This window comes from Plectrocnemia conspersa, unplaced genomic scaffold (genome assembly GCF_051122295.1).
Source record: "Plectrocnemia conspersa isolate PC_06_02 unplaced genomic scaffold, ASM5112229v1 ptg000012l, whole genome shotgun sequence".
Taxonomy (NCBI): domain Eukaryota; kingdom Metazoa; phylum Arthropoda; class Insecta; order Trichoptera; family Polycentropodidae; genus Plectrocnemia; species Plectrocnemia conspersa.
The window spans coordinates 21,401,415-21,473,503 of NW_028277176.1; the positions used below are offsets into that span (position 1 = coordinate 21,401,415).

General features: G+C 29.6%; 3 protein-coding genes across 6 annotated transcripts; 1 reads left to right on the forward strand and 2 right to left on the reverse strand.

The window, feature by feature from the left end:
* Positions 1–25,804: 25,804 nt before the first annotated feature.
* On the reverse strand, positions 25,805–27,837 carry LOC148228588 (protein D2-like). Its single transcript, XM_088199606.1, has 5 exons — positions 27,720–27,837; positions 27,131–27,652; positions 26,964–27,056; positions 26,164–26,212; positions 25,805–26,097 (listed from the first exon to the last, which is right to left on the reverse strand). Exons 2-5 carry the CDS (start codon positions 27,362–27,364, stop codon positions 25,901–25,903), a joined length of 573 nt encoding a protein of 190 aa, XP_088055732.1. The 5' UTR covers positions 27,365–27,652; positions 27,720–27,837; the 3' UTR covers positions 25,805–25,900.
* Positions 27,838–30,869: 3,032 nt separating this feature from the next.
* LOC148228589 (E3 ubiquitin-protein ligase ARK2C-like) lies at positions 30,870–35,518 on the reverse strand. Of its 4 annotated transcripts, none has more exons than XM_088199645.1 (3): positions 35,389–35,518; positions 32,870–33,081; positions 30,870–32,485 (listed from the first exon to the last, which is right to left on the reverse strand). In XM_088199645.1, the coding sequence occupies exons 2-3, from the start codon at positions 33,076–33,078 to the stop codon at positions 32,317–32,319; spliced, it is 378 nt and encodes a 125-aa protein (XP_088055771.1). In that variant the 5' UTR covers positions 33,079–33,081; positions 35,389–35,518; the 3' UTR covers positions 30,870–32,316. The 4 variants fall into 4 exon arrangements, with proteins under 4 accessions (XP_088055771.1, XP_088055770.1, XP_088055774.1 ...); XM_088199644.1 differs by having other exon boundaries at positions 35,393–35,505; XM_088199648.1 differs by having other exon boundaries at positions 34,223–35,478.
* Positions 35,519–36,695: 1,177 nt separating this feature from the next.
* On the forward strand, positions 36,696–38,127 carry LOC148228590 (nuclear receptor-binding factor 2-like). The gene is made up of 2 exons (XM_088199643.1): positions 36,696–36,788; positions 36,863–38,127. The coding sequence occupies exons 1-2, from the start codon at positions 36,765–36,767 to the stop codon at positions 37,739–37,741; spliced, it is 903 nt and encodes a 300-aa protein (XP_088055769.1). The 5' UTR covers positions 36,696–36,764; the 3' UTR covers positions 37,742–38,127.
* Positions 38,128–72,089: the final 33,962 nt, after the last annotated feature.

The following is a 72,089-nucleotide window of genomic DNA, read 5'->3' on the forward strand; positions in this document are numbered from 1 at the left end:
AGCGCGTGAATGGAACAGCCCGGGGAGAGGGCACTCATTCACAAACCCAAACACATGGTCTCCGCGAAGTATATCTAGCAAAATTTCTACGTGGTCGTAAGAACCTATCAAAGGTTCTAGTATTTCACTATTAATTAAATATGACAGAATTTAAGACGTAGAAATAGTTTTACTCAAAATGTTGTAAGGTACTGTCTCCCAAAATTGTACCATAAAATGATTAGCTTACTAATATTTCTTGGATTTATTTTAAACTTCCAGTGAATGAATTGTATTATATGAATTATTTTCTATTTTCAACGTCAAGTTGTTTAAAACAAATATAAAAACGGACACATGAAAAGTATTTACAATTTTTTATGAAACAAGTTTTATTTATATTATTTTATATTGCAATTTAGTATGTATTTACATTTTCAGATTATTTTTAAATTAGCTAAACATTTGATTTATATATGTATTTACGCGTTTTTCGTTTTACGGAAAATCCAATGCGCTCATATATTTTCTGTGAGTCTTATCTTAAGCAATTCCTGGGAAGAGGCCTGAGAGGACTTAGCTAGCAGAAGTCGAACTGGTGCTCGAAAAATCGGGCTTAGGTTGAGGCTGAAACTAAGACCGTATTTAGGGTTAAATCAACTCTTTATGAAAAAATCTTAATAATATGTTTACTTCAATATGATAAATAAATGCACAAAGATAAATTTATGGGAAACTCTGATTAGTTTCAAAACATTTTCATGTTTATATTTAACCTTTATTAAAGAAAAACTTTTTTTTTATTCAACTGCGGTCCAATTTAATTACTTCTTACCTATTTATTTAGGGTATACCCTGACCCGTTCCATACGTCGGAACCACTACCTAAAGAATCACCTAAGAATGCAAAGACAAAAGAAATAATGTTTCGCAACATATCGCAAGGAATTTATTGTTTTTACTATTACATCGATATATGAAATACTAAATATGTATATTCATGTATGTATATTACAATCACTTATATTTGTATGATATTTCTCGAAGTAAACTTACATATGAAGATACGATTTTGAATTATGTTCTCAAATATCTGCATTGTTTTTCTTTCACCAGTTTTACATAGTATAAGAATTTACTATATGGAAATAATAGCTATTTGATAAGCCACACCTAGCTCAGATCGTGACGATTTTTTTTGTCCTTCCATGCAAATACTAAAATATTATTGTTCGTTCACTTATGTTACAACTTCTCCCTTGTGTTTTTTATTGCTTGTGTAAGACCTAACTGTATATTTTTTGAAAATTAAATTGTCCATTATAATATAAAATAATCCAATTCATGTTTCCTATATTGGCAGCACTGTAAATCAGACAGCTGTCAATAATCACGCGCGTTGAAAGTGTCAAATGCAGGGACGTCGTTCCAACTTGTTCCAGGGGGAATCAAAAGTTGCTTAGTCAGTGGTCGTTTTTTAATATTATGATTACATTTATATTACGTACGTATTTCATTAAATGACATTCACTTTTCTAGTCGAATTCAAGGGAATATCCCTATTTAGAATTCACGGTAAAATAAATATAAACGTGCCATCGCCGTCTCAATGGAAACGCTCAGTTATCTAGTTGTTCTAAACCGAATTTTGCAAAAAACAATTATCCCTTCTCAGAAGTTAAAAATCTACGGCAAAAGCAATAAAATCGTGTCGTTCCCATTGCGATTTTGCTTGCGCTCCAATTTGCATTTTTTTTTAAATTTGAATTTGGAAATAAACAAAAATATAGATTTAATATCTTGAAATGTGTTTTTACAGTAATTATTGTTACTAAAAAAATATAACATATTTACTTATTGTGTAATATTAATTCTGATAGTATAATATTTAGAACGACTTTAATCGTTATACAAAATGACTATTTAATATTTATACTGACTATTCTAGTAAGATATAACTGTAAATAAAATATTGCGCAGTTTTAAAGAAAATTCGTACGTATTTTCTTATATCATTTAAAAACAATATGAATAAATTTTTATTAAATCTTTCTAAAACCATATTCAATAATAGCTTGCATTAAAAATAGAAAATATGTTATTACAGTAATCATAGTCAGCATGTATCAAAAATTTTCCTTTAATTTTCCAGCATTTCTTTCATAAACGTTTGATAAATATTTTTACTGGTAGCTTACTTTTTTTTATTAAATAATATCTAAAAAAATTGTTCTGAGCAGCGAAACGATTTGCTTAAAAGAATACATCAATAGTTAGGTATATATTAGGTTTTTATATTAATAAAAAATATTGCCTTACTTGTTTACGTTAACTTTTGCAGCAGCTTTTTATGTAACCAAATAAAAAAAATCATTAATTTAGGTTTTATTCCCCAAATGTATTTGAGTGTTATTTCGAGTTCTTGCTTTAATTTTAGCTTTTAATTGCTTCTCAGCTCTTTTATATAAATAAAATAATAATTTTATGGAAACTATCAAAAGCTAAATATAGATAATGTAGTCAAATGTATAATCTGACTTTTGAAAATAAAATATCAGTTTATAATGTTAAAGAAAAAGTTATAGCTTAAAATTATAATGGCAAACACACTTTTATTTAAACTTAGCACCATTAAATAAATGTAACCTAAACTAACCAACTAGATATTTACTATTGACAGTAATGCAAAATGTAAACTTTAGGTAAGAAGTAAATTTTATTAGATTAAGAACTCCAAAGAATCCAGTATGTTTTTTTATATTATTTCTGATTTTTTGAAAAATAAATAAATCACTTTAAATTCTGAAACAGGATTAATCATTTAGAAATCAATAATAAGGACTTAAAGATAAAAAAGTTTAAAAAAGCATAGTAAAGGCTTAGGAACGTTATTTATTCTTAATGTGTAGATATAATATCCTAAGACTCAGACGCCATGATTCAAGCGTCTTAGAATGAATCACGAATAAAAAAATATAATCTCTATTCAATATGCGATGTAGCAAAATTTATATTAGCAAAAAATAGTATATAACCTTATTAAATCGAAAAATTATTCCTCGATACGGCGCCCATAATAAATTCAAAAAGTTGTCCAATCAAGATATCTCATTTTAATAACACACCAGTCCTTGAGTCCGTCAAAGTTTATTGCATAATCACATTTCCAAATATGGCGATTCGAATTCGATATTTGAACAAGAAACTGCGAGATGCCATATTTGGCTATTTGGTTAATTTATTCACAAATTCGTGAATCAGAGAGGAAGTGGAACATTAGTTCTCGGAATGATTTAACGCTCAGATTTATTGTTCAGTATTAGACATATCTGCCTACATGGGTTTAACTCTCCGATACAATATAGTTAATGATTAAGAACTCGATTTTTTACTCTCAGAAATTTCCATGGACGGGTTGCGGTTTCGATGCGTAATCTCATAATGATATGGGTAAGGTAATTATGCGCTATTAAAATATTACGTATAACTATAATTTTAATCAACTATTAAGTCTCTGCGTATTATATGAATTTCAGTTAGATTTAACTGCAAAGTATATAATTTAGATAATCACTGTGGTAATTTTTTTATAAACATGAAAGCAAACAAATTTTAATTTATTAGAGCTTTTTTTATAAATAAATCATGATACAGTCTCTTTTTGTGAAATGAATTAACTTGACATGTGAATGTTTCACTCGTGGGCAATTTTATGTCTCAATGTCAATGTAATTCAACAAAATCTCTATGGTGAATAATTTAGAACCAATGCGAAATTTAATAAGTATATAAATATATAAGTGTGTATGTTTATTGTCCATTATACTTGAATCCATAAAACAAGAGCATTTATCCATTTCATTATTACCGGGCAAAAAAAGTTGAATTAATGTTTTTTTAGCACATTTATCACGATCGAAGCGTTAATATCGTGGTCTTTTTTTATTGATTGACGACTCGTGTGGCACCAGACAAATGATCCTTCATAGAGCACACATTGAAATCAGGTTTTTGACTGACATCCGACTCGACGGTTGAATGGCTGTTGGTTCGCCAGGCCAAGTTGGTACTCGAGTGTACGGAATGAGTCAACACAACAAGAAGAAGAATATCGTGTCCTCTTCTTCTCCGAACTGTTATTTTAAGCAGATTGTGTATGATGACTTGTCAACCGTGTAACTCGGCTGACAGTTTCTTTTCATTCGGTAGACGTGCATTATCGCCAGCATCTCACTCACCTTTAACCACATTGATTGAAAGCTCATCTTTTTAAATTGCTCCTTGTTACTACAATGACACAATAAGGTGAAAACGTTTCCGTTCGTGTGAGTGATGGTACACAATCGAATATTATCATTACTTATCTCTTAGATGATGATGTACATACGGAGAAAATTACACTGGAATGTTAATATATTATTTAATCCTAAATGCTTCATAATATATTGTAGTAAAAAATTAGTATATTAAAAAACTAACGTAAAAGTATTTTTAATAATTTTAAATGTAAGTAATAAGTAGGTAAATAATGTTAAAATGTAGCAGTAAATTAGATTTTTTAGATAACAAGCTTGATGGCTGAAAATCGGCCAGCAGAGCAAATCTTCAGTGGTTGGACGATTTGACAATGTCTCTAATTTTTTTTAAACGAATTTAATGTAGTACTTTTACATTATTTTCATAAAGAGAACTTAATATAGCTTAACAAAATTTTAGCATACCATGCTTATTTACATTTTTTATTAGTTTCGTTTTTTTTATGCGCCTGAGCATGTATTACATAAATTCTCACTATTTTCGTACAAACGGCCCGAAGGGTAAATAATAGATCTATCTAAACACTGTTAACCACAATAAAACTGTCTGTGGCGGCTAATGTCTCTGTAGACGCCACACGACATCTTGCGGTCTGGACGAAGCTGTTATTTCGATGCCAGCAAGTATCAATTAAAATTTGATTTACGGCCAGGTGCCTTATGGTCCATCGATGAAAAATGCCCAAACAACAATATATAGTATAATACGAATAAAAAAATGTTTGTACAATAAAACGTCCGTCTTCTTTACGACAACGGTCGCCTGAGGACAACGAAAAACCAACTTTCGATCTAGCATTTCGACGCTGAGCACAAATCAATATATTTTCTATTTGTAGCTATTGTTAAGCATGATTAAACTTAAAATATTATCTTTATATATGATATAATTCAACAAAGTAACAATCTCTTCATGTTATACAAATATTAAAAAATTAAATAAACAGTATTATTATTATACATAAATTATGAAATATTGAATATTTTATATAACCGCAAAAACCACAAATTAAATATAATATATAGTAAAATATTTATGATTTTTCGGAATTGGTTGTAAAATATAGGTAATAATGATTATTTGTATACGAGATAAAGTATTATTATTGAAGACTACGGGGGGAATTTATTTTAAGTTCTTGTATTTTTACCAAAATGGATTTTAAGTACACATTCTATAGTTTAAATCTCTTATAAGTTTCTATATATTTTTTGTTTAGACAGCGTTAACTACGATAGTAAACAAAATTTTAACAATTTTTTTTTAATTTTCTTCCTAATTCTATGGAAAATATTACCAAAAAAATTAAAGAGTACGAAATAAATGAAGATAACAAAAATATCTTAATTTTATAAAAAATATCGAAAACCTCTTTATTGACATTATTTATTTTACTCTTTATTTTACAAAATCCGAATATTATTTAATAAATATATAAAATAAATACAAAAAACACACTAATACAAAAAAGTAGTAAAATAACTCACAATAATAAAACGTTGAGAATCACTTATTTTTTTTCTATAATTGACTATAAATTCAATAAAAAACAATAAGTAAATAGCAACAGAAATAATTATCTTTCTGACGTGTATACTAACAAATTAATAAATGTGTATAAATTAACTCACTACTCAAAGGGTTAATATTTTTTTATTAAAAGTAGCAGATTTTTTTTTAAATATATTTTTTATACGCTTTGTCTTGACAACAAATATTTTCTATTAACAGTTATACCAATTAATTTATAAAAAAATACATTTAGCGATTGTAAAGTCGTCAACTTTTTTTTTCTAAATATGTAATTAGTTTCGTATTTTAAAGAATTAAGTCTAAATATGTTAAAAAGTGAAAATCTATAAATTAAGGGTCAGGGAAATATGAAGTATAAAGCAAAATATAAAATTCGTGTAATTTTGCAACAGTAGTATATGAAGTATAAAGTCTTGCAACATAAAGGAACAACATTGCTCTAAGTCTGTTTACCAAAATCAGATTTTTTTGGTTAAATTCCTATTTATATTTTTAATTTCCCTATAATATGATTTTGCTGTAATATGTTCACATTGTTTTAGAAACGATCGATTAATACTTCCTCTATGATACTGCCGTACTGTCACCATAATTATTTTCGATTGCAAACTCAGCTTCAAAACATATCTTGTTATTGTAGAGAATCCATTTCTCAGCTTATGTAATGCTTCTATAGAACAGACTTTAAAATATAGTTAGTTCTGCCTTTTAATCAGTTTATGTGTTACTTATTTATCCATTTTTAAACTCTTCAGATGTAAAACGATGGCATGAGAAACCTCTAAGTCTGCTACAAGTGCCCAAATAATTTATAGATTAGCTTTAACAGTTTATTCTTCTACAGGAACGTTAATAAATTAATATCGCCAGAAATAAATTTCTTAAAGTATTGCCTTACAACTACAGCCTATTACTTAATTAATATTTTTGTATACTGCGCAGCATTGTGTTTCAGTTAAAACTTTTATAGAAAAAAGATTTGTTTTTTGTATGGATACCATAATATATGAGAGTCTAAAAATAAATAAAAAAAACAAGTCTGACTGCAAATAAAACAATAAATCTGAACAGAAAAAAAATATCCTTTTTCAATTGAGTAGAAATTAGGTACATTATATAAAACAACCTTATATTTATTATTAATAGGAATCAAATACAAGCAAAAGATAGGTATTTTTTAAAATCAAGCAGCATATCTTGTGACAATACAAAAATTAATAATTTCTTTAAATATTGATAAAAAACTATTTATAAAAATATATATAAAAAAAAATATTTTTTTACCAACAAAAAAATATATTATTAAATATGTATTTTTTTATTTGTAAATAAGTTAATTTTATATATTTACAATGGTAAAATACCTTACAAAAACCCTAATTTAAAAAGTAATTTGTTATATAAAATGCATCAAATTAATATTGAAAGTAATAATAACCCAATCACCGAAACATTAATTCAGCTTATTTATTGGTGACTCATAATTTTTAATTTTTATCATTGTCGCAATTTTAATATATATATTTATACAATATTTTACAGTAACATTTTCAAAAATATTTAAGTATATTTTAACGCGTGCTCAATACATATTATTATTAGCTAAATTAAAAGCTATAGATAGCTTCATATACATATTATGTATACTAATTTTATACAACAAGGCTTATAATTATATAACTCATAAATATTCATCACAAAAAATCCATAAAAATAGCATATTCCCGGTTCAGCAGGTTTTTTGCGTATTAGTCACATTTTTCTCGGCAAATCAATTGTTCATAGCTCGTTGGCAATTTTTTTTCATTGATGAAAACCAGAGAGGTGTGGCTTTTATTCATTCAGTGCGGGCTATGAATGGATGGCACGTATACTTAATAGTTACTATACCATATAACCCTAAGGCGAATAGTTTTGCAGATATATAAAATCGGTTAATATTATAAAACCTAAAATTAAACGGTAACTTTTCGTGTAAATAATTTAATTTAATATATAGTATGTCATTTAAGTGAAATAATATTAATATTAAATTATCGTTCGTTTTATTACTCTAACCTTTATAATTTGAAAGACTAATTATATTATTATTATGGTAACATTTATAATCGTTACTCAGGATAATTTTATGTTTTATGAGATATTTTATTTATTTTATAGCAGGTTTAACATCTATGCAAAATAAAACTAGTAAGAAAAAACATATCTCGAATCGTCATCGATTCATTCACCTCACCTGAGGCGAGAGCATCATTTGACTATATGTATTTTTTCTGGTACTCTTCTAATCCGCGTTCTTGTACGTTCAAGTTTTTTGCCCATATATTATTAAGAGTTCAAAGAATGGAATTTCACTAAGCCACGCGCTGATAATAAACGTTCCTCTGAACCGTTAAACAATATAACAACAATTTATCATTTCTATCTTACAAAAATGATAATAAATCTAGAGTAAACAAATATATTTTATGAAAAATACAGATATATTTTAAATAGCATTAAGAAATTTTATAGAAATACATAATAAATTTTATTTTTTAAATGGCATAAAAAAAATATTTAGCTATAATTCAATATAATTAGATTATTTTACTTTTTATGTTAAAAGAATTCCTAATTTTTAGAATTAAGCAGATTTATTTATATTCTTTTATTTTTTCCATAGAATTTTTTTTATAAAACTACGGTAAAAATAAAAAATAAGCTGGATTGAATTGTTTGTAATCGTTTTCTGGAAGCGATAAATAAACACAGACTAATTATAAAAATACTGGAAGAACAATTTTTATAATTAAGCAAATTTTTTAAACTATATTATTTAAACTCATAGCAATCGTGGCAACGTGTATGAAACATAAATTGGTTCTTATTTAATATGGCTCATATATGGTCCTCAAATAAAAACCTTATATACTTAGTTCATTCAAATTTTTTTCCATTTGTGTCATTCGGGAGTAGCAAATTTTTTTTCGATTTAATCCTAATGTTTTTTATTTATTTATTTTATATTGACTATAACAAACAACTAAAAAAATGGGTTACTTTATCTTTATCTTGGTCAGTTGTATTCCTAAAATTTAATTTTGGAACAAAAGCTTTGCCCCTATAAAATCATATTAAATAAATAACTTGTGTTTCGTAATAAATTGGTACAAATGTACATTAGCTGTATTTTATGGATGATAAATAAAATTATATAAATTATCCGCATTAGTTATAGATGCATATTTGATATCTTTCATAGGCCTACCCTTTGTAACATTATTATTGTTTAATTAAAAATAATGTTATAAAAAAACACCTTTGAACTACGTGCATTAACTTTACAACCATAATGCAAGATTAGTAACACTTGTCATTGACTGTATATTTTACGATATATCTATATATCACTAATATTATAATATTAATTATCCAATCCGTTTTTAGTGAAACGCGTACTATCATAGAAATTACCCGCATTAGTCCCGCTTTATGGTCACCGAAACGGGATTTAATTGCCGACTATTTCAACTGTAGGCTCTAAATTTACGTGAAAATAGCGCCAGCGGTGTCCCACTGAATTTTCGACGTGTAAACACACCGAGTCCGAATGCTTTACGACCGAACATTAATATTCCGTCCGACGTAGCGTTTCACGTTGTCATACGTAAAGTAACGTGAACTATGGCCTGCTATAAATAAATTATAATCGTAAAAAATACTCGCACATCCATGTGTGTATGTTCTAATTGGTCGTTTATATCTATCTGGACACGTACCAAAATGGTTACCGGACGCGTTAATTATGCGACGCTACGTGGCACGTGTCACGGATCCGTTAATTTAAATCAATACGATCGTTTACGTTGCCAAAGACTTTGGGCAGCTCGTAACGAAGTGTGGTTGTAAAACGATAATGTGTGATATAAATTGTTGCCAGCTTCTTACACCGGTGCATAAATTAAGCATTTTTATGTGTTTTATGCAATTTTAAAATTAATTATAGATTTTATAAATACAAAAAAAGTTTAACATATTAAATAATATTAAAATTTAAAATGAAACATTTGGATGAAATTTCAAAACTATAGCAATTTATTTGCGATATTTTCTCTATATATTTTTTATACTTCTAGTAAAAGACATACTTTTACAGTATGTCTATAGTCATCAGTTAGTTGTTTTTGTTTCGGTTACAAATTGAAAATGTACTTTGGTTCAAATTCTACATTTTTTAAAATCATCATAAAGATCTATTAGCCATTTATTTTATTACTTTAAATTCTTCTTTTCTTTAATAAGAAAATAATATTGTAATTAATATAAGGCGATCACACTAATAGATACTGATTTTTTTCTTGCTTATTTGTAATAAATTTAATGCTCCGTTGAAACTAAATTTTTATTATCACTATCACGTTTAAATGATCACTGATCGATCCTTAATGGCTCTGTAGGAGTGATTCACGGACCAATAATGATCCAATTCAACCATAGTGCATATTCGAAATCGAAATTATCACGCATAATCCGAATCGACTAGTGAGTCTCACTCAAAAATATGAGCATCCACACGTGGACTTTTGTGGTGTTAGATTTTGTCGCAGCGAGCAGTCCGCCGTTAACCACTCCATAGATTCTCCATGCATTCAATTAAACTATTTGTAATTATTTACGGTGCGTATAAAACGGACGCGCTGGGCGAAGAAACGTCTATAAATACGTGTTAAACCAACGATAAAAATACTTTGACCTTTTATGAATATTTAACAAAATAATAATGAAAATAAAAGACACCGGGAGATGATGGGAGACGAAATATAAATGAAAATAATGGAAGATTTACTGTATGGGCGAGCTTATTGTATGTAGTGAAAAGCTCGGCGTGCGCATGCGCAATAAAAATGTTTGTTATTGTATGGATAAATTTAATAAAAATAAATACACACTTTATGTTCAAAGTGTGAAAACCGAATCAAAAGAATATCATAAAAAGGTATTATATAATATACTTGATAAAATTTAAGTAATACTCTTTATTGAAAATAAACAATTCTTGTTTATTAAATTGACATTTATTATTAAAATATTTTTTATAAATACACAGTAATTTTAACTTAATTTTAAATATATGTATGTACCGACCTGAATTCATAAAAAATCCTTTGTATCATTAGCAAAACAGTTTTTAAAACATCAATATATTTACATTAATTAAAGATAGACTAGTAATCAAATTAAATACAATAATGTGTACAGTTTTATTAAATTTAAATTTTTGCACTGGTTTACTACACGCAACGGCTTAAGTAGGAGGTCGGATTAAAACTTATTAGCCTTATGCGTACTTCCAGGCGAAAAAATTCTGTTATCTCTACTTGGCAAAGCCAGACTAGGTAAGGAGCATTGTTGCTAATAATGTTAAAAAATTATTGTACTATCACACACTTCTGAAATGTGCAACGTACATGAAATATAAATTTTCTCTGCAAATATTTTATTTTATAGTCAGAGTGCTATTGCAAAAGGCAAATTTTACAGTGTGTACGATTTTAATGTAGCACTTATTAAAGTTGCTAAGGGACTGTTGTCTGACAATCTTTCAATGCTCAGCGATTTTCAGCTGCGAGAGTCGCGATCACGTCCCTTATTCTTACCTGTAGCGGCTAGGGCGTTAGCACTCAGGCTTTACGCTCTTTTTGCATAAGCTATCCAGCTTCTTAACAAGCTTGTTGATGTTTTCAGCGATAGCTATGAGGAGTTGAAAAAAATATATTGAATGATGTTGATCTATTTTATATATGCGCCATAATAGTTTTTTTACTATTTATTGCTATACTTATTGCTTGTATAATTATCATCATGACACATTGGGAAAACGTGTCAACCCATAGGTGTCAGATTTGTAATAAAAACAATAATAAAAATAAAAATAATACGAGACAAATATTTGAATTCATCAATTATGCAACATAATTCATGTTAAAAGGCAGATTAAGATTTTTTCCGTATATATTTTAAAGTAAACAAATGCAAGCACTGATTTATTATTATGATTTATTTTTTATGATATTAATTTACCGAATTATTTAATTATTTTATTTAAATATTGATATTTGAAAATGTATATAATAGTAAGGACAAGAGAAAATGCATGATTGAGAGTAAAAGCGGAAGTGCGAGTGGGTGTATGAGGGAGTGGCTTTTTATCAAAATTATAAGTGGTGAAACGATTTGTTGTTGTGTATGAAATTGGCATTCAGATCAAATAACATATTTTACAATATATGTCATTTTTAATAAACAACGATATTGAATGAGCCTCTGTAATCGCTTCCAACGCAATTTGTAATAAAAAATATTTTTCACTTTTTATTTTCATAGTTTGTTTTTTTAAAACTGTAATTTTTTATCAGTTTCGTTTTTAAAATATCATATAGGGGTTAATCGTATTATTTATATATATACACTACTAAAAACACACAAGGTTTTTGTTGTTATTATAAAGCACTTGACAATTTGTATAATATCTACTGCTACGATCTTTACATTTCACTACATTCTTAACATCTTACATAAAGTTCAACTGGACACATGTTCTGATGCCTTAAAAAATCACATAAAAATACCCGCAAGTCCGTTTCATAACTCAACGCGTTAACAATAAAATCAGTGGAATCCACCTCATACAGTCATTATATGAGCGACGTTCTCCGAAAATTAATTACCGTGCAATCGACTCATCACGGAATCCTCTCCGGGTTCGAACTCCGATGACACTCCGGATAAGAGTTCGGGCCGGTCTCATTATCGAAATGTCACAACCATGTCTTTGTGTTTATTTTTTTATTTAATTGCGCCCCCGAGTTCGATCCCGAGGGCCTTTAGCCTCGTTAATTGTAGGGTGAAAATGCTATAGGGTCTAAGCGCCGTAAAATTAAAAATAATTAAATATAAGTGCTATACAATATTTTTTAATATTTAATCTGGAATGAAACATTTTTATAAATGTAAATATTTTTTGTAAAATAATAAATTTAGGAATGGTATAAGCACCATAAAAATCACTGTAGTTAAAACGTCCATCATCATTTTATTTGAGAAAATCAAACTACTGAACAACTAAACGTATATCTATTACCTACAACACTTACAACTGAGTGTTTCGTGCTAAAATATTTTTCAAGTTGCTATACTTGTGAGATTGTTATACAAATTGCCTAAAAAATATGTTTCTAAGAAACATCTTTTAATATTGAACGACTGTATTTTTAATTTATTTGTTGCCATGGCATGCAAATTTAATATATTTGAAGCAAATATGCAAATCACAGGAAAACGATATAATTTTGTAATTAAGCACATTCTTCATTTACTTTTGAAACCAACCACACAAAAAAATTAGCAGAATTATAATACTAACAATCTTACTGATTATTTTGTACTTCTACAATATTATATATTTTTATTTATATTTGTCAATTATTTTGACAAAACGTCTTTTCTTAATATCATCTTCTGCATTTTATCTTGAGCATTTATAATATTGATTGGACAACTTTAGCTTGTTTTTGAAGCTGTGTTGCAATTACTTAAATAATTATTAAAATTACGTCTATTAAAAATACCAACAACAAATTTGTTTAAAAACATGTAATTCAATCTATACTATAATGTTATATATAATATTAGTATCTAGCAACACAATATTATTTTTGCAACTGATTTGTCCAAAAAAATTGTAGCAAAACGTGCTGTCAAAATTTATATTTTAAAAATGTATTTTTTTATAATTAGACAGACAAACAGAAAGATTTTTTTGTAAAGATAATAATTGTACAGATTATCTATATCCAAAAGCTGTTTTTTTCATTGCAAGGCCTTAGGAAAAATAGCTACAAAAATGGCAAAAAAAAATTTAACTTTACACTTCATTAGTAAAACATCTTATTATATCACAATAATTTTGGAGTAGGACTATATCTTAAATTTTCACGCTGTGTTGAAGTTTGCCATCTATTTCACAGTAATTTACTCTGACGCTACTGGCATCTACAATTAAACATCCACATGAAAATTCAAGGCCTTCAAGAGCCTTTCCAGCGAAGATCGCAGTAGCCGCCGCTTCTCTCTTCGCATCCACTGATTAACATTTGTATGTTTTGAACAAGATAAAAATAGAAACCTCTTTAAATTATTGAAAAAAATGCATGGACCACCTTTTCTTATCTATTGATATAAAAAATCAGCAGTTGTAAAACAATTTAAAATATTCCTAAAAAATATATTTTACTAAAAAGGCCATGAAAATTCTTGAAAAAACATCGAATTTTTGCGAGAAAAGATAATTTTCGATTTTGCTATTTCTCGAGAAATTCTCAAAAAAAAATACTGAATCCATATTTTTATCATTAATCTTTATTTTTTAAAGTTATTTAATATAAAAAATATTAATTTAATTTATATAATTGCGAAACAATTTATTAGTCATAAAAATCTATTTAATTATCATTATTGATTTATAAAAAAAACTTTGAGTTAAATGTATGCATTTAGTAAACATACTTTTTATTAAACTCTATATATGTATATGTATTCTAAAATATTTTATTTTTCTAAAAACCACATGATAAAAACAGAACTACTTGATATGGTAAAAAACAATGTAATTCTATTTACTATTATAATATATAAGAAGTATATTCTGAAGAACTAATACAATTTTAAAATACGAACATTTATCAATGCACAAAATATTTCCTGTTGTCAATGGTTTCAAAATTTATTGGTATTGCCAGTTTTATACAAACTATTATTTTAATATATATAATATGATCTTTATCATTTCAATATTGTTAAGAAAAAAGGATTTTTTAAATATTAACATGTGTGTCAAATATCTGTAAAACCATTAATTATTTAAAATATATATTAGTCCACTTTTAAAATTATTTAAAAGCGGACTAATATAGTACTGACTGTGATTTCAAAACACAGTATTGCTTGCATTAGTTTTCAACTACACGTTATCTCAGTTGTTATCGACATAGAACATATATATAAAAAAATAATTAATTTTGTTAATAAGCACGATCCTTAGTAAGTAAATAAAAACAATGGCGCTTAGACCCTACATGATGTTCGACCTTCAATTCATACCCAACGGATAAATGTTTAGGACCACTTGCGACCGCGCGATACGATTTCGATAATTTTCTGACGCGGTTTTATCGCCGCCAACATCGCTGGAAACGTACACACATTCGTATCAATTATTGTTTGTGTTTTTTACGAACGATCCATCATTGCCGGATTCCTCTTAGATTTGATGACATGAAATTAAAAATGTGTACGATAAGAGAGTTTTGACGCGAAGGCAAGCGTGTGTTTTGCCGATTACCATCTTCTTAATCGTTGGGTCTGATTGTTCGATTTAAAATAAGTCAAAGACTGAAAAATTGCTTAAATGTGGAACTATATATATATAGAATATTTAGGAACTAATTATTAGTCACTCTAATTCAAAACTTATTTTGAATTTAATACAAAAAAGTCCAAAAATATATGTTGGTACGTAGTCTTGTAGAAGTAAGCTTCAATTTTAAAATTATTTTTCTGCCAATAAATAAATCCAAATTTGCGATAGAATTATTACAATGATATTTTCGCTATGATTCTGCGGTTTATATTATTTTTATATTAAAAAATAATTTACAAAATATAAAATAGAAATCATAATGATTATAATAAATTATTGTTTACTGTTATTAATTATTATATTTAAATGTAAGGTTCGAATACCTCTGGACTTTTGCTCTAATTAAAGATTTTAAGATCTAGATTTTAGTAAGCAATCCTAGCGTAAACTTTTCTCTAAAACTAGTTAAAGTTATTTATGTAAGATCATAAATAAATTTCTTGGTCCACTAATATTGTATTTATAACATGAAACCAGTCACTAGTAATTAATACAATCTAGTTAATCGATTACCTATAGAAGCTATTAATCGAGTTTAACTTTCACAATTTAAGTTATCCCATCGTAACTTAACCCATCGTCGAATTGTTAAATTAAACCAATCAAAAGAACTACCCATACGTCGTCACGCAATAACACTTCCATGCGATATTTACATAGTAATATTCATGGATAGCTTTTAATGCATAATTGTTTTTATTATATACATATATGTATTTTTATATCGATACCACAACAACGTCTATTTAACGCCATTAATCAAAAGGTTAATTACTGTTAAAGGCGTGTGGATAACACCCATTCAAAACCGGTAGTCCAATAAAAACGCAATAATTACAGGCCAAGATAGTGCTATCTGTTCGGATTCAAACCATCCTTGTCGTATGAATATTCATACTTATTTTTTTACTGTATATAAATTTTGGTTGCGTAAACCGTTTTATGATTTTCAGTTGAACGTCCCGATTGGTTTTGCTGTTGTTTTGCCTGTTTGAAGGTCGGTTAATAAAATGCATTAATGTAAACTGCTCGCTAGCTTAACATGCATTATGGCTGTGATTGATTTCCTGTATGTATAATTTAAACCGGCTATTATTTATGCAAATTTATAACAAGACACCTGGTGGCAGAGGCTGTATCCAACGACTACCTTGTCCTGACAACGATATGAGAAGAGTGATAAAGCAAAATTTGTTGACTGCAAGACGTTCGAGCTTGTACGGTGAAATCTTGGCGGTTGAGCGAAGAACGAGAAGAAATAAAATTTTATTGTTTTATAAAATACCTATGAATATAAAAAAACTCCAGATGTTATAAACATCATTAAATTATACTTTTTTATTAAAATAAATATATTGTATGAGATTAACTTTTATGTTTTATTTCAAAATATATTATATTAGAAATTATATTATAGAAATTATAAATATATAGTTAAGCGTCATATTAGACATAAATATATTACCTTATATTAAAAAACGATTTTCAATTGAACGTTTAGTATATTTGTTGGAGAGTAAAGGTTAATATATTTGCTTTTTACGTACTAATAGAAATCATATAAAAATCATAAGATTTACAAATATGAAATGTTATCGAAAGGTCATAGGGTAATAGAAGTCGTATCTATGTACATACATATATACTTGTATTTACAAAATATTAATTTTATATAATGCTGGTTAGGCCATATTTATTTATACATTTATATTTATATATGTTTATACATTTTATATTGTGTTATATTTATATATACATTTTTTGTAAATATTTTTGAAATTCTGCTTTTCAATACTTTTATGTAACATAAAGCATAACCAAATAGGTACCTTTTAAAAATATCTTGTGAGCCCTTAATGCTGCAAAAAATTAAAAACATGAAACCTTTCCGAAATGTCCCATTAATAACAGTATATTTATTTTACATATATCCGGCTAATATTGCTTTTTTGTGTTATACAAATTTGTTAAAAAACTTACTTTTTAGTGAAACTATATAAGTCAATTCTTCGGTTATAATAAATTCGTTGTCAATTTTTCAAAAGAAGTTGAACCGTGTGTTAAATATATAGAATAAAACTTATGTTTTTAGAACAAATTATTTTTACTACCCTTTCAAAACATATTAAAAAAAATTAATCGTCAGTAAATTGATTTACTTTCTCTAAAAATTATATTTGCTACCAGATAACTTCCCTTTATTCATAAATGAGAAGCTATTTTTTATAATAGTTGTTCTTGCAGATTAATAAATTGTGAAAGAAATTTATTAAACTGCAAAAATGCTTTATTTTTTCCACTAAAAAAATGGAGTCTACTTTTAATTAAACGCTCTTTTTATTTCACCAGTTATATTAAAATATATCGTAGAAAGTATGCTAAGAAATATGTCAATCTTAAGACCCAGATTGAATGCTAATTCAATTGCATAAAAGGATTGTGCAGCTACTATTTCATTCACTCATTAACAGATTTCCACTCTATAAGACCACAAAAACGTTAATTTATAAGTGGGAATTGCTTAAAATAAGCTTACTCTTAATTCATCAAAGCTGCTTGTAGGAAACATATAAATGGATTCGCAAGAACTCTGACTTTCCAAACACACAAACACAGTTACTCACTTAAGCAACAACATTAGCTCTTAAAGAACTTTCACGACTAATTTTCCTAATCGATATTTACATATTAGTATACATAAATAAATTGTGTAATAAAAATATATATCAGACAAATATAATAAGTATTTTACTGGCTGACAGAGTCACTTCACTTGATCATGAAACCCGAAAACACTTAAGGCTATCGATGACATAATATCTACAGATCATAATTAGAAAGGTAAATATTTTTAGAGAACATAAATGTACATTTTTTTGCATTCTACTAAAAAATATAAGTAATTATGACATGTGTGATATCTGATCTTAGACTTTAGATATACAAATATATCATTACCGATCTATTGGTATAATATTGTATTAGTAAACTATACCCATGTCAAAAATTAGCAATACCACTTTTAAAATGTTTTAAGAAATGATCTGACATTTCCCAATTGTATCGCGATGAAACATTACTTTTTATCATTGCAAAACACAATTTCAACGCACACCGGGATGCTGTCGGTGCATTCGCTCATAAATACGGCTCTTTTTATGTTTAATTCCAGTAGTTCGGAAGCGTGGGCCGCGTGCCGGCCGCGGCGCGTGCTCGAAACTCTGCCCACACCTTTATATGGACACCTTTACGTCTTATTAAATCATTGCATTTTTTTGCCTCTTCGACAGCAAACTCGCTACGAAACCGGACGATGTTACTATCGCACTTCGATCTCGTACTTTTCCCTTCGACTTATTATTATTGTTATTATACACACACATGAGATTTTTCGCTCATTCAAGATGGGCAACCGATACGCGGATGTGTATGTAAATATTTGTTCACGAATATTGATACACACAACGTCGAAATATCGTTGTCACGACTTTGCTCCACTCGACAATGGTTATGGGTCTCGGAACGAGTTTGTCGATTTTAAAATTATGCACGTTCATTTTAATGAATGGAGGGGTATTAGCATACTGATAGACCTCTAGTAGATTTTTTCAACTCCATTCATGGCAACTTGTATCAATGGACACGTCGTCGTTTCCATTGCTATTACGACAAAACGTTAGAGATTGATTCATTTAATTCAGCAAAATAATTGGTAATAAAAAAGTAAGTATAATATTTTATTGAATTAAGTTTATTTTACTTTTTTTATTCACAATCCTTGCTTTTAAACAGTACTCACTCAAAACATATCAACTATTTTTTACAGATATTATAGTTATTTGCTAAAAAAATATAATACCTGTTTTACTTCTATAGATAGTTTATTAAAAATATCAGTAAAAGTCATCAGAATAATGATCAACTCAACTCAGCAACTTAATTAAACTTCTTTCCAATCAAATAAAAGGTTACTTAAATTTTGTTTAATTAACTAAAACCAGGAAAACAACTGACAATATTGCCTCCTACAGACCGATAAGTATCTTACAAGTTATATCAAAAATATTAGAAAAAATCTAATAAAATGAATTAAACCTGTAATAGAGGAACATACTTTCTTACCAAATCATCAATTTGGCTTTCGAAATTAATATTTTACAATAGAACAAGTAAGTACACAGGTGGGCATAATATAGCTTTGACAAATGGTGAGTGGGTTTATTTTCACCAAATCGCCCTTTAGCTGTTCTTTACGCCCTAAATATCTCCCCTGCATGTTTGTATATTTTACATGTGGCGACCACACATATAGGGACAGTTAAAAGGGCGATTGTCTTATTGTTAATGACCGTGACCAAAATCGTTCATTCACTAACAATGAGACAAACATCATAGCACAAGAAGGATTTCTATTGACCACACACAACACGGGTCGTTAAGAGAATCCATTTTGTGACAAAACGGTAATGACGCAATCAATCACCACAATGCAAACCCTTTCTGAAGAGTTCAAAAGTCTGGAGCCAAGCAAAAAAACTGGCTTTCGAAAACGCAACATCCAATTTCTCAAATTCTAAGAAGGCTAGGAGATCGATGCACAATCGCGATTGGCCAGCTAGCGTGCATCCCCCTTAAGGGTATAAGCCTGGACTCCGACGAGGAGAGCAGCCATCCAGAGAAACACCGACAAACCTGAAGATCACACCTGACACTCACCGCACGCAGCCTAAGAACCCTGAGCATCATCTACGGCCATCACCACCTGCGCCACGTACACCTTCATCGCAAAAAACGTCACGCCGTAATCGTCCATAGTCAAAATTGTAATTATAACTTAATAAGCAATCTAATAGGATTCACCGAAGAGTCTTATTGGCCGCGAGGTCAACCACCCCTAGGGAGGACCCCCCCCCCTTAAAGTAGCAATCCATTAATGAATTTATTACCTGGTGACTGCATAGTTATTTTACGCAAAAAAATAAAAACAGAAACTTTGCATTTATTGTTAGTTAACCGCATGCTATAATAAAAAAAAATGTTATTGTTTAGTGGTAACAACTAAGCAATAAAATTTTTTCATTCATTGAATTACGAATAAAACAAAATTTAGAAATTGCGAACAACGAAGTGGTGATCACGAAACAATTTTATTATTTAGCAGTGCCTAACGAGTAAAAATAGTAAAATCACTTTTTGGTTTTATTAACAGTTTATTTTATAAGCATTTATTTATTAACATATATATATAAATATGTAGATGCCGCTATCGGGTGGTGAAGTTGAAATGGCAGGTATTAAAAGTTGGAAAGCTTCGCTGGAATGTCGACTTGAATTATTGTCGGCTGTGATCTGTCATGGTATGTTCTTGTGATGATGCTGAACGATCCTTCCGTGTCTCGCGCTTTGACTCCGAGACGAGTCTCCGGAGCGTCTACCTTTTCTGGTTCAAAACAGCTATAGTGAATCTTAGATGAAGATGTTGGTGGGCCGATAAACACACCCAGAAAATGTGTTTACGTCTTAAGAGTAAAACGGCCCAAATGGCCACTCTGGCGATCGTTATTAAAAGGGTAAAAGCGCAATAGTATTTTGCGCAGGGTACAACGTATTGCTTATCGAGCATATATTCACACAAAGAGTAGTTTTCCAGCATTTATGGGATAAATGTCTCAGTATGGATGGTCTAATAGGTAATCCATGAAATATTGTAATGTTTAATCCCAAATCTATCTTTCATTATTATGCCTTACTAAGAGACGTGTTTACTTACTTTCAAGAACAACTTTTGAATTATAAATTGCGTACTTACTTATTGTTGCTTCTAATGTCACGTTTCAAAAAGATATATCTATATTTATAAGGCACATAATATGTAGGATATTTAAAATAATATGTCTCAATTATATACTTAATTTACTATTAAATTATTTATCCTCATTACTTGGACTACAATTAATTTAACGTTTTTGTGTAATTAATTTAGTATAGTGTTTATAGTATGTATAGTATTTATATTTTAAACAGTATCATCAACTTATTATAAAAATATATTCTAATTATATTACTTTAAGAATAAGAACCGAGCTGCTTGAAAATTTGTATATTTTAATCATAATGCGCTTTACATCTATTGTTTTACCATATGTCCATATTTCTCTTATATAAAAAGCTAATGTAGTCATAAGATAAATATAATTTGTTTTAATAAATATTTTATTCGTAAAAAAAGTATTATTTTTTTATAATATTTGCGAGCAAAAAAATCATGTTTTAATAACACAGTACATATACTTATGCGTTTACTGTATATAAAATAACATGAGTCATATGTGGAAGTACCGGTTGTTGTTTTTTTATAACTCACTCAAGATCTCCATGATTCCAATTCATATCTATGTATTTATATAAATACATTATAATCGATGCTTAAGTGAATATTATTTTGTAACGTCAACTCAACAACCACCGGTTCTCTCGACGTGGCGCCGTGTTACCAAATTACTGACATAAAGTTACTTCAACACACAACAAGACTTTTGGCACATACACATTCATACACAACAAGCACCGCTTATTGAAAAAATTAACAAACGCGTAGGTTGAACAAGATGACTGCTCTGCAAAAAATCGATTTCTTAAGCGCCGGATTTCTTCGAAAATATATAATCCAAACTTTTGACTCACTGTGACTAAAATTTGGTTCATCTGTAATACTTGGCAATTTACCTTTGAGTGGGCGTCTCTGATTCACTATAATTTAGTAATTGAGGTATGATTTGTTTCAAAACCATATGGTACTCTAAATTTTATTTTTTTCATAATTAAGAAATAAATTGTTTTTATTCGTTGAAAAAGTGGCTAAAAAATACTAAATAACTCTACTCATGAGCTTCGATTTTTAATTCGAGATACAATAAATAGGTAGGATTTAGATTACTCGAAGCGAAAAATAAGTAATATTAAACAAAACGACAACAAATTTAATTTAACATATTATACATGCATTACAATCAATACTGACCAATAGAATTAACATCCACAAAAAAATACAATACCATATTACTTTTAAATTAAATCACAAACAAGAGGTAATAAAATTTTATTGTATGTACAATTTTGATTAACGGTTCCAAATATTAAACCCACTTACTTAAGCTTATAATTCTGAAATGTAACATACTACATATATAAATTACTGCATATATAGAGAAATGTAGAATCTGCTCAAAGCGTTGGTAATATGGCAGTCGGAGAACCTTCGTTGGCGGGTCGAGTTGTATTATTGTTGACTGTGATTTTATGAGACGATTTAAGATTTCAGGATGGATGTGCTATTAGGTGTATCGTAAAATGATTCCAATCATTACAACTGTCCGGTCACGAAATCACTTGTGAAAAGACTGTGTGTAAGCTAACATTTAAGACTGGTTTTCCTTTGTTCAAAATGGTCATTTGTTGAAAAAATCGTTGAAAACGCCACAAACGATTCTACGAGTTGCAGACAATGTATCTATACAATTGAATAGAATTTATTACTATTAATAACTTTTTTATCTACAAATTTAATATAAGCAATATGATGACTAGCTCTTGCGATGATTCTTATAGAATGTAAAATTCCTTTATAGGTTTATCGATCATAAGGGAAAATTTTGAACATCTGTACCAACAAAAAGCGAGAGTTAGAGTAAGCTAAGAATTGTCTGATATCAAAATGGGAGACAATGTTGTATTTTATTCCCTATGTTTTTTAAAAACGTTACCCTTTCGTTATCTGACAATATTTTCGACATTCAATTGTTTCTTTCCAGTAGTAATGAAATTTAAGCAGAATCCTTGTGATTCGCTGAACATAAGGTGAGAATTTCTGGATTTAATGCAAAAGATTTTCCGATCTAAGTTAGATAATTATAACACTTAGTGTATATAGTATTTTTATATCTGCCATAGTATGGTAGTATCACTTTTTCCAATATGTGAAAAGTGAAAACACCTCAATGAAATGTATTTTTTATCCCGGTTTCGTGTGGGTTAGGCGAATTTCCTGGAAATCGCAGAGTCTGCCGACCTTGGGCGTGTTTCCCCGGATTCGCCTGGGGCTCCGCACTGTCAGAATGAAGCGAGTTAATGGACGCAGAGTTGGCGTCGCGATGAGATGTCGTTGCCATGACGACGACGCCGGTTGCGCACTGCCGTCCCGGTGCTAAATGTCACCGCGCATCATGAGTACCTGCTCATAAACAAGGCACACACGTGGGTGTAGTACCTTCGTAGTGACCTTACGTTTCCTGTTGAATTGCTTGCCAATTCAGTTAAAAAAGGAATCACGTATAAACATTTTAATTAAAATATATGCATTTTCTAAAGTAAATGACATACAACAATAATATCAATACAAAACGAATTAAACCCAATTCAATTATATATAAGCGAGCAGTGCAGATAAATTATGAAAACTGTAAGTTAAAATACGATAATAAGTTATTCTCAGTTCTTTATTTTCCTGTAAAATGAATAAGTGTTCTACGTGCGTAACGTCCAAACTTCTAAACCTATTAAATTATTGATATCATTGGGCATACTACCTTCGCCATGCTGAAAAATACTACGACAATATCAAACTTAAATTTAATTATAGACATACAGAGGCGTAGCTATGGGGGGGCGGAGGGGGCGGGCCGCCCCGGGCGGCACTTGCTTGGGGCGGCATATCGTCTAGTATCGGCAGATCGTCTAGTGTGGTTATTAACCCTGAATGCACTAAAACATATATAAATCCACGAATAACAAGAGCTTAATAATAACCAATTTATTAATTTAAGAAATGCTGATTTTATGACTCTGCAAAAAATGTATGTGGAGGGCGGCAATTTTAAGGATCGCCCTGAGCGACATAAAATGCCAAGCATATCTTACCCTTTGCTCCAGATCCCCAACAAAGTAATGTAAATTAAATTGTGGTTAGTAATAATTTAATTTTACAATATCCGATTAGCTATAAAAACAACGGCATTTAAGCGGACCACCAGAAAGGAATTTCAAGGCCAAAAACCAGAGATATTCCGCTTAAGTTCTTTTCTGACGCAAACGCTGTCAAGACAAGATCTATTGTAAACCTCACAATAATAAAATAATGCATCTTCTTCTTTAGATGCAAAGTGTGGATATATTCACCGTGTACCATTTTCAAGTGCAAATTTCGGATCTATATTACACAGTTCAAAATTCGCGGTTCTTGGATGTGCGGATTTATCTAAACACTAATAAGTAAACTATAAAATATTTTCAATAATAATGTATACTTGACTCATACTTAGTATTCAAAGGATTTAGATAATTGTACATTTCGCAATTATAAAAAAAAAACATTTCAAAAAAGTACTGTAGCAAATTTTATCGTTTTCCGTTTTTACGCAAACCAAGACGCGATGCACCTATCAACACCTAAGTAAGTTTTACCACATTTTCTTAAATAAAAAAGGAATTTATAATACCGTCAAAATTGTCCTTAAAAAAAATCAATTCTCTCTTGCTTTTCAATCATCCTTATTACTCCACATTCGACTAAAATATGATATACGAACAATTCGACCAAAAATATGATATACGAACGGAAAAAACTTGTATACAGGGGTATAAAATTTGTACCTAATGTAATTTAGAAAAACCATTAACAAATTTGAAATAGAACCAATATACTAATAATTTAATTAATGTGGAATGATCATTTCTCACGTGGACTATTGCTCACACGAGTAATGGTCAAAAGGCACACGAATAATAGTCACAAATCGAAGGCTCACAAGCATATTAGTCACACGAAACATCACTTTTTAAAGAATAGTAAGTTTTTTAAGAAATGTTATATAATATCAATATTATTTTCACATAATTTTTTACATCTGGATAAAATTATTTAAAAAATAGTGTATGAATATTTAATAACATCTTATTGCAATCAATTGATTTGTTTTGAATTTGTGTACAGTTAGTATTAAAATTAAATACCTTTGTGAGTAATATTCATACGAGCAATCGCCTTGTGAGCGATTGATTTGTGATGTAAGATTTTCAATGTAAGAAGTTGCAGTGTGACCAATGTTTGTTTGAGCAATAGTCCACGTGAGCAATCCTTCTGTGATCAATTTTCGTTTCACCAGTTGCCATGTGAGTAATAGAGCGTTCACACTGTAAAATTTAAAATATGATAATAATTAGTTTTTTGCTATATATTTATATATAAATACAATAATAAATAAATGTAAAGCCGAGTACAATAGTAAGTTGTGATTATGAAACTATATTGAATACTTTATAAAAAAACAATGTTTTTGCTAACATACTATAAAACTAGTGACATCTATTTACATAAATATAGATGATTACGCATCTCAAACAATTTATTTGGTAGAAAGCTTAACTATAATAAAAAGTAATTAAGAAACACAACAGATGTCTCTTATATTGTAAAAAATGGATATGTTCTAATATTTACATAAATAAAATAAAATACGATTTATTTATATGTATAATATTTATTTATTATATTATTTATTTCTGTAGCGTGATTTTTGTGAAGGTTTTATATTTGATATTCTTCTTCATATTGTATTATAATTCGTTTCTGGCTCTAAACTGTACCCCAGCTAATGGACCACATAAAGGCAAATCTTTCCCCCATTCTGAAATATTGAACCTAGCCCTGACTTCAGGTGCTTCCAACTTCAAATCTCCAGATTTTTGTTCATAGATCAGGAACACGTATCTATGATCGCCTGTGTTTTTTGGTGGGCCTGGACCTACGTAACCTAAATATGATAAAATTAGTATTAATTTAAAGTTTAGATACATTTAATTAACAGATAAATACGTACTTTGCACATCAACGCCTGACGAAATATTTCCTTTCAAAATTGAATTACCCTGAAATAAATTATAATAATAAGTAATCATTTTCATAATTAAAAATGTGATCCAAAATACATTTAATTAAGGAAGTCGCATAATTGCGTTATTGTAAATTTACTGTGTAACATATTTCGTTGTTAGAAATAATTTATTTATAGTTATTAGCAAACTAAACTGATTAAAAATTCTCGTTTTCTAATCTGTTTCGCCTGACGCGACTGAAAGTCTATTGAAATATAATTTATGCAAACGTTATATTTTTTAATATTTCAGTGAAAGTCAGAAACGGTATTGTTTTTATAAGTAAAGGAATATATTTCAAATATGTGACTTTAAGAATCAATGGCAGATATATATATCTTACTTACTCTTGAGTAAGTGCAATAAAAAACTTTATTAGGTATTAAATATATTTTTTATAAACTTATGATTGGTAATGCTTTATATAAGTAGTAATAAAATTTATTTACGTACATATGTATATTATTTGTAAAAAAGATTAGTATTTTTAAATTATAAAGTTAATAATAATACGAAGATTTAAAAACATAATTTAAAAATTTAAGATGTAAAAATCTGCTAAAAAAACAATAATATTATACAGCTGTGTGTATACCATACTACTGCAGGAGTTACGCTATATTAATCTGATTTACAAGGTCAATGCAAAAGAGAGGTCGCTTAACTTAATTTAAAGCAATTCGTTCTAACATGCATTGAATCAAATAATGCATTACAGTGTAAAAAACGTAGCATAAATACTCACTTCTATATTAGATTTGATCATATGCAAATAGAAATTTCCAGGTGTGTGATTTGGCGCGTCTGGATCTATCGTCATAACTGTATAAAACTTTTTCTGAAACAGTATTATGTATGTATATATTACTATTCCCTTAAAAATATATTCTTAAAAATAAATAAAACACTAACAGGATCCGCCTTATCGAAGTATACCCTGGGCTCGTTGGCGAATATCAACTTTGGAAGAAGAACATCGCAGTTGGAATCGTTAACCAAAGTACCCCCTTGGCTCTTGATAACCAACCCTTTCAGCAGTTCGCACCCTTGCAGCAGAGTCTTCCCATCCACTTGCTCACATTCGTCGCCGTGAACGGCGATCACGTGAACAACAGTGAACAACAATATGAACAGCGAGTGATTCATCCTCTTCGTTTGACGTACTCTTGGCAACTGAATTCTGCTTCATAACTGGCGTATTTTTTTTCACCACAAAAACCATTGCTTAATCCTGTTTCTCGCACACGAAACATTTGTCAGTGAGTTTCGTTCAAATGACAAGTGGTTGGCATATAGCTTATAGCATTGAATGGTGAAAGTATTCAGAGTGAATTAATGAATTTATTGCATTCGTTTGCTTCACAAAATGTGGACCATTAAAATAATTAATATTTTTTAATGAATGCAATATAATTACTGACACAATGAACACGACTGAAATTAATTATACGTTTTAAGGGGTTTCAAGTTTAAAATATATTGTAATATAAATTATATTTACTGAAAATATACGAAGTATGTTTAAAAAACCGTACCAGATAGATGTCCATATACCAAAGGTTTTTTTTTTAAATCCAGTGTTAAAGCAACCCAGCACAAAATACCATAATCCTCTCTTTCTAATAAAAAATATAATTTGCGCACCTTTAATTTTATTTTATGCGAGAAATGGTCAGAAATAATTAAGCCCTTGTCGACCTACCCCAAGAGTTAGCTGATATCCGGCCCTTGACCTTGAAAAATTAACATTTTATACTTTTAAAAATGTTTTTACGATTTCGCGATTTTTTAAAACTAACGAGGTGAGATAATTAATACCATTTCAGTGCTTATGTCTGTATTTGAACTGTTTCCTGGTATTACATAACTAAAAAACTAATTAGTATTAAAAACTGTTATAAACTATTTATATGTTTAATCTATGTAATTATTGGGTAAATTTTATTATATACATATTTTAAATTACTTAATCTACATTATTTTGTAATTAGAGGAATTATATATCGACAAACTAGTCACGAACCTATCATCGAGAATACTTTATCTTTCAAAGTTATATACATTTCTTTTCTGATAATTCAGCTAGCTAAAATTATTTATTTCTCAAAATAATTGCAATCTAATTGCTTTACTTTTCAGATGTTATATAGACCAACCAGCCATATAGAAAGCACTTATTATGACGACGAATTGACCGTAAGAAAAGGACTTGTTGCTTAAACACTTTAAAAGCGCAATAAACTAAAATTCCGTTAGTATTTACGACTCGCCGACATGTGCATTTGTGACAGCTGGCCGTGAATTGTGTTATTACTAAATATCCACCTGTTTAAACGTTAATGGCCACGCAACGATTAATGTAAGAAAGATGGCGGAAATAAACAAATGTAATTCCATCCCCAATTAGTCTCTTTTAACGCACATGTCAAGAAAAGTCAAAACAAAAAAAACTCCTCCATCTTTAATACGCGTATAAAAGGTCGTAATAGAGTAGTCCATAAGGTCTAGACTGCTAACCCAAATTTCAATCACGGCGGCAGACTCAAATGTGTATATATAGAGCCGTAGCATGGGGGGAATTATGTCTCCGGGCACAAGATTGCGGGGGGTGCCAAAACAAAGTTGATAATAATCCATATTCAAACAATATATTAGATACACTATCATGAAGCATTAAGCTATTAATAGTCGACAAATAAAATAATAATGGAAAAACGCTTTGTAATTGCCGAAATTACTCATACTTCTGAGTGTATATTGTGCAGCTGTGGACTTTAGCATTTTTTAATGAAACTAGTCCTCGCGGATTTGGGACAGACGGTGTATTACCAAAAACTCATTTGGATTTTAAAATAAAAATACAATACAATATATTTTTCGCATATGTCCCAATAAAGATGAAGTTTGTTCCCAGATAAGAAATTGTCATGTTTAGTGATTTTTTTATCATAGATTTACTTTTGTCCGAGACACTGAAGACCGTTTTATATCTAATTTTAAGTGGCAAGATTAGATTGTTTTCTTTCATTAAAATCAAGCTCCTGAAGCTAACTACAGCTGTATAGCTCAAAAATAAGTTTGAAAGGTCTCATGTCCAAATTCAATTAGCCGGGTATCACCAGAAACCACCTAATGTATGTAAAAGAAGAGTTGAATGAAGACTACCTATTTATATATACAAAGCATTGAAAATTCTCGAGTTTGCAGACCTTGACTTTACAAAATTAACCACTTTCACAGCTTCATCAAGAACGAGTTTTAATTCAACAATAAGATGCTTCGATTCTAGGCTTTGCCGGTAGATGCATAAGTGGCTAAAATATGTGTGATTTCATTACCTTTAATTTTGTAACGAAATTTTTTATTATTATTAATGCAATCTTTTTAACAAAGTTTGTTTCTCAAAAATTGTACAGTGCCATATTAATTGTTATGTAAGCTGTTTTGTTGGCGCATTTTACCAGTATGTCTGTATCAAGTAGATTTACAGAACTAATTGTGGCAGCCGACACGTATCACGGGGACGGTAGAAATACAACGGAATTTCAATGGAGCAAAAGATTGATAATATAGCTGCCGTACTACGAGCGAGAAAAAGAATGACGCGTCAATCAATGGTACTTTTGATTTCATTCCCAAACCTTCCACCAGAAGAGAAAATCCAGAATTGACGGTCCGGTATATTCAATTAAGACGTCTTTAAGGACGGACGCAGAAGTTGGTTCTCCCGCCATGGCTCTGCTCTTGGCCAGAGCTATTAAAATGCTAGCCTCGCAGAAAGATCCTACCTTCCTAGGCAATTAGTGCTAGCAGAGGGCTCACCGCCGGTTCATTTGAAAAGCTACAACTTTGCAGAAGTCAGCGCCACAGCACCCATAGAGAACTGACGCCATTAGAGCTCTTCCCAGTGATTCATTCAGTATCACACAAAGTCCTAGAAATTATCATTTAAAAATTTACTTCGTATTCGTCTTGTAATTGTTTATTAAAATCGTTGAGATAATGTCTGAAGCATGAGTAAAGGTCACTTTAACCCAATAAGAGAAAACATAGTAAAGACCTTGTAGGTGAAAGTATTAATTTGATAACCATTTGTTTTTAATCGTCTATACTCCTACTGAATCCTGTACGATGAATTACATATAAGATCACTAGTTACAGGAACAAAATAAATTATATTAATAAAAGTCTTTTTAATTGAAATATTTTTATATAAAAAAATTCATTACATTAATAATGATATATATATATTCATTCTTTTTAGTATTATTATTAAACACTTAAAGTACACCTAAAACTACAACATTAATATGATATAATCTACATAACATATTATGTTGCTTATAGCTAATATTATTGTAACTCAATTTTTGTATCCTTTAAATAATCAATTATTTGTATTTATGCGTATGTATGTAATGAACACAATAGGCAATTTAAAATTCTGTTTTATTTCTAAAACTTTAAAACAGATTTTAATATGTTTTTCTAACACTAAAATTATCTAAATGTGAAAAATTATATTAAAATTAGCTACGAGAAGCAATGTGTGGCATCAAACTGTATTATAAATAAAAGCATAACCACAAAATTTGATTCAGGCACTTTTTCATATGTACATTTGTAACAATATCAAAATAAAACACATACATAAATAAATCAGTGTATTAATGGATAAAGTAAAATTGAATTCAACATTTAAAAGTACATAATGTTTCGCATTCGAAAAATATAGAAACCACAAAAAATTCACAAAAAGGAAACTCAAATCAGTAAAACGAAACATCTATTAAGAATATTCTAATAGATGTAAAAAATCTTATATGTAAATAAGAATAACACCGTAATGTGTCTTTTGTAATTAAAACTAAACTATGATATGTAATGTATATACAAAATAATGACTTTATAGTTGGCTGGCTCTGTTCAACCCCCAAATAAATCACATTTTAATTGAAGAATATTATTATTCTTATAAAAGTTTTCTATCGCATATAGATAACGTATTTTTATTTAAAATGGAAAGTGGATTATTTTTTTTTTCAAAAATCTAAATGGGTAAAATAATTATATTTAAATGATAAAATGAAATATGTAGGTTAAAATCAAGCCAACACTATATGCATATCAGTAGATAAGTTCGCGTAATTGAGATAAAGGAACTCTTAGGTTAAAACTAAATACGGTGAATTTCTCAACAACTAAGTGTTTATCATAAAGTTCTACACAAAACAAGAAAAAAGCTCTCACGCTACATTGGAATAGATGGAAAATATATACAGGAAACATTCTCATTCTAAGATGATGATCTACAAAGTTTTTGGAAGATGATTATCGACAAGGAAGATTTGTTAAAGCACTATCGAAAATGTATAGAAAAATATACTAAATTGAAGAAGATACCAATTTTATCATCTTGAAAAATCTTCATGTATATCTTGACCAAATTACTGTTTAACAAAAGTTTAATGCAATTAATTTTAATTTAAAAGTAACTATTTTCTATTTAAAATATTTTTTAAGGTTTAAAATTATTAATCAGGAGAAATGATATTTTTATTATTGTTACATATAGGGACAATTCATCGAAAAAAAAATCTATTACGTCATCTTATCTACCTCTAAAGTACATATATTATTAGGAATTTTATTTTAAGATTAATTAAAAAAATATAAGATAAAATAAGAATAATTAATTCATAATAGAGAATGGTAGATATAAAGTGCCTCTACAACACAAATGTTTTTGGAAGAACAAGAAAAACTCCCAGAAATATTACTTGGAACAAATTACAAATTTTGAAAGCGTTTTGTAAAAAAAATCATACATTTTGTATTTAATCTAGTATTACATAATTTCAACTTTTCAAGCACTTTATAACTATATTATTATCTCAAAACACATTAATGAGTGATTCGTTTTTGCATCTAAGCGTCATACATATTTTTATGATAATATTAATTATTTCCGTACAAGTAGGATTAATTTAAGACAGAATTGTACATATTTTAAAATATGCGTTTACTCAAAATTCAATGATTTTCAATATCTTAATAATAAAAAAATACATAAAACAAATAATTATCATACATGAGTATTATGTCACTAGTATTTCGTTTCTGCAGACAGGACATTTATTGCTTTCCTTTCTCCATGTCGATATACAATCAGTGTGAAAACTATGATAACAACCTAGAGTGGTTCGTGAATACTGATCTATTTCATCAAAGCATATAATGCAATTTCTATCAGCCGGTCTTTCCTCTCTGAAAAAATAAGTGGTAAAAAATATTAAATATTTTTAAAGCTTAACTTGATATTATTCTAAAATAAAAGGTGATTCATAAATGTTGCTACAAAAGTAAATATTAATAACTTGGTTTATAAGCAGGTTAGACGATGTAATTATTTCACAGGCTGAATCTCCTGCTTTCTTGATTAAGAAACCACATAAATGGGAAACAAATTGCAATTCTTTCGGGCGATGGACTATATGTAAGTGAAAATTGGAAAGGTTTAATACATTCGGTCAAAGTTCTAATAGATTCAACATTTAATAACACCAAATAACAGTGCAGTGAATGCAACAGCTGATAAAAATCCCAGTTTGTAAGCAACAAATGGTGTTTAGGTTTTAATTTAAGCTTTACCTTTCTTTCTTTTTTTGTTTATTACTAGTAGGTGGTTCTGAATGATTAGAACGTCGCTGCACCGATGGTTCCGGTTGTGGTACATAGCGCCTATTTTGTTGTGGTTCATGTGCTGTCGGTGTATTTTGGTTTACTAGAAAATAAACGAACATGCCTAGCGCCATTCCGACTCCTAACACAACCGCAGTTATTGCATGTGGAACTGACATGATCTGTAAAAAACATAATTATTTAGGCACGATTTAAAAAGGTTTACACAAATAAAATTTGAGCAAATAGGTATTCTTGACTTTGTTTTGGACAAAGAGGTGTACAAATAACAATACACTTCCAGTTCTTTTAGTTGAAATGTAAGAAGCTTAAAATGTTAAAACGAAAAAAAAAGGAATTAAAGTCGGTGTATGATACTAATATCTATATGATTGTAATGTTAGTCCAGTAACAACCAACAAGTATTTGACCAGCGCCATAAACCAGTAGTATAAGTCGGTGTCTAATACCTGAAAGACTTAGGATTCTTATATTTATTGTCAAAGGGCTTAAAATTGGCAATCATTGACAGATTGCCAACACTGTCACACAATAACTTAAACACTAGGTTTACAGGTATAAACACGTCAATTTGACGGTGTCATTAAAAATAGGTACATAGTGACCAGATTTTCAAAAATATAGATAGTGTTAATATAAATCAGAAAGCCGTCAATTTGACGGATTCCGTAAATCTAGTGTTAAAAGGTGCTACGTCGACAATATAATGAATTGTATCGCAACACTCCTAGCAAAAAGACACTAGAATATAAATACAGATACAATCTGTAATATCCCTTGTAGAGATATCTGAGAAATTTTCGAAGACGCTACGAACTGATAAAAATCTCAGATCATTTTCTTAGATTATGCCCGTAAGGCATGAAACTCTGTTACTGACGGGACTTCTCGAAAGACATGTTTTCTTTTGATTATTGCAATTATGTCCCTGAAAACCATTTTGGATATACCTTACCATATCTACGGTAAGATGTACTGTTTCCTAGGGAAACATTAGTTTCACAAATCGACGACGATATTTTATTATTTTAAATTATACTTTGGAATGTAGATAAATTTACATAAAATTAACGACTGCAAGATAAATAAATGCAGATAAAAATAACAACAGCGTTATAAATAAATATGATACTATGTACTATATACAAATACACAATATTAACATTTTCCGCTCGTAAGGTTATATTACTCGGATAGTGTGTCAGGCGCACCATTTCAATTAATGAAATATAACGTCGATTTTTGGGTATTTCTTGTGCATGTTTTGAATGGGATTTCTTATCAAAAAAATATCATTTTTACTTGAATCAAGCCGGAGAGAGTTCATTTATCGCGATAAGTCGGAGTTTTTTGATGACTAAATTTAAATGCAGATGTGTCGTAGCTATCTCGCAAAGGCAATAGTTGGCTATCCTCTTCGGCATACACGCATTGGTGACGTTTTTATTGCCTATTGTGTTTTCGACAGTGTCTCGGGTGTCCATAATTTGTGTCTAAGTAAGACTTATTGTAAAAAAACAGTTCTATCGCTGAATAGTGATTACAATGATAATATGTTTTGTAATGATAGTGATGGGGAGGATTTCATGTTTGATTTTTCATCTTCCAATGATGATAGTAAATAAAGTAACGTCGAAATTAGGCCTGTTGCCTTGAATCGAAGATGGAATACAGGCAATTTAAATAATAGCGACGAAGAAACGGTACCTCAAACAATTCGCACCACATCAGAAAATTTGAGAATAATAACTAGTAATGACAAACAAACAAACTGTATACAACCTATTAATTATTTTCAATTGTTTTACACTGATCAGTTGGTATACTAATAGAACTTGGGGATTTAAGAAAAATTTAATTTATAATAAATCAACATCCCACATATTAATAAATGCAACATTTCATTTGACCTTCGATGGGAGGTATTTTAGTTTATAAAAATATACCTAACATCAGTTTATATAAACTAGTGGATATTTTGATTGTTGTAAACGGTAAAATTTTGTATTTCTGCAAGCGTTTGTTCGCTCGCAGGTAGATTTATTTATGGTTAAAGCATTTGTTGACCATAAATATTTTAAAATGGGTCGTCGCCCTATTGTGTTAATTCATTGTTATAGATTGTCAACCAATGGTAATTGAGAGAACCAAAAACAAAATTAAAATGTAATTTAGAGTAATGATTTCTACATTTTTGGTATTGATATTTATGCCCTACATATATAATTTTAATTTTTAAAAAGAATTTTAACATTTTCAGTTTTTCCCGAGCTGGCGACATACCTAGTACCATAATGATTACGAGTGCAAAAGGTTAATAATTAATATTTACACGCGGTAATAACACGGGTGGAAAAGGTTGGCGTTTACTGAACTAGTCTATAATATGCGCATATCAACGAAAGATAAAAATAACCTACATATAGTTAGTGGATGTTTTTCTTTTTAATAAAATGCCAAATTTTTACCTACGGTTAAGATAAAATTTCAGAACGGAATTATATGTATTATTATGGTCAACAAACGATCAGCCGGGCAGCTTGGCGTCGAGTAAACGCAAAGAAAAGAATGTTGCCATAACAAAAAAATTATTATGTGACGATATGAACGTGTGTTTTTTTAAATACAGTATATTTTTAAATAATCAGTATCATATAACTAAAATTATTAAAATAAAAAAAACGTTCCAAATTTCAAATCAAAAGTTAAACTTTTCCCCTTCTGTGTGCATAAAGTTTATGTGTCATCTTATCAGTTAAATATCTCTACAATAGCTGCATTGATTCCGTTGCAGCAGGATCGAGAACCAGTTAATACAATAAAGCAATTTTATATATTTTTTCTATCGAAAGTAAAATATATACATTCGAGCTCTTTACAGTCGTTTGTAAAATAACAATGACAAAATATCATCACTTTCGTCAAACCCTTTTATTGTTTTTAAATGAGCAAATGTTTGTAAAGCTTTTTGTTTTATTTATTAATTGTTCAACAGCAGCTCTTTCCGTTGCAAACTTCAATCCATTTAATTAAACAATTTTCAATTCTAGCTATTATTTTACTTGAAAAATATGAATATTGTAAAAAAAAATATTTTTTATCAATTAATAATTTTTTCTAATAAATAAAGAATATAGATGACAAAACTCTTTAATGAAATACCGTATGTAAAAAAATATACTTATACTATAAAAGTAAACAAAGGGTATTAATTGACAAAGGTGGTAAAAAATAATAAATTACTTTAAGAATAGCAATTTACTATTTAAAAATATTAATAAAGTGAATAAAATATTTGCAGTATCGGAACTTGTCATAGACGTTCTGGAATCCAAAACTAGAATTCTTTCAAGGATAGTTTGATTGTCGACAGCAGTCTTCAGTAGCTTAAAGACATGCTTAGTGACATGTAACTTTCTGCAAGAACTCAGCGAATCGTATGCCAACGCTCCTAAAAGTGAGACACTGAGACACACCCCTTATAAAATAAAGCAGTTTTGCTAATACAAATTTAGTTTTGTGCCACGAAAGTTAATTGGGCTGAGATTGTTTTACATTTTACTAATACTGTAAGAGAAATGCTTGGTATATATTTTAATAATATTATTAACAAAAAAAAATATAAGTTTTGTAATTTTTTGGTGAAAATAGCTGGAAATTATAGCATTTTGAGAAAACCTAGAAGTAAATAATAAGTGAATGTATTGGGTTTGAAAATATGGGTTCGATTAACGTATTTTCGTTACTTCGGAAATAACGAGCAAGTGACAAGCTTATATGGGCACGTCTCGTTGCGAACGCGTGTGACGTTTTTGCTGTGGTCAGTTTGTTTCTCCAACTTTGCATGGATAATTCGCCGCTAAATGAGGTAGGTAGTGTTCTAAAATAAATCCGAGAGCTAGCTGTGACTTTTATGTTTGACGGAAGGGTTTAATTTTTCAGGCCCATTATCGACACAGAAAAGCCGAGGCTAGTATGCGACAGCATCGATACGACGACGCAATTGGCCACCACAAACGTGCAGCTGAACTATTAGAGAAATCCATCTGCCTGACGACTTCCATCAAAGCCGCCGAATCGATCAGGCTGCAGCGCGAATACCACGTCAAGCAGCAGGACATCATCACGGCGAAGAAAGATCGCGAGCAAGAGCATAGAAAGAAGTGCACCGAGAAGCAAGAGTCTGCTAAGAAAAAAGACGAAATGTCGAAGCGAATCAATATAGAACCCAACAAAGATCAAATGACGCCTATCAACATAAAGGCGGCCGTCAACAGGACTATGGACGACGCCGACTCGTTGCTGCTGTTCTTAGTTAAAAAGCACAACGGCGAACCCATATCGTTCAACAACATCAACGAGGAAGACATCACCTACAAACAGCCCAAGAGCGACGAGACTATAATAGAAGAACTCCAAACAGTCAATCAACAACTGAGGACGTTCATTACGCAACTGTTCGATCAGTTGGAGGAACTTAAATTAGAAAGTCAAACGCTCAAGTCGCAGTTGAGGGGTTTAGAATCGGGCGACCGCGATCACCACAACGAGTCTCTCGTCTTGGAAGAGACGAGCCCGGAGCTGAGCCCCACCGAGCCGCCGATAGTGCCACGTTTGAACGTCATGACCGAATCTATCAGTGACAATTTATCTCCGTTCGTATTCTCGCCCGCCAGCGATCTCAGTCCCGAAGAAAACGACAGCGAAGAAATAAAAGAATTGCCGCCGTTGGAGCTGCCTAGTTTCGATTTCAAATCTATGATGAACGAATTGAAAGCCAAACGCGAAGCAAATAAGTGTTTGATTCGAAAGGACATTTAATTATTAACATATTTATGTAGGTAATTTTAAATGTAAATTGTAAATGGACACAAATTAGTTTAAAGTATTGTTACCTTAAGTGCCTGTTACTATTGTTTTATTATATGAAAGATATTTATTTCTAATGATTTTCAGCTAAAATATCTATGTTTTAATCGATAAAGTTCCTAATTTGATTATCTGAAATTTATACCTATGTATTATATATTTAATGCGAGTAACAGGTTATTATTAATGTTTTAATTTGCCGTCGACGATTCGATTTATGATTGAAGGTAAAAGAAGATAAGAGTGACAATTAATGTAAACTAGCTATATTATCATGTATTATAAGAGAATCACTTTTTTTAAGATCAAGTTACATAAATAAATTAAATTAACACAAAGTGTTTTAATAATCTTCAACTTACCTTTTGTTACAAAATCAGTGTAAAGAACTCAAATGTTACCTATTACTTTTTAGTCAATGTGAATGAATAATAAGTTTATATATTTATTATAGCATCGACAGTAAGTCAGCATAAAGAACGCAAATAATTATATTGCCCTACCAACAGAGCTTGATAAACAAAACTCAGTTCTTTTTCAACTTGTGCAACGGGAGAATTATTTCTGACAAAGGTATCTGGTATAAGAAAACTAATATTGTTTTGTTTCAAGGTGATTCGTCACTAAAACAATTGCAGATAAATAGAATGTACTGTATCTGCGCATCAACCGTAATGTCTCCTAAAGATAATAAAAGAGGCGAAGTCGTGTTCTCCCATTGGCGAAGATGGTTTCCTGGTCTGTGTCAGGGGTGTTTGTTTTTGATCCAAGACTAAGTATTTAATTTATTATTGATATTTGTCCAACAATTTCTGGCACGTTCACATAAAGTTGTATAAATATGTTAATGTATACATGAAGGATCCGATCGTCTTCAAAGCAAATTGAACTTCGGATTCTAGACGTCAAGCTGGACTAGGATTGATGTGAAGGGGGAAGCAGCTGCTTTCATGATCTTCTCCATCTGTCAATAGTCCATGGTTCTACTTGGTTCAACTTTTTACGAATTCAGTGAGTCCAAGTCGTGACTTCACAGTAGACAGACGATAGTCTGCTTATTAATTCATTTTATCATTACTACATCGTTTCAATCCAAGGCAAACACCTTGAGTTCAGATTTTATCAGCTAAGCAGCATCTCGACTTTAATCGTCAGATTTAATCGAAAGTCCAGTAGCGAACATCTTAATATATCATGTATAAAGTAAATATTGCACAGAACTTGTACGGCTGATCTAATATTTGGTAGTGCATATGATATATTTATTTGTAAATATATTCACATGATCAAAAAGCTTAATGCAAATGCGCCCTGCATATAAAATAATTTATTTATTAAAGATAAGCAACATAAATTAATTTTTAAAGCCTTTTAGCTCCTGTAAGAAGTATATAATCTACAAATACTTCATTCAGTAATCGGATCGCTCTCGCTAAAGGGGAATATCAAAATGTTTTATTTTACCTTTATATTATAAGAATAACTGCAACTTAACATTTATTAATCTTGAACAGTAAATAAATAATGAATGCAAATTATCTAGTAGCAATGGAGAATCGGTAATCAATCTAATGCATTTCAATATTTTCCAATTGTATGCATATACCAAAAAGTGAGTGAACAGTTGTGTTTATGTCATTTATAAACAACAGCGGAGCAAATATTTATCTTTGCAGCAAGCTAACTGCTCTTATGAATATTGTGAATCATAAATAGCAACGTGTAGTTAAAGAAGAACATTGTTAAATGATCGGAAAACCTGAGATTGATATGTTTGTTGGTTAAGATTGAATGGTTCATTTTATGAAAAGGTTCATCAAAATCTGTATCTAATATATCTGTTTGAGTGAATTATAATAGTAGAAATCTTTCAACTTAAGTAATACTGTTAAACCTCAATATGTAAAAAATGTAAAAATGGTTACAAACATCCTATTAATGTTATACATTGGATACCCTGCTTGTAAACAATGTTCATACCTACTTCTTCATTGTAAAAAATCACATAATATTTTCAATCCACTATTGAGACTTCACTGACATTGTATTGTGCTGTTTATTTTCTTAAAAACAAAAAAACATTCCGAAAACCTAGTTTTATATAAAGGACACCTTCTCACCCACATTAGTCAGTTATATCAAGGATTTACTGTATCTTTATATTATTTGAAAATATTGTTTTTTTTGTAAAAGTTTACAGATCCAAATTTATCTCATAGATGTACACACTGTATACCGTTTTTTACTGTCTAATCATCTCAACTTTGCTCTTTTTTTATTCGGAGATAAGAAGACCGGCTGACATCAGCTTTTTAATTGGACGGCTGTTTGATAAATGATGCTACTAATCAAATACATAGTGTCATCAGGAATGCACATAGACATAGGATTGACATGGAGAAATAATGTATGAACTAAACACAAACAATTGGGATACAGTCAGAGAAAACATTATTTGTTAATAATCTAATATGTATAATAATAGACTGCTCTTTTATTCTTACAAAAATCTGTCTTGAAGCTGATATAGATATATGGAATATAACTATAGGGTTCAGCAAGTAACTCTAATAACAAATTTACATAAAGATTACAGATCAAAATGTTGAGAATTAATATGCCTTTTTGTTTTAAAAAGCATATTCAATATTTCAAGCTCCGCATTGCGTCTTTGAGTTTGAATTTATAAATTGTCAAATATTGACTGAAAAGATATTAATAAATAATTAATATCGTTATATTCTCTAGTCCGTTTTAGAATCTGTTGCGAGTAAATACTTTTGTCGTTAGTCGTTGAATATTATAGGCAAAATTCACACTGCTACTTTTTTATATTTTTTTCTGCATATATTATATCTATTTATATATAGTCTATGATTATGTGTAAGAGTATGTTATAAGCTGTGCTTAACAAGATAATATTACATCTGTAGTTAAAACTTCCTATAAAAAATATTTATAAAAAAATGAAGTGGTTAGTGTTTTATAACACGTATATTAACTATAAAAAATATATTTAAAAATGCAATATTTGTAAACATTTTTATAAACAGAAATCTACATAGTTCTTTAAGCCTTTACAATTTACAGGACGGAATTTTTAAATGTATTTATTTATGATAGCAAAGTTATACACCTTAAAATCAAATCTATCATTTCATTAAAATAAAAAATATCTTAAATATAAACTTATTATGAAAAATATTTGCATTTTTATTATATGAATACGAAAATATTATAAATAAACTCGAACGAAAGAGTTTCTTCAATAAAAAAAGTTTTTTTATATATTCTAAAGAAACGCAATAAGTCGAAATATGTATATAACACGCCTCCAGTTCAAAATTTGTTTTAAAAGTCAAATATGAAAAAGTTCTCAAGTTTCAACGCAATTTCGTTTAGATTATTGCTGAACTTTGAATGTGGTGCAAATTTAAAATGCGAAATGAATGCTTCAATAAAACATTGTTTACGCTTTTCTTGTGTTTGTTATGTATTATAATATATATTTTTTGTTTTGCATACCCGAAATAGATGAGCACTATCCCATATTTTTTTCCAGCTCTTTAAGCTATCGCCGAAAACGTAATTATGTTTGTCAAACTCGTCAAGAAGCTGGATAGCTTGCGCAAGAGGAGCGTTCTCGCTGACGTCCTGGCCGCAACAGGTAAGAATAAGGAACGTGATCGTGACTCGCAGCTGACAGTCACCGAGTTTTTACGGATTGTCGATACCGCCCCATTGCAACTTTAAAAAGTGCTTCATTGAATAGAAGCTACGCCGAATGCAATTAATTATATTCTAACGCTTTTAGCAAAAAAGCATTAAGATACAAATACAGATAATACCCGTACTCTCCCTTGAAGGGAAGTAAAGTTTTTCTTTGAATTCTCTCCAATGGTAAAGAGTACTTTTATTCTCTTCGACATCAAGCCATATTTAAGAACGCTACAAACGAGGGTATCGTACAGAACGCAAATCGGCAACAAATAATTAAGATGACAAACGCTTCACATTCGTTAAGAAGCTTATCGGCGTATGTCACATCACTAAACCAGGCTAGGCCGACAAGAAAAAAATCGGCCCGGTGATTATTGTTGCTGCGGCTCCCCCATTTAAATGACATGTAAAATATAATATTTAAAGACTCATAATTTGCGTTTTCTTATATAAACAAAAGTGAAAACGAAAAAATGTAAGCGAAAACCAAATCATATTTTTTTCTCTGTGACCCATAAAAAATTGTAAAAAGTTATAAACTAATAGATAAAAAAAATTTATCCAGTACTTAAAACTCAAAACAATTAATACCTCTTCGTCGGTCAATATCATAGAATAAGTGCACATTTTTTCTGATTAATAATTTATTCATATAAAAATTAAAAATATATTAAAAAATAGCCCAAATTTGGAATAAAATTCTCACATTTTTTTACTTTATAAGAAAAATATCCGGGCCCCGGTTATTTACATCGGCTGATCCCAATTTTCAGGTTTTCAGGACTAACCAGTTTCAGGCCCAATGAGAGCATTGGGCCTGAAACTGGTTAGTCTTTTCATCGCCGCTTCGTACCAGTGTTGCTAATGTACCACGTAGCTCTTGGGCAGTCAATTTAAATCAGCTCTCACAACACGTTCTCTATGACACTTTAATTCGTAGCATTTCTGAATCGATATTTATAATTTGGAATCCCCGAATAACGAAATACTCTCTTTTAGTCTGGAAGGTTCAGAAAATATCCTTAAGATACCTTTATAAGAGGATAGTAGGTTATTATTCGTACTTATATCCCAGAGCCTTTCTATCTTTCTTTAAACTATTGCAAGATGCTGTCGACATCAAACTATTTTCGAGGAATACCAGTTTTGAGTTACCGAATGTTTTCGAGAATCACGATCGCGTCTTCTTTTGATAGCCATTAGGACTAGGACGTCCGCACGTTTAGAATCGTCTATGGCTGTCGCCATCTGGCTCCGTGATACGCTGGAATTGCACATTGATTTGTTTAATGTCAGCTACAAGGAGCTGATTCAGTTCGTATCATTTAATTTTATATTTTATGATGTTTTATTGTTTTTTGTATATTAAAATATTACCATGTACTTTTTTGCCCATTGTGGCGCATTGGAGTAGCCTGCTAGTTCACAAGGGTCTCAATTGAATTTAAGTAAATAAAACAAATAATTATTTTATTGTGCAGAATCTTTCTTAATCGCGTTCGATCTCTAACTGATTTAAATTCCGAATATGGTTTTGGTACAACCTATTATTAGTGATGCAAATATTATATATATTTGTTGGTATGATCTTATTTTTAACTAAAATATTTTTTAAATATATAGTATATAGTTCATACACCCTTCCTCTAATATTTTCATGTTTGTCCAAATGTTTGAAAGTGAATATTCAGATTGTTGTTGATCGGCCTAAGACTCTAACGGCAAGGGTTCGAGTGCCTAATCCCTCATAAGACCCTTGAACACAGAAGTCCTTAAGATGTTGTCGGTCGAGGAACGTAAATTAACGATGCGTCACAAAGACACAGAATAGTCAGCACAGGGGCCAGCCGTGGCTAATTCCATGAAACAAACCCGTTACCGGAAACGTGGCCAACCGTTTACGTGTCCCGGAGGATTTCGGCGGATTTGCATCCAAATACGTTATTTCTCTTTGTGTCGTGTTGTCGGATAACATAACCCGTGTTCTGGAAAATTGGGGAAATTCAGGGGAAAACCGGCAACAAATGAAGGAGAGTGGAAAACACGCACAGCTCGAATTTGGCGAAATTCAATTCGCAGCACTGAAAATGGACGGACCGGCGTACACGACTAGACTTAAGAAAAATCATATTAAACATAGGAAAGAATACACGCGAAAGCTGCCTTTGTTACAGCAAATTTGATTTGGGGAAAATGTGTGCTCAGGTTATACAGTATCTACTTATTTGATTAGACGTAGAGCCAGTGGCGGATATATGTGGCGCAATATGAGTCCGTAACTCGGGGGCTAAATTTCTAATTTTTTTCTATTTTAGGTTGAAAATTATAATAAAATGGATTCTACATTTAACGGTTTGTCGAAACAATATCAATTATAACACTAAAATAGGTAAAACCAGTGCATTTTGTCATTGAACGCACCATAATGGCATTTCGGTACCTTTTTCGACGATTTTTTCTAATATCAAATTTTAGGTTTGGTCCATGTGGATATGAATTGTTCTGTTAACCATAACTACTTATTATGTGAGTCAGGATCACTGCAGCCTTAGATAAGGACCGGCTCTAGGTTATTTAGCGCTCCAGGCAAAAACTAAATTTTCACCACCTCCCCCTATTAATACTTTAATAACTTATTACATGAGCTAAAAAATATTATTTAAATTAAAGTAATCTAATATTATATTTGACACGAAACTCTTTTTTGCAATTGTGGGTATTTAAGAATTTGTAGTTTTTTTTTCGTCGCATTTTTTTACGCCTGGAATAATCAAAGAGTACACAGTAGGGTGAACCAAAAAAACTCTAATCTCATTGGTGAAACTCACAATGAGAAATGTCAAATGCCAAGTGAGAGTGCAATATGATATATTTGTGAATATTCAACAGCCTACGACAGAGCGATGCTCTAGACTTTCGGTCGGACTAACAACTTGTAAAGAGTTACACACCATTTTAAAGGATGCCCTAATATTAAAGCAAGGCACACAGGCTCTATATTAAAAGAGGGGTCGCAATTTTCATTTTACAAACTGTTTTACAAACTGAGAAAAAATAAATACCAAATTTCTTAAACAAATAATCGTGTCTTAAAAACAAATTTTTAGACACTTTCATAATATGTAGCCTGGGGACTTTGCATCCGTTGCACCACACTGGTGATCGCCTCATTGTGTACCTGAAGGTATAAAATTGAGAACACGTGTACATAAATTTATATTTTCCCTTAAACAAAAATCTTTTGAGTTAGGCTATATTAGGTTATGCTACGATAGTTAGGTTATGCTACAATAAATCGCAGCATAGCCTAAATTCAACCTAACTTAATTTCTAATAAAAACACATTTTGCATGACAATAATAGGTTTATATATGGAATTTACTCAAAATTAAAGACACGATAACTTCCGCTTCTTTTATTATATCAAAATAATTTTTTTGCCAAAAAATAGACCTTGTCAACATCTCAGATATATTTGTTAGCCACCTATATCCATCATTTTATTTCAAAATAGTGGCTTTTTAAAAAATAAAAAAATCATTTCTTTGTTAAAAAACATTTTAGAGAAAAAAGTAAAAAGAGTAAAAAAAATTATATTAAAATTAAAAGCAAAATAAAAATTAAAAAAAAACATTTTTCGACATTTTTGTGAATTATTTGTTTTTAAGACACGATCACTGCCGCAGTTCTCAACATTTTAAATATTTTCTCAAAAGAAATTTAATATTTATTTTTTCTCAGTTTGAAAAACTTGTTAGTTTTTTACATTTTTTAAATGAAAATTGCGACTCTTACTATATATTTTTTTTATTTAATAATTTATTTTGAATATTTTATTAACTATATTTTATTTGTGTCAGTTCGAGAGCTATACATTTCATCATTGTTTATAATTGCAAAAGAAATTGTAAAAGAATTCGGTTTAGGCCCCTACTACTAGCTCTGAGGCACACGATACAGATATACGTTCAGATAAATCCAAAAAATATATTAATGACTTTAATTTATACAATTTTGTTCAGAATATAAATAAACTTGCCATCTTTTTCTTTTAGACTGACTGTGTTAACATAAATAGAGTATAATAACAATTTATATTTTATAAATAGAAGTGCTCGAAGCAGATTTCGAGTAAAGGATCGAATACAAATGGATTATTGCAACACATAAAAAACGAAAGAATGCCTAAAATTCACATCGGCATAAAAACCGAAAAATAATGGAAATTTCAGAAACTGAATGCCTAAACAGAACAAAAAAATAAATTTAATCGGCCATTACTTTTAAATTTTGTGAAAAAAAATTGCTCATTGAAATATTGTCGCTTGGCTAGCAGAATCCATCGGGAAAAAGGGATATACATTGCCGGGGAATCAATTGGATATTAAAAATTAAAAATATGATTTTCTCCTCGTATATTAAAATCAAATAAAAATTGATAGTTCAGATAATCCGTGTAATTAAATTATTTGTGCCCTTCCTCCTCAGCATTACTTAAGATAATCAAAAGTATCCTGTATTATAAAATAAAGAATATTGATCAATATGCTGGGTAATTAAATACTTGTAGAATTACTAAGATATTGTGTGATAAACTATAATTTTAATAAATAAGGGTGTACTACTATTTTCGCCATGGCTGTATATACACAAAATAAATGCCCCTATATATCGAAAAATAATAAGGAAATATCCGGATGAAACATTTTGACGTTCGTATTATTGCTGGATTTCATTGTGTCGCCCGTTTGTCGCAACGATCTCTGCATCCACTATCCATATCTCTATATATATTACATAGTTTTTTCTTCTTCAAGGATGAATATCGTAACATTCGTAGACATAACGGCGCCCCCTATTATGTCTCCGCCCGCGGGCAATGCGTCCGCTCGCCCCTCAGCAAACCCGCGAAGACAAAAAGAACCCCGTTGCTGGTTTTAAATTCATGGAATAATTAGCGAAGTGGAGTGTTCGCGTATATTAAAATGATTAATTGAAGCAGACGGATGCTGTAGACACGCGCACACGCTCTGCGGGCAAGAAGTATTATATTATTATCAAAACGAAATGTTCAAAACGAACAAATTCCGTATCGGTACAATTAATCATGCTCTTACAACTGATGCTGTAGAAAGTCATCAATCAATCATGAAATCTGATAAAGATATCGAATTCCAGGCATAAGGCATTTTTCCGTTACGCTTTCTTCTGTCTCTTTGACATTGAAATGCTATTTTTATAAAAGTATAATTGCAATGTAATTTTATTATCTCATGTACGAAAAGCTCCATATGCTTAGAATATACATATTATGAAAAGTAAATAAATAATCACTAAGAAAAAAATACAGTGGTTGTCGTAAATACTTTCTCAAAGTACCCATATGAAACTAATTGCTTTACTTAAAAATAGCAATTAAGTTTTTTTCGTCGAGCTATACAAACGATCACCTATTTGAGTGGAAATACATTTAATGATTTAAAGCACTTCAAAAAGGGCCTTTACCGGTCCCAAATACAAAAAATGCGATGCATATATATATCACCGCAATAGGTTCCGGACCTTCCACATTTTATAGAATTACATCAATGCCGATCTTACAGAAGTGTGTTTAATAAATATTGATGAACCGATAGAGAACTGGAAGCGACGTGGGCTTCAATTATCAAGAGGTATTTTGCACTTTCATTAAGTAAATTTGTTTGCGTGCCAGATAATTCGTTTACGAATAAATAATTGTACTGAAATTGTGATATATTAATAAATATATGAAACATATACAAATAATACAATTGTAGTATATATTTTTATATAAAACGAGTTTAGGCACTGTTTCAATATTTTCGTCAACTCTTTGTTATTTGACGTCAAATTGAATCGTTGACGTCATAACACCGTACAAACCACGCAACACAAGTTATGCTTATTTTATGTAGAACGTTTGAAAATCATATATACATAGTTGTTATATTTATATTTTTTGTATGTATTATTAAAACAGAAAAGCACAGCTCTTCATTCTTGTGAATTTGAGATTTATTTAACAACTTTAAAGTTAGAATCATGGCTCGTCTTTTCGAAACTAAAAATTAAGTTAGTTGTTAAGAAGCGAGTTCGCAATTTTCGTTTTACAGGAATGAAGTTGCTCGTTTGTCAAAAATTTAGCATGAAAATAATACTAATAATAACGTATACAAGAACCTAATAAGTTTTCTTATGATTGTCTTTTACAGAACATAGTGTAACAAGACAATAATTACTGTTGAACACAGTATCATCAAAGAGTATTTGGATATTTTTAATTAAGATTTAATTTTCAAGCTACTAGTTTGAGTCGGTTAAGGATCTTTTTAAATTGTTGTAAAAAGTCTTCTATTTACAAGGGCATTAAGTTTGACTGATTTTAATTAAGAGGTATACAAATTTAAGGTATGTAATACTTAGTATTGCAAGCTTTAAATTGAAAAACACATAACAATTGTTGCAATTAACAATTTTTTTTATCAAATGCAGAATTTTAATAAAAAAAATATTTTGCTATGTCTGTTATCAGAACTTGATAATATAATTTTGGCTGTATTATACATATACTGATATAGTGTTTTTTTTCAAAACGGCCACTGGAAGTTTTTCTTCGTATTTTGCCTTAAATGATAAGTTGTAAAAACTTGTTTTTTTTTATTGTTTGCATTATTTTTTCATATTTTTCCATCATTGATATGAGAAACATTTTTCACTTTTCTACCCATCCGATTCAAGGTATGCGTCGTAAATCAACTTTTTGAATTTCATATGTAAAGACAGAAAACACATAACATTTTAATATTATCATTCAGAAAAGTAAGCTCAGATCAAACCGAAGAGAACCTTCTATATTTAAGTGAATTTTTCACATAAAAGAGTAGTTATTTCCGTTACTATTGGGTACGCACGATTACGTCTTGTAAGGGATGTGCTAATAAGCGTTTCGTTTAATGTACAATATTATTATTTTATCCCGATCTCTCATTGTTAGGCATTAGTTTCGAGAAAAGTAAGTATTTTTTTGTTTGTTTGAAATGGTTGTTAGAATGCCTTTTAAATTAATTGTAAAGGTGGTTGAAACTCCCACATGATAAAGAATCATAAGATAAAATACAACATCGTTTCACTTCTTGCTGTATTTCTATATCATTTTTCGTTTAAAGATCAGCAATTTTTCAAGTTTGACTTTGCTAAAAGCTTTTAAAAAAAATAATGAATATTATGATGTCTACATGAATATTTAAAAACTGCCATGGAAAGATTTTAGAAACTTTTTTTTACAAAAATCAATAAGGATCTATTTATATTTATAATGCGGTAAAAATCTTGGGTTTGTGATAAAAAAAAGCACAATTATTATTATATAAGACACATTAGTGTTAATCATTTAAAAATAATTCCTGTTACTAAAAAGGATTAAAAAAAAACTAAAAAATATTATCTGTTCCAAATTTAAAATAAGTTTTTTTTGAAGGTGTAAATATCATAAATATCATAAAAATATTGATGTTTACAAGATAATGTTAAGCATCACTAGTGTTTTTTTTCTAAAAATATTTCTCGAAAACTTTTTGAAGAAATGGCATTTCAAGAATTTAAATTTGTTAAGAATTTTTTATAAATTATATAATTTTCAATCAGACAATTTTTCAAGAATTTTTATAGAACCTTTTTTGGTTAAAATTTAAATTTGTAAAGATTTTCTAATGTTTTACAAACGCTGATTTTTTTATATCGCTGCATAAAAAGGGTGGGTCCGTGCCAGATGGTTAGTATTATGTATACCTTCCTTAAAGCTTTTAATATTACGGAAGCTCGAAATTCCTTCTTATTTCAACGCTCTGTAATTAGTCGAAGTAAATCATTCTGGTCTGGTCCTTTGATTATTTAAGTCCATTATAAAAAAATATCATGCTATTGAAGTTTTTTCTCTTCAATGATCATTCAGTTATCTGTTTATCAATAATATAAGGATATCTATAATAAAATTCTGCACTATTTTATATTTATAAAACCCTGACAACGCTAGAAAAGTCGTGTCATATGCAACTCGAGTTAGTTGGAGGAGAAAGTTATTGCGAAATAATGCTTAAATCGCATGGTTTCGCATAAAGGATTAGGCCTTATTTTTATAAGTAGTTAATTTAATGATATATTATGTAGTTTAATTAGGAAAAAAATAGTAATAGGATGTAAATATTTAGTTTGAATATTAAATCGAATAAAACAAATATTATCTATACTTCATACTATGTACGTATATAATATATAGATAGCTCAACTAAAATCCTCACCTGTCTCTTTTCCTTGAAGAAGAGACAGTCAGCTTGAAAGGCAATTTATCCACGGTTCAGTTATCACAAGTTGGAGTATATCACACTGCAAAGCGTAGAACGCTGAGCTTATATACAAGTTTAAAAAATTAATTTTCTAGTCTGCCAACTGGTGCATTATTTTAACTTTTTTATTTATTTTATGTACTTTTATTTTTATGTAAGATAATTTTAAGGGTGGTTAAATAATGCATATTCAATTTCATAAAGCTATTTTAATAATGAATTATGAGAATTAATAAAGATACAACGATTTTTTTACTCAGTTTGCGAAACACTAGAGTCCGCATATGTACAAGCACACATCTCAAGCATAAGTTTCTGTGTGTGAAACACAGAATCATATCTGGGCTTGAAACGATTCTGGTAATTCTTGAGGTACGTTATGGTGTGCGAAAGAAGAAACTGCTGCTGAAAGCTTACGGCGATGCGTTTATAAGAAAGTTCATTTCAATGAAAGCTTTCAGAAATGCTTTGTTTAATCAACAGTCATCAATGGGGACGAGGTTTATACAATTTGGATAATAAAACAGCACTACAATGAAGGCGTTACTCATTTGGAGTTTTCTAATCTGAGTTTAAAAATATAAGAGTATATTTGTAGCGCTAATTGGGTTTGTAATTACTTATTCAATTAATTTTATTATATTTATTCTTACATAACCGAATGAAGTAATAAAATACAGGCCTAATTTTTAGTCACGCTTTTTCATTAAGGTCTACGTATAAATATTAATCAATTGATACGCGCCGTAGAGGTAAAATGAAAATTTTAATAAATCACCCCTCGTGCTATGTATTTTATATATGTATATAATATATATAAAAAACCAAGGTTCATCGCACGTTTCGCGTTCATCCAAGCGATTAATTAAATTTAGACCATAAAAACATCTTTGTCAAACGGAAAATTATTTGGGTGTATAGAACCCGCCCTTGTGCGGAATTTACTCAATCGTTGAATGGTTTCAGACGATTCAGTAAATACGTAAGTATATTCATGAGCTTAAACATCTTTAATATTTTGATCTTAAAAATAAATTTTAATAAAACGGTACAGAAGGTAAAGAAATTTGATATAATACATTCTTAACATTTTTCATACAAATCTAAATTAAGAGCTCTATAGCACAGCATCAAATTCTAATTAAATAAACATTGTATAGTACAAAGTGATTTTTTGTAAGAATTAGTAAGTTAAAATTATCGACGTTTTAATTATTTAAACGCGATACAATCAAAAGTGATTTATTAGTAAGTCGAAAGATCATGCACGATGTGTGAAAAAATTGATTGATTTGGGTATTAGATCCTTTTTTTGTTATATGTATTTGTAAAACAGATTTTATTTTAATGTGTGATACAAGAAACATACTTTAATCGAACTTTCTTTTCTTTAGCACTGATGAGGTTTCAGAAGTACAGCCTTAAATACATTGCTAGTATTGATTTTAATAATATGTTTTAATATATATATATACAGTGGCACCTTAAATGTTTCGTATTAGGATATTTTTTTAAAACCTATTTTGATTCTATGTTTCTTCTTGCAGTGAAAACATAGCTTTTAGAAAATATTTTGAATATCAAAGCCTTCTTAGTTGTGGATTATGTTCCTTCTTATCCTTTAGACACTGAGGACGACTTACTGGAGGAATTCGAGTTCATTAAGATTTAGTTGCTTCATCCGAGCACCACTTTATTAATCAAGCCTGTGGATTAGCTGGCCATATTGCACTTCAAAAATCTTTACACTAAATCATTTAAACACTCTGAGCTGCCTTGAAATTTTTGACAAAGTATGGGATGGAGTTAGCAAGAAAACCCTTAATTCTGCATGGAGAAAACTATGGCTTAATTGTTGATGAAATTGTGTTCCTGGGAAGAACACGGGACTGGAGGTAAATGAAGACGATATTCAAGAGTTATTGAAGGAATATGGCCAGTAACTGAACTGTTTATTATCATAGCTGATAAACCCCTTACTTCAAATAAATTATGAGATATCTGTAAAATGTAAAAGATAGTTAAAAATTTCGTAATAAAGCATAAATTTTTTTAATGACACTACACTGTCACATTTTTCCTAAATCAAATAATAAAAAAATTTCATTAAACTAGTGGTAATAAACAGCTGTAATTCCTAATGAATAAGTATTAAATTCAATGATTTTATTAAAAATTAAATAATAAAAAATATACGCGTATTTTGTATGATTCATTTTTATATGTATATTTTTAAGTTTTGTAACAAATTAACTGTCATTATTTATTATGGAAAAATTTGATATACGAGATTTTTTTAATACTAAACTCCATTTTAAAACAAAAGAATCTAAATAATAAACAAATATATCAAATTTGCATTGATAAAAATGTGGTGTGTATTATTATTAAAAATACCGTATATTTTATTAAACGACTCTTGATATTTTGTCACTTGCAGAGATTTCGTCAATTTATCATCATTAACGTGAATAAAAAATTGAATAATTGCATTGTACTGGAATTGATCTATTGATATTTGAGATTTATGATTTCAGAAAATATAAAATGCTTATTTATTAATATAAAAAAATATTTTTTATGTCATTCAATCAGAGTGAAATTTTAATATGGTTTGAAAAAATATAACATATTCCATTACATTTGGCTTACATCCAAAAGTAATAATAATAATCTTAATTTATTCAAACGTTTCATTATGATGTTGCTATTTTTTCACAGAAAAAAAACCAGACAAGATAACGATAAGCAACCGCAGAAAACAGAAAGCCTGTTAAACAAAAAGAAAGAAAATTCATTATTCATGAATGCGTATTGAATTTCATGATCTCAGACATTATCGCAAAACAAATAATTTTAATGACAAGGTACATAATTTATATATATTACAGACAGTAAAAAATGTAATAAATATAACAACATAAGATATTATGTTTGACAAACTTCATTCGCGACAAAACTCATTTTCATATGTATCGCTGAACGAATCTTCATTAAATTTCATACAAGATTATCTGAATTGAGAGGGTATCTCTCGACTAATTTTGTTAATGGACTGGGTACGTAATTTTAGGACAGTTAATTTTATTTAAAATTAAATTACACCCAGTTTTTGTAGGTACAAAGTCGGTGTGACGAAAAACGATCGAATCGCACCAAAGGAAATTAAATGTTATAATTGGAATTAAAACTTGAAATGTAATTAATTGTAATGAAACGAGCGCTATATCGTTTTATGTATAAACGATGTAACATAATTATTTTAATTAAAAAAAATATTAAAGGAGTAAAGTATTACCGAAAATTAAAACTTTAAAAGTTTTTTCTGGCGTAACGCATAACTTTTTAATGGGTTGGTTTTTTATATGTACTTGAGAATAAAGCCTTTAATTATTCTCGAAAAATATCTCTTGATTTAGGAGGTACGAAAAATATTTTTGTCGAACGAATAGCTTTTTCCTCACGGTTTCTCAAAGCGATTTTATTTTTCGTATTTAGAGAATCGTTTCTCACATAATTTAGCATAATATATTTATCAACAGATAAATTAAAGGAAAAATACAAAATAATCAATAAATATTTTTCCTTTATTTTTAACTTATTAAATTAAACAAAATCTATAAAATAAAGTAAGTAAAAATTTATATATCTAATATAAAATTGACATGATAAAATATTATATTATATTATTACGGGATAAGTTTATTACTAATAAATAGATAGAAAAATGCACCAGGCTTGAAATTTAGTATAAATAATCTGACAGTTATAGATCTACCAACAAGCACTTACAAGCATCATCCCTTGGGAAATTTTGTCATATAATCAATCGATATTCGCCACTGTCACAATTTGGCTAGAGACCGCGTAGAATTTAGAAATAAAAGGCAATACTCTGTTTCAGAGAAAAAATATATGTCTGAACATTGGTAACGCCCAGCACTTTTCTTACTTAATATTTATTCTTTTTTTTTGTGTATTGTTTTTCTATATATTTTTTTGTGTATTGAAATAATACATGATTAAATTTCTATGTTTCTTGATTTATAAAGACACTTGTGTTAAAATTATTTGGTATTTTAAATGTACTCAAAAATATCAAAAGTAATTTCAGTCGCTCTCTAATTTTGATTAATGAAACTGATTGATCAAAAATTATTAGCTTTTATTTCCTACTATAAAAATCAAAGAGTACACTTGAAAATACAAGTTGAGATTCTTTGTATGATATGATTCTGAAACGCTGGATTATGACCGTTATTGAATTTTTGCAAATTTTAAATTTCGGTTTTCAATGTTGTAATGTTACATTGACCAAAGCGTGTATGTAGATAATCTGAAGCAAAAGCATTAATACCAAATTTCAAAAGGGTCGTGTACAGATAATACAGTAATAAAAACTCGTATATTATATGCCATATCGTCGACTTCAATTCAAGTGGACAATATTCGATATTTGTCCGAAAATTTTGGAGGTCGACTCGTGTCATAAAACAGCAATTTTGCCCTTTATGTCTCGCTTTATTGGTGGCGCCTCGAGAGAATCACATCGATTTAACCCCCGTCGCTCCCATTCGGTTCGCCATTATTACCCTATTTGCTAGTTGTGACCATTAAACAGGCATAAAGTGGGACATCATAACAAATTCATGCATTTTATATGGCCGGAATAAACAAAAGGACGAGCGTGAAGGACCATATCCTCGTATATTACATTTTCTCAATATTGAGCGTTAATAGTCTTATTTATTATTAAGGCAATTATTTATTTGATGACATGTACGTGTAAAATTTAGCATGTAAAAACATTATATGAAACAATACACAGAACGAGCACTATTATATTGTGTGTGTTCTATTTTATGTTAGAATTAATAGGACCATAGGACGCCATGTTAAATAATTGTTATCGGACCATTTTAAGTGAAACGATTAAGATAAGTGTAACAGTTTAGGTTTATTACGTTAACGACGCATATACATGCTAATAAATAGTAGTGTTTTAAATAATAAAAAAAATGGGCGATAAATAATTTTGATTTAAAGTATTTATTTTGTTGATAAAATTTGTAATGGTAATTATATGCGAATAGGTTAATAAAAATTTTTATATGTACACATTTATTAAGGTCGGCTCGTTTAAAACACTACGGAAATGCAGCATCCGCAATAAAAATATGATAAACAGAGCAATAAAAATATTATTGTTACTAATAAAAAGTATGTGGTGGGCAAAAACCTATTCTAAATCTTGTTTAATATTTTATTTAATTAATTGTTCGTTTTTATTTTGATTACAGTTTGTTCAATTTCAAGAGTGAGTAAATATACATATATAAAAAATAGATTTGACTATTTTTTTTAATTATAAGAAACCAATTTATTAGAAATCGATTTTTAGTAATAATAAATAATATAGTACTTTGATCTATTTTTTATTCTCCATTAGTATCTTATATATAATTCAGTCTGTAATATAAATATTTTATTATATATTTAAGCGCTAAAATACAAACCAGGAAATGTAATTAAATAGGGAAATGTCAAATAATATAATAAATACTTTTTTAATTAAAAAAAATGGTCGCATATTGATAAAGTAGTTTGATTTAAACTGGGCCATATTTTAAAATACGTTTTAGCCGCTTAGTGAGTGCTTCAAAATATGTTTTTACCACTTTTTCCATGAGACGGCAAATTTCAGAGGCAATAAAAGTATCCACTTGCATAAGAATACAATAGTCAATGCTATGTTTTTTGAGAAATGCTTTGTTGTCTCAAAAGTACGTATTCTAGTATTATTTTGTATTTTAATACGTGTCAGGCCAATAATACATATATGTTTTAAAAGTGGTATTTAGAGATTTTAGGATCATATTGCAAGTTCATTATTTTCGAAACCTTTTTATGGTGGTAAGCTCAAACGCCATTGATTTTTTGCCTTTCTTGTCGGCTAATTGCGTATATTTATGATGGACTTTTATTTATTAACCCTCTAGCTGCTGCGATGGTTTTAAAAATCATGCTACACAAAAGTAAAATAATAAAAAAATAAAAAAAGGTTTTATGCCATTTCATTGACACATTTAATTTACATTTTAGAGCATCACGACGTTCACAACAATCGTCGTTAGAACTTACTTGATGTTATCATGAACAACGATATATCGTTGTTTAGCAAGTATATGATTAAGTTAAGAAATTATTAAAAAAATAAGAAAAAATATAATTATTCAATCTTAAAAATAATAATTTTATTTAAAATGGCGTAAATAAATTATAAAATAGAATAAGGTTTAGTTGGAAAATCGAGGGTTGATAAAAAAAAGAAAATTTGGTGGTACTTGGGTAATATCTCTATAAGAATATATTTTGTATAAATTGTGTCACATCTTCCCACATTCACTTTTAATTTGTCGCTTTTCCCACAACAAGACAGCACAACTCCGGGACACCGCGCGCAGTCTATAGCCAAATTATGCTATGACGAGGGTCGTACCGTTTATGCGTGTCGGTAAAAATATTTTTTGTGGCTCGGTTGGCTCTCGGTGACACCACTCAGAGCACATTATTGCCACGCAACTACCCTCCCATCCCTTAGCACACATATTCAAATACAACTTTGGCGAAAGTTCGCTGTATATCGAGTCGACGCGCGAAAGTTTGTCTCGCCCGGAAAAGCTTCATATGCTGTGATTTATTTGCCACCGCCCTGACGCTCTGCGGCTGTGTGTACAACTCACTTACGAATTTATTCAAAAATTCGCGGGGTGTGAGATTACTCTTTTTTCCCAGGCCGTGCCACGCTATTCGCGATACGAATGCGAGCGAATAAATCATGCGCCGTTATAGATAATGGGCCGCGATATTAAATCGTGTTCTTTATTTCACACGGTTAATTTGAAAATTTAACACGCTACCCCTATATGGCTAAAGGCATAAATATATCAATATTTACACATACATGTTTATTTTAAAAAATATTTTTAATGAAGATATTTTTCGAGCGAAAATATACACAACCACAACGTGTTAACACTGCCTGGAATATATACGTAGATATATCATCCTATCATCTAAATATGTTTATACAATAACTAATGCTTTTTCATATAGTGACCAGCATAATAGACCAGTGGTATATACAAGCCTGCCGAGAGAGGAGGGGGAAAGGAGGCAAATTCCCGGTGCCTGTTCTCCTTGATGGGCCCAACTCTGGAAAAAATCACAGCAAGAATATATTTATAAAAAAAGTAAAAACCGACCTCAAATAATGAATGCGAACTAAACTACCGTTGTTTCAGATGTACCTATATACTGATGTATTTTAGGTATAAGTTCCTTTAGTCCTTTTTATACATAATATACAATAAATAAAACAGAGCGGAACATTGCCTTCAAAAGCACCCACTTTCAAGGTAGTACTTTCACATTAATTATTATTATTCAAAAAGACAGATTATAGTTTTTTGACGCGGCTCCGTTGTGTTAAATTTTTTTGTAAATTATTATTGATTTTATTGCTTTTTGAACGAAAATATTCAACGAATGTAAATTTAAAAAGTTAAAGAATAAGCAAAGAAATAACGAAAAATCAACAACAGCACCAGCTGAATTATAAAAAATTAAGGTTTTTATAGATTGTTTTATCGGAACTTTGACAACTAGATTTAATGCAACAAAATAAATAAATAAATACATTCAGTTACATTGCTTACTCCTAAAAGAAAATCTAGATAAAACAGTCTTGAATCTATCCCGAAAATATATTTTAAAATATGACATTTCAGTAAAATTATATCTGAACATTTATTCACCAGTTGATATATATTTTTACTAGTGAAAATATAAATTATCTGGCAGGCGCTAGTAAAATTATATGCTTTTAACTTTTCTATAGTAGTATATATATTTATATATTATACTTATCATACATCCGATGTATAAATGTTATTACCTATGACTAAGCTAAACTTCTCCAATATTGGATAAGAACTTAAATGAGATTGTTACATGCCCCATATATTAACAGGGCAATTCTCAACTATGTATGAACTAGTAGGGGATTACTTTTCTAAAGATAGCACATAAAGTAAACATAGCATATACGTGCTCTACCATAGAATGCTCCCACTCTTGGACTTTATTGTAGGAGACTATTGATGTGGATTTGTGAAGGAGCGTTCCACAGCGGATCAAATACATTTCCCACAACAAATCGTCGAAAAAGCGTATAAGTTCAACATAGTGACGTAGCTGATTTCTAAGCGGCTTACAACAGCGCTTACAGAGAAAACTGTACAAAACAATTTTAGGATTTATAATTCCATGTATACTCGTCAACATTGGTGAGGGGGAACAAAAGAGGACACTATGGCATGCTTGCTCTTTAATCATCTAGGACTTTAAAATAAGCTATCAGGCACTCTTAAATAATAACTAAAGAATAATTGGTATTAGAAAAATGGTACTAGAATATTCAAATGATAGAAATAGCGTAGTTTATACTGATATTTGCTTTAAAGAAAAAAGTTAGTATCATAACTTTTTTCTTTAAAGCAAATATCAGTTTAAATTTAATCTACTTAAAAGTTTGAAAGACTTTATTATTCATTAAAGATGAGATCATATTATTTATTTTTTATTATATATTTCATATAACTGTATTATTTTTTATTAGCTATTACTTTTTATAACTATTAATTATAACATAACATATATTTATATTTAGTAGGAGTCATATTAAAAGAGCTATAAAAATATATAGAATTAACTAAGATTAAGAAGTGATGACACGTCTAATCAGCGCGTCAAAATAATGAATGTCACGCCTTTGCCAAAAATAAGCTCATTTTAAAATGATGTAAACAAGTCTCTTACTAACGATTTCTTAAAGTGAAATATATTAAAACAATATTTTTTACTAAAACATAGTAGAATTTATCGATTCTCGCATATATTGAAAATTTAATTTAATATAAATTGTTATCAAACGTTTGCGACAGATGTGTCCGGTTTTCAATTGAATCAAGAATAACAAAATTTGCTCTGAATAAGAATAAAATTATAGCAAAATTAAATTTCATAAGCGCTAAAACCAATCCCCATTATTTTTTCATAATTTAACAAGGCATTCTATGTTATTAGATCCGTTTAAAAATATCTATATAGGCACACATTTTGTTGACATATCATATGCAATATAGAGAAAAACAAACTAGACATATAAAGTGCTTCCTGGGGAGAAAATATAACCCATAATGTAAAGCGCAGTAAACAAAAAGGGCAATATATCCTTTGAAGAGGCTTCCGTTGTAAAGAGGAGATTTTAGCCTTACATTTTTCGATTTTATTGTCGCTCTATCTATGCGAATACGCAATTTTATTTCGCCGTGTCAATATATCAAAGTTTAACGAGTCGTTTAAGTGGAAAGTGTCGATTAAATTGTTTCGTTGGATTCATATTAAATTTAGATCTATAATATAACATTTGTAATTCTATTATTTATTTATTTATATATGAATATTTTTGAAAGCTTTGTATACATACACTAATTAAATCTTAACCGTATTACTTTACGTTGGTATACACAGGCGGTGTAGAATGAATGTTAAAATCGTTCGTGATGCCTAAATAAAGGTATATAGCACAATAGAAGCGAAAGCCCATTCCAGCAATTACGCCCCGCTTGTTCATAATGTTGGGCCGGGTCGGGTTAAATCTGTAACTTAATTTTTGTGAAAGGATTAAATGGCGTGACTGAAAGTTTTCCATTAATGTTCTGTACATGAGACTATTTTTTGCCACTTTCGGTATAATTTTTATCCGAGTGTTTTGCATGTTCAACCGCACTATTAATGTCAACAGTTATGTAGACAAATTTTTTCCGAAGTTATTTTTTATAAAAGTAGGTTTTTCGAATGTGTTTTTTTTTATTAAGAAAATAAACGACACAATAAAATGTCTGTAAAGTTCCATAAATGGATTAAAAATATAATGTGATTTAAAACAATGATGATTTTATGAAAATTTTATTTTACAGATTTTTTTCCTCCGAAAATACACTATTTGTTTTTGGGTGTGCAATCTTCACTTCCAACAAAAATATAATTTAACTGATAGGCGCTAATATGCTGCTCTAAAATGGCTATGAAACATAATTTGACAGTTGCGAAACGTACACTTGCTATTCAAACCCAAACCTAACCTAATGAAAGTTTTAAAACTAATATCTTAGAACTTACATTTGGTTAAGTCCAAAATACAAACTCAGCTAACTCAATAAGCGGAAGAATAAGTACAGACAGACATTGCATATCACATATTGCTCCACAGTTTGTCTATATTTTGATCTTACACTATGTTTTAAGAATATTATTGCTATCCTTACCGAAATTACTATGGGCTTATTATATAAAAGGGCCTAACGAAGTATTTTTAAACCAAATTTTGGTCAATATAAGATTGCAAAAACAATCATCACTTCTCAGAAAGTAAAAATTCACGTCAAAAGCAATAAAATCGTGCCGACGATTTCATGGATTTTTGAATTCTAAGAAGGGATAATTGTTGTTTTCGGTCAAAATTCGGTTTAGATGTTCTTCATTTAATTCTTACTCATTTAAAATCATAATATTATAAAAAAGTAGTAAATTAAATTGTAGCTTCTTATCTTTCATATTTTGTATCCATACTTTACATAGATTCTTATCATACCAATAGTTCCATATTTTTGTCCTTTCTGTTATTGTTTTGGTCTTGGGACCAGCGATTGAGAAGTAACCGAATTTTTTTTCATTTATAAACTTGGGGTTAAACTATTAAAGTTAAAAAAAGGTAAAATTAAAATAATGACGTTATATATACGTAAAAAATAAAGAAATGAAATGTTATGCAAATTGTCAATGTTTTTTTAAACATTAAAAGTACTGTAAAAAAGTGCCAGAATGCCGTTTCACTACGTTACGTGACCAAAAAAAAAGCCCTGCTTCTAACCATTGTAAAAAATCTTCCTCAGCTACTTTTTCTCCAGCATTATTATGTATGGTCCTACAGTAATCAGAAACTTTCAAACCTTCTATGTCAATGTCTACATGAGGTAACTAGAGTCTCCAATTCGAGTAATCGAGTACTCGATACTCGAGTATACTTGTCTATTTTTCAAGTACTTGATAATCGAGTATTTTGAAAATTACTCGATTAATACTCGAAATTAAAAAAATTTGAAATATTTCAGAAACAAAATTAACTGTAACTCGGTCCGGTAAAGGTTAACGTCTTGCTTTTATTTGGCGTTTATGCCCGAAGTCCCGAGTTAGAGCGGTTACTATCAGGTATAATTTTTTCATAGTTCCATAGTTGCATAGTTCCGGTCGTCGGCTATGTTGGTGGGTACGACGGAGAAATTTCTTTTGTGTTTTCTGTTCGACAGTCCCGACTTATCTAATTTATGGCAATGAACAATATGAAATATCAACAAAAATTTTTTTAGGTTTTATGACTATTCAGTTGTAGCGTAAAGTGTTGTAAATTGTTTATACTGCTCCCTCAGCTTAAAATATAAATCAAAACAATTGTATGTTTTAAAGGCATTTAAAGTAAAGTCAGTTCTTTGCGAACCGTTTAGCTCTAGAGTGAAAGGGATTCACCCAAATACATCTTCGAAGGATATAGATTTAAATTCTTCGCACTAATCAGAAGGAGTAGAATATTGTATATTGTTAAAAAAAAATCTATTCAAGAAGAATTACAAAATGCTATTTTGTCAATAGTCGAAGGAAATAAGAGAAAAGCAGAGAAGGGAATGAAAGAAGAGAACATAAAAAGAGAGTTCAAAAAATTTTATATCTATAAAAAGTGAACAGATATAAATTAGAAGCTTTATCCAACGCGTTAATGACAATAAGACCAACATCAACAGCAACGAAAAGGGTTTTTTCCACAACGGGAATAATAAAACCAAAGGTTCGCAGTAATATTAAATTCGAGACACATTTTGCATTATTGTTTTTAAAAAGTATGTTCTTGAAGGTAAAATAATTGTAAAAATTAACATACTAAGTATTTTATTTATTTATTTATATGTGCACGAATTTGAATAATAGCTATTTTGGTACATTTGGTAAATACTCGAAAGTACTCGAGTACTCGAGTATTTTAAAATTTTAATATTCGATACTCGAGTAGTTGATGGTTCGAGTAATTGGAGACTCTAGAGGTAACCTTAGATTTAAGCTTTTATAACATTAACAGAATGTTTTTAACAATTTTAACATTTGAGCGGATATCTTGTCTGTTATATCGAGATTCTACTGAGAAAATATTAGATTCAAAACATGTATCATAGGATAAAAATTTATGACGGAAAATTCTCTAGTGAACATCATCCCATTATTAGTTAAGCCCTTTAAAAAATGCCGAGCATTCAATTTAAGTTGAAATAAAATTAAAAATATAAACAATATGCTACAATATATTTTACAAACAATATACATTAAGCGATTAAAAATGTACTATAAGCAACATTCTTCTTTATAAGTATTTTATGTAAAACATGTATTCAAAGTTATGACCTTTTCGTTTAGAGCATGTTATTTATGAGAGGGTTGGATGTGTAAAAGCTTTTTCAAAACAAAAATTCGCGAATCGCGATTAATCAAAGCGAAAATCTCGATTCTTGGGATTCCAAAAAGTCCCGAAAAAAATCCGAATCCCTACCATTCACCCATACAATGTATTTATTATTGATGTATTTTACGAATTAAACTTTAATAACCACTCCCCAGATTCTTACATTTTTACAATGTGTAGTACATAAAATTGTTTTAAAAATGCTTACTGCGCATTGACAAATACTAAATAAAATTATAGACGATCGTTTCAGGCTTCTAATAATGCTATTTAACGTTCACAACTCTCCAGGAGTAATACAGTAACGAAATATCGTTAATTATTACCGTCGTACGCACTGAACGGCTACTGTTAACGCGTAGTCGTTAGCATTTTTCGCTCGGCAGTTACGTTTAACGTCTCGTTAAACCGAAGCGACGACGTTTTGTACGAAACTCGTAACAGCCCCTCGTTTATTGTCGGATGTAAAAACGCGTTTCGTTGTTAGTTAGCATTTATCGGCGTTATTAAGTTGATTCGGTCCCCTATTAAAATAGTGCTTTTTTAATAAAGTATCTTGGTGGAAAATTTGGGGACGAAATTTCACAAGCAAAAGTCGTGCTTTTTCGAACGAAGTTTTTGTGCATTATGCGAATCCAATTTTCTAGATTACACAGCTTGTTGTATATTTGTTTATTTATATTAATCGCCGAGTACGGCAACTTGTAAACCAATTACGGCGTCTTGAACTGTACAAAGAGTTATGCCTTTAATCCCGTACCCAGGGAATTATTCAAATGCAAGAGTGTTCTTTGTTTGGCGTTTTAAAGTTGATATATATATAATGTATTTAACTTTGTATATTACGATATTATATTAGCTTTTATTCTTTATCATTAGTATATATTTTTTTTAAGATAATGGACAAAGCCCAACAGTTTCAGGACCATGCACAAAAAATTTCGAATCAAAACCATAGTGGACCACCATTCGTCAAGCTCTCGTCATTGGTCAGCCGTCAAATATTCAGCGGTAATTTTTAAACCAATTCAAAAATTAAAAAATATACTTGGTATGTATATATTTGTTAGTGGCAGTAATATTGATAAAAATTGTGTGTCCTAAAGAACCTCGTGAAAAACGGGCGCTCGAGAAAAATACTAACAAATATGTAGTACTACGGGGGCCGTCTGAAGCTGGGTGCCCGCCCGTTGGGTTGGACCCGTAGAATACTGGTAACGGCAGTGGTACACGCAACAGATGTTAAAGTAAGTACACTCTGTCCTAAAAAACCGCTTGGTTACCATGTTAAGTATATGTCTAAGAAATAGAGAGATTTTTATTTTTTTAATAAATAATAAATTAAAAAATAAAAATAGTAAATATACAAAAAAGTACTAAAACCGTAAACTAATCGATAAAATATTTTCAAATGCATGCGTGGCGAACTAAACATGAAACGCATTATCTTCTATAACTATAGATAGTCTTATAGTTTCGACAAGTTAAGCACACTTTCATTAATTTCCTAGATGGTTAAGGATTGGTTTGCCCTTAATATTCATAACGTCTCATGTGCGCAAATCATTTACAAATGACACTTAATTATAGACGATACATTTTCCATTTTTTTTTAATATATTTATAATAAAATAGTGAATTTATATTTTTTAACACACAAATTTATATGTATATTTATACATAGAGAAACATATAATCGATTTATATATAATATGATTAAAAATTTAATTTGATAATTTACATTGTTGTTTAATAAGCTACTCTAATATTTATAAATACCTAATTTCTTTTATAAATAGTTTTCTAATTTGTATTATAAATCAAAAGCAACATACAAGATAAGATTTGAACCAAATTTCCTAGTGTTAAGTTTGTTCAAATATATGTTAGTATGCTGTTTGTTTGAATAGTTATATATTGAAGTTATCTAGTTGTACATTGAGTTTGTTTACTCTCAGACAGAGTGCAAAGTTTCCAAATTAGATTGTATATTTGTCTGTTCAATCACCTTTATGATGAAATATCATAGTATTGACTTCATGCAGACATATTTGTTTATATAGTTTATTATTTACATTATTGTTTTTCTTTAAATAAAAAATAAAATAGGTACAAAAATATAATTAAGTAATAATTCATATATTTTAAATTTAATTTAATAAGTAATTTCAACTTGTTGACAGTAGAAGAAAAAGCTTGTTATTTCTTAAAGCCTTAAATGGACGGTATGGTCCACAAACAATTTTCCACAGTATATTCTCTATTCTGTAGTACAATTATTTATAGCTACTACAAAAGTATCAAGTGGTAAATTTTGTAAGATATATTCTTAAAATTGTTATATATTGTAGATACGAATCCACATTAATCAAAGCAATACTGAATCTGTACACATCTTAAATTGATTTTTTTTTGAGTTGAGGTGCTTATTGAATTTATGAAAACAAATATATTATAAAGTTTTTTTTATTACTCTTGCACCACTCTTCTGATATAAAAACAAGCAGGTAAAATACCCTGTATTATAGCTTGGTTCGCTGGTTTTGTTAAATGGAAATTATTTGCGAGTCGTTTTTAATACGAGGTAAAGAGATTGTGTCACAGTGTTTTCAGATTGTTTTGTCTTTGGGATGTTAACTATATATTACGATATAGTTATATAAAAACCTGTCAAATCATAATAATACTGATCCTTTATTTCTCAGATGCTCAATTTTAAATTGGCATTACTTAAGAATTATTTTTTCTATTATTCAATAATTTTGTTTTTTTTTGTCACATTATTTTCTTGTGTACTTTATAATTATAATGTATTATATCCTGACAGATTAATATTACGCTATTATTTTATTTAATTTGTATTAAAGGATAAATCATACAAGTATACATATAGTATCTATAAAATAAAAGAAATCTGGTTTATGCGTTAAGAGTTTTTCTCAAACTTCTCGATAAGGGACAAAGTTGAAACTTATTTACACTGATTACTTAAGTGTACAACCGACGGCAGTTCGTCTTCAAACTCAAAGTCAACTTTTAGACAAAAACGACCCTATATAAGTAACTTTAATATATAAATGTGCATATACACATGTACATGTATATTAATCTCGTAGCGTATTTGCGTTGTCTAATTAAGCATGCCTATTCGCGATCAAAGGGTTTTGTCTGTTCATATTTGGATATATCCATACGTTTGCTCGGTAAGACGGATTTCCATTTCGTTATACAGAGTGATCCAATTCGAGTTTACTATGTTGACAGCACTTTAAATCACACAGCTGTCAATAATTACGCGCGTTTAAAGTGTCAAATGTTACTTTACAATAACACATTTACGAAATGGATCGCTTAACGCATTAAAATTGATCAATTGCGCTACAAAAATAACAATTCTGTGCTAATTGTGTATCAAAATTTATGGGAAGATTATGTTAAATTTCATCGTCCAACTGAGTGAACAATTCGCAGCAGAATGAAAAAAATTGAGAAGACTGGAAGCGTTGAAGATAGGGTAAAACTTGTGCAACATCGTGGTATCCGTTCAATATATCGAATATTGCTATATTCGTCTGTCTTCGCAGCTTTTGGGCTTTTTTTATGGCTCCCTTTGGTGAATTTTGCATCTGGATTTGCACTTAAACCCGTATAAAATTTAAATAAGACAATAACTAAAGCTCAGGGTTGATGCTAATTTTTCAAAAAAAATCTTCTTTGATGAGGCACATTTCTACCGCTCTATACAATATATATACTAGCGACTTACACTGCCCAGGTAGGAGGTCAGCCATAGACTTGGTTCATTAGGTCCTAACAACTAATGCTATATTTTCGAATCCAAACTGAATATATTTACGATATTTGTATTTTCAAAGCCAAACTGAATATATTAGATGTTGTCAAGTGTTGAGTAAATTTGAAAAAAAATATTATAAAAAAGCTTTAAATTTAAATAAAAATAAATTAATTCGCATAGCTTTGAATATTTCGCTCTCCAATTTTAACTTCATGAACATTTTCAGGTAGAGTGGCATATTTTTCACGCTTCCGCTTCAAATCCCGAAACAGCCACATCCCGACGCCCGTGGATACGTTTTATACGAACAAACTCAAAAATACATATTTCAACTCGCGAAATTCATTATTTCCAAATTTATACATTCATGATCGCACCTAGGTATTTATAACATATGCGAAATTCTCGAATCTGACCTTTAGATTATAATTCCACGCGAGCGGACAGGGGAAGCAAGAGAGAGAGAGAGAGCAGATAAAATTTTCCGTAAAGGAGAATACAAAGCAAACACCTTTTGAAGTCTGTGCGAAGTGTCCCCCGGTTATCGACATTCGGATTCGTGAAAGAAACGTGACACGGACCTTAATAAATTAAGCCGGAGCCAGTGAGCTTTGGCCATTGTGCCCGCAAATAAATTCCGATATTAAAAGCGTTCGAGAATTCGGTGCGTCCGTGCGAGCTTTCGCAGTTATTATCTACGTTGTGTTGAATAAACAAAGATACGGAATATTGGAAGCGGATTCGAACACAAAAACGACACATGCGTCTTTCGCACGATACCGATACACGCCTGTTAATTAAATATCGAGAGCTACCTATACATTCACATGATATATAGTCGATGAATGGTGAAATATGGGACTAGGAAAACCCAAATAAAAATTGTGAAATATTTAATCTTTCTTCAGTGAAGCGAAAATTTTATTAGGTAAGTATTTGATATCATATCGTCTGTTAAATAAGATAAGAATATTCGATTTTTTTTTAAATAGGGTAAAAACGAGCGAGGGTTTAACACCTCCCTTGCTAAAAAAAGTCTTTGTAGATATGTAAAATCCTTCTTAATATGAAAGGAACGGAATATCTAAAAAATAAGTCGTTTTTCAGAGCGCTAAAAAGGACTTATAAAGAATAAATAAACTTTTAATAAGTTAAGAATCTTAAGTAAAAGGGAGGGGCTAATGAAAAAAGGATTATTATAAAGCGTTATAAGTTGGCCTCTTAAGATTTTGTTTGAGATAGCTACTTTGGCATTATATGTATTATGTTTATATAGTTTTAAAAGCACACGGTAACAACTTTTGCTTATGCCAAAATCAGATATTTTATATATTTAAAATTAATTAATAGATTAACTGCGATTTAGATGCAGAACCAATAAATTATATAATCTTACTGATCTTTATTTCGTATAGAAGGGAATGTTTAGATAATAATATGCGGATTTTATAATATTAAGTTTTTAATCCTATTTAGTGAATAAGTAATAATCTAACTATTTATATATCATTGTTACGATCTGAGGATTTTATCGATTTAACAATATCTAGTGTGAATCTCCTCTCGTTATTTTGGTTTGCTTCCCAAGTAAATTATCTTTGAAGAATACTTTTAGTTAAGGAAGTATTGCATAAGGTTGACCATAAGAATACACTTGTTTGTTTAAATTCACCCCTATGTGTTTAAACGTCTGCCCTTGTGACTTGTTAATGGTTATTGCGTATCTACTAAATGTTTATGTTCCTTAAAGTAGTACTTTGTACACGTATTCTTACGAATTGAGATATCATAAATGATAAAACACGTACAGTTTCTTGTCCAAAAAATAGCGAGCTAGCTAATTTAAACTAAACTATAATTACAAAAAAAATCAGGTTCATAATAATGTAATTATCTATCAGAACATACTCGATATTATTATTAGATTATATTATACTGTAAACATTTAAAATTAATTTACTAATTATGGTTTTAATGTCAAACGCATTTTAATAAATTAATTTTATCGAAATTTGTCATAAACATTTTAATTTTGCTTGCTCAGCAATAATTTTACATAATTTAATCCCATAAATACCGTTCTTGTTTTTTCAGCGGTTGGGTTGTTTGCAATATTTTTAACTGTTATTGTTTCATAAAGGATTTGGGATTAGGACGATTAAAAGTGAATAACGATCGTATAATACCAGCAAGCACTAAGCAAAATCTTTCTCAGATAAACTTTTGCTGTGTTGGTACATACTAGAGAATAAGATTCTAAGCACTTTTTGGATTCCAGGAAATCGATATTCCTACTATAATAAATACCGTAAATTTCCCGGATTCAAGATTAATATTATTTTATATATATACATAATGAATATGAGATTTAACGATTTTTAAGATTTTAATTTAAAATATAACTGTTTTATTTAATGCTATATAATTTATATAAAAAAATAATTTGGATATGTACATAATAGTAAAAATAAAAAGTATCTACATATACATTACAAATTTAAATCTATATTAGTTTAATCGATAATAAACGCTTTATGCAATTGGTTAATATTTAGTTTGTGTGATTAATTTTTGTACGATATCTAGAATTATGTAACTTTATGTATTTAAATACTAAATAGTATATTAATTACCTTTTTATTATAATTTTAATCATGTGCACAAATATACTATATTTATTTATTATAAAAAATCATTACAATATTTTTTTTTCCAGAATTTATTTTGGTCTGTAATAACAGTTGCTATTTTTATTTTTACGTTTTAACTAATAACAAAGAAATATATTATTAAAAAAATTACGTCCATATTCATAATAAATTTAAATCTAACCAGTACGATAGATCAGTGTCTAATACATAAAAGACCTTAGTTCGAAACCTATATGGGCCTTAGTGTATTTTAATTTTTATCGTATCTGGAAAATCAAAAATAGTTATTATTAAAAACTTTTAAGACTAAGTTTTGATATTTTTTTCAATCTAATGAATTATTAAAACAAATGCCATCTATTGATTGTAATCATGAAATTTATAAAATATATGTGATTAACTAACTTTTATTTCAGTCTGGTGTATTAGTACTAAAGATTGCAATAATACCAGTAACATCAAGAGGCAAAACAGTCAATACCGATATTTAACAATATTATTATTATTTTGTCGGGAGTTTTACAACTTACATATGTGATGAATGTGTTTACCCTATTGTAACGCATTAGACTAAGCGTCTGACATATTACATATCTTGGTCTTTGCGTTTGATTGTTGATTTTTTTAAATAAAGTTATATTATACATTAAATATGTTGCATATTAATTACGAAATATTTTCTGTGGGTGCATCCGTATACTATACCATGCTCTAGATTTTGGACGTTGAGCTGGATTAGTAAGAGATAAGTGAGAAACGGCACCTTCTGCGATCTTTAAGTCCTAGTTAAAAATCTCTTAAAGATCCGATGCCTTAAACTCCGAAACGGATGTTCAAGTGTAAATGCCAGTAGAAGTGTCTCAGAGGATTTTTCAGACAATGTGTCCGAGGGGAAGTGATTCATAGTTGCCACGTTTCCGTATTTATATTTCGTTGTCCGCACCCTTTTAATAGGACGATCAATTACAAAAGGGTGTTGAGTTTTTTTAAATAAATTTCCGTTAGACGATAAAAAGAATACCAACGGCTGTTTTATTTACAAGGCGACGGAGATTTTAATGTTTTTTGATAAACGTGTACCTTGTGACTTAAGCTGTAAAAAGAATACCCATGGCGTTGTCCCATTTTAACAAAAAAACATATATTTTCTTATACAATTAAAACGCTTTATCACGTGCCGAATTCGTTTTTTTATGAATAAAAAGCATAAGTTAATCCCTCCAATTGTAAATAGAGTGGTTTAATTGCTAAACCCCACAATTGCTGCTTCTTTTATATTTTTTTATGTATTTACAAAACAGAAAAATAAGTAAATAAGAATATATACTAAATCTAAATGTCAAAGAATATGTAAGAATATATATAAGATATGAATATATATTCACATATTTTTGTCATAAGTATATAACTATAGTAAATACACTCTTGCCGTAAAAATATATATATGATTTTTATAGCAAAGTGTAGTTAACATACAATTTACTTGATATGTTAAAACATGTTTATTAATCTAAAAAATCATACATTACATTATCTACGGATATTATGACTTATTAAATGTCAAATAACTTTTGCAAAGATCATCGTATAATTTCTTTACGGTAAAATAAAAATTTGTAACATATTTATTTGAGTATAAGTAGTCTATTTGTTTAAAAAAGGTTTTTCAAAAAACCTTGATTGCAAAATTCCGTGACAGAATTTCAATTTCAAAGGTGATTTACTATTTAATTTTATGAAATTTTCTCATTGTGGCTTAATTTCAAACTATAACAACGTAATAAACGATTATTATTATTTATGAACGGTCGTGTTATTAGATATTGAGCTTCAACAAACAAGCGATTTAAAACAATACACATTGTTGGCGCTAGGAACGAGAATACATTCAAGCAGGTTAAGTGGAAACAACAAATTGTTTTCCTCGCCTGAAGGCTTAGGCATTTATATGAACAAAGGAACTTTAGGTTATATGATATAATTTTTGACATTCCGTCAGGTGTTGGAATTCCTTTGGTAACCTTTCCATGTCCCGACAGTGGCACCAAGAAATAGCGCTTGCATATTTACGTATGTCAATTCTCACGATATAAGCAAACAAGGCATTTTTATATTTTAAAACATATATTTTTCTGTGGTTGTCACACTTAATGTGTCAAATGATAATTTCGGATTGACCACTAGAAATGTTTTATGATTGTTTATAAATTTACCAGCAAATTGTCGATTCCATCACAAAGTAATGACAATAAATATATGAAAGTCAAATAATATTTTTACAGCTAATAAATATAAATTTAGGTAACATATTTAATCAACGTTCACCGTGGCGTAATCAAGCAAAGGCCGAGAAGCTATTTCTGTCGCTGTTTGTTAACGTTAATCCGCAAATAAAGCTGCGAGTAAGGAGACGCCTTTGCAAAAGACGGATGCTGTAAAGATGAGAGATGCTAAGAATAATATAGAAGACCAAGATAATTTGACGTGGGTGGGTTTTTCTGAATAAAAGTAAACGTGTTGTACGCTTTATTCCGGAAAAACGAAACAATTTTCACATGTATCCAGAAAATAAAATGAAAATTGGTATGAAAAAATATATAAATGATTCAGAAGCTCTGATATATAGACGTGACGTTTTTGTCACAAACATTGGTTAGTCGTTTGCAAGGGCAATACGTTCGTTTTATTGTTATATAAATAAATAAAGGTACGACTCTGAGAATTGGCAGTAAAATCTAGTATACGTGAAAGGAATGAATTCTATACATAAAATTTGCACATATACACAAACACGATGTGAAGTGAACTAAGTGGAATGTTAATGTTTTGATTAATAAATATAACTGTTATACTCGTAACTATAATAAAATGCTGGATAAAAATCCTTATCGAGACTGAGTTTAAGCAAAAAAAAGCTAAGAATCACACTATGAATAAATTATACAATAATTCACACTATAACCTTAAAAAAGGGTAAATATTAGGTATTCCTTAACTCAATGTCGTTTTTAATAAAACAATGAATTTAAAATAAAATTTCTTCTTAATATATATCCTTCTCCCATCTCTCGGTCATTTTTTTAATTCAATCACATAAGATGTTAAAGGCACATTGTATATATTTATTTCCGTCAAGGAG

What these genes read in the sequence shown, in the direction of transcription:
- LOC148228590 (XM_088199643.1), top strand. Translation starts at nt 36,765, where the DNA reads ATGGATAATTCGCCGCTAAATGAG. An exon ending in ATAATTCGCCGCTAAATGAG is followed by an intron (nt 36,789 to 36,862) that starts GTAGGTAGTGTT and finishes TTAATTTTTCAG; the next exon opens with GCCCATTATCGACACAGAAA.
- LOC148228589 (XM_088199645.1), bottom strand. Translation starts at nt 33,078, where the DNA reads ATGTCAGTTCCACATGCAATAACTGCGGTTGTGTTAGGAGTCGGAATG. An exon ending in AAACAAAAAAAGAAAGAAAG is followed by an intron (nt 32,486 to 32,869) that starts GTAAAGCTTAAA and finishes TTATTTTTTCAG; the next exon opens with AGAGGAAAGACCGGCTGATA.
- LOC148228588 (XM_088199606.1), bottom strand. Translation starts at nt 27,364, where the DNA reads ATGAATCACTCGCTGTTCATATTGTTGTTCACTGTTGTTCACGTGATC. An exon ending in TGATCAAATCTAATATAGAA is followed by an intron (nt 26,213 to 26,963) that starts GTGAGTATTTAT and finishes AATTTATTTCAG; the next exon opens with GGTAATTCAATTTTGAAAGG. An exon ending in GTCAGGCGTTGATGTGCAAA is followed by an intron (nt 26,098 to 26,163) that starts GTACGTATTTAT and finishes TATCATATTTAG; the next exon opens with GTTACGTAGGTCCAGGCCCA.